Genomic DNA, 72,089 nt, shown 5'->3' on the forward strand with positions numbered 1-72,089 from the left:
GTCTTCTTTTAAAATATTAATTAAACAATTGTAAAGTTTTTTTTTTCTATCTTTTTGTGTTTATTGTTCTTGATCATAATAATAATATTAATTATTATTATTATTATTATTATTAGTGTCGATGCACTATTATATTAATAAAATCACACACACACACATATATATAAATACTAATAAAATTTAATTAAATATATATTATAAATATTTATAATATTAATACTACTAAAACAAATTAATAATAATAGCTTAATAGTTTTTAGTTTGATATATTTAGTGAGACTATTAAGACTGCACGCTATGGACATGGTCGAGGGCAGCTTAGGGGCGGTAAAGGGGGGGAACACCGCAGAGGGGCCGTAAGGGTGGGGACGGTGTGGTGAAGACCGGCGGTAAAAGGGAAAACGGTGGGGCCATGTGATTAGTGAAACTACATAAGTTGAATGCATTCGTTTAAAATGGTATAGAGTGTGATACGATTAGCAACACTTAGCTAAAAGTATATGCTACTATCAACTACTACATTAACTACCCACCAAAATGTAATTAATGAAACTACACATATAAATACTACTCTAGTTCTATGATGAGTAAATTTAATGTTTAGCTTGACAAACGATATGATACAAGGGTTGTTAGTAGTTGTCCTTTTGTGTTGTGTATTCTTCTATATACACACAATAACAACCAACTACTACTACCCAAAAAAGTTACAGAGAGCTACCCAATATTCTTTCTTATTCTTCTCCCACATTGTAGATTAATATTGATTTATTGTGAGTTGTTTAAACCGCACCGGATATTAAAATATTTAAGTGAATGCTACTACCACCACATTGTAATTAGTAAACTACATGAATCCTACTTCAATTTTATGAAGATTGACATCCTTAACAAATAGTAACTTTTGGGAATATGAATTTCATACTTGAACCCGCTCCTTCATGAGTAGCATGACCATCTAAGGCTGCAACTTCTTCCTTAGAGATAATTGCTTGTGGTTTTCCAGGGGCTAGTTAGTAAATAAAAGAATCATCATAGTTAGTTATTGAAACTCTTAAGTCTTTGTAAACTCAAAACAATTAACTAACTTACCTTCTAAATACATGAGAGCCAACGTGAAAAGGATATTGAAGATAAACATATAACCAAGAAGAGCACCGACACCAATCCAATATGAGCCTTCTGAAGTTGGGATATCCAAGTTCCTTAACACGGAAAATCCTAGGTTTGTTGAATTGTCGGTACTCTGCCAAAATAATAGGGCTATTGAATTTTAATAATCGTAACTTTGACCTATTGATATGGATTAATCTCAACTGAACAAATGCTTTATGCAGTCCTAACTTTCAACATATTTTCCTTCCGTAATCCCATATTAACTGAAAAGTAACCTCGTTAGCTTTTTGATGATACGGAAAATACGTCTCAGTTTGCTAGAAGAAAATATGTTGAAAGTTATGACTGCTAGAAAACATTTCTTTAGTTGGGATTAATCCGGCCAATGTGTCTAATTAAGATTATTAAAATTTAAAATCCAAAACCCCAAAATAATATCAAATATACCAATTTATTATTCCTATTAAATAAAAAAAGTTAAAGATTTTAGCAAATTAAAGAGCTAGTGGCATACTCTTCGACTAGTCCACCTAGAGCCAAGGAATTCATTGATGGCAACAGATTTGTAGCTATAAGAAAGAGGTGATATCCAATAAGCCCATTCCCACCAGTTTGGAATTTTGCTTTTAGGTAGAATAAAGCCACCTAATAGAAATATAAGCATAAGTACAACAGATCCACCGGTGTTTGCAATATTCATTGTTTTACAAACTCCGGCAATCAACCTAAAAAGTCCCGCTGCCACATTCTGTATCAGAAACACCAACAGAAGATGCTTGAAGAACCTGTATTACACCATACACATTGAAGGGGGTGAGCAAATCATTAACTAGTTAACCAAAGTTTATCGACAGTTATGGTTAAGGTTATTTGATTAATCTATTCTAGTTATGGTTAATGACGTCTCGTAATGAAACATTAACTGAACCGAAAATAATTAAGGCATGCTTACGCAAGATGAATATATGTTTATATGCATATATGTAGATTGGATATAAGTGTCAATTTTATAAAGACCATGGAAAATGTACATATGTATATATTAACATTCATTCATTTCCCATTTGATGTCACTAGTTTTTTTTTTTCAGTTCTCATTTATATCAAATTTATATAACGAAAGTTTAATTATGGTTATGGAAATCCCATAATCGAAGCTAGCGATTATGGTTATAGTTAAGGGTAATAACCAAACAGAACCACAATTTGCACACCTTTAGTACACGCTAATATATATAGCATAAATTACAGAAAGTTTTATTTTATTATCATAGATAATTAGAATATAGTTAACATAATACCTGCAAGCAGCTGGGGCAAGGCCAACACCCCAGTAGAGAATAATGGTCCACAGAATACTTTCTATCAACGATATCGGTATACGAAGCAAGAAAGCTGGAAGTGTGAAAGCCCATGGAGGGTGGAACATGAGGTCTCTTTGTTTGTAAACAACAGGAAGTCTCATAATAATGAGTGACAAGTCGGCAAACCCATTAAACATGTTAACAAGCACACTACTCAAAAGCGCACCCATGAGAATGAAACCATCTATTTCATTCCGGTGGTGCATTATGGTCCTAAGATATAGAGTCGTGGTAATAAATGATATAAACACGATTTGTATGGTTTTAAAAACGTAAACAAACGCGTTTCTTTTCATCAACAACACTTCTTTATCCCATGAAGCCTTAAGTAGTTCCATTTTGGGTACCAAGTATTTCTTATACACTAAAGCGGCTTTGTGACTTTGGTTTTTGTCATACGGGACTGATAATTCGTGTTGCAACTTTTCGCCTACATGGAAACTTTTGAACCTTTGACTAAATTCGCTTACTGGGATGTATCTGTATGCTGTGTTTCTTTCTGCCCAATATTGCTCTTGGTCCTTTTTAGATGTCACCTATGATTAAGAATAATATTAGTGATTTATGATCAAATTTAACAATATTGCATAGTACACAATAGTTGTGTTAGTTTTTACCTCTTGCAAGAAGTCAGCAGTACCCTTTCGTTCGGGGCATTTGAACCCACAACTCTCAAAGAACTCGACAACATGTTCTCATGGGCCCTGATACACAATCTGGCCCTCGGATAGCAAGAATATGTCATCAAAAAGATCAAAGGTCTCGGGGGCAGGTTGTAGTAGGGACATGAAGATTGTCGAGTCGGTGAGGTGTGCTACTTGTTGCATGCATTTCACTATCTGAAATGTAGTTGAGCTATCTAGACCTGTTGATATTTCATCCATAAACAACGTCTTCGCGGGGCCCACAAGCATTTCTCCCGTGGTTACACGCTTCTTTTGCCCCCTGAGATACCTCTTCGCATTTGGTCTCCAACGAGGGTGTCACGACAAATATCAAGGCCCAATATCTGATTTTTGGTGTAACAAATGCATCGATTTTGGAAAGATTATACTAAAAGTATTAAAAACCGAAAGGGTAACACTTACTCTAAGAGTGTAGTAAGTAATCAAATTACTTTCATCTCCTTCAATGGCAGTTGCCTTCATGAAAAGATCAACTTCCGCTTCTGGGAAGATCCCTGCTTCTTTTTCTCTTCTTGCAAGCTCCGTTAAGAGTTCTATATATTTCATTATTTATAGTTATTATCTTGTTAAAGTATTAGAGTAAATTCTATCATAAAATTTATAGTAGCGGTTAATTAGTATGTTCTCTAGTTAGTGGCTAGTTAGTATGCAATTTATGTGTATTTTATAGTATAAAGTTGATGCTAGTCACAATATTTATGGAGACAAAACACATTACAACTTTTAACACAATTTCACAATATGGGTTTTAATTTAAAGCTATGTCACCTAACCGAGATCCAACTCCTTGACATCTTGCTGAGAAATCTAGAGTTTCTTTAACGGTCATTTCGCCGGCATGAATATCATAATGGCTAATGTAGGCTGAAGTTCTTCGAGGTTCAAATTCGTTGAGTTTATGACCGTTGTATGTTATCTCTCCATCAACTCTTAAGCTTGGATTTAACCTTCCCGCCAAAGCCAGTAGAAGTGTTGTCTTACCAGAAGATGGTGGCCCCAATAGAAGTGTCATTCTACAAATATCGTTTAATTTGAAATTTTGGAACACTTGTGTGTTTGATTACAAATTAGATTTAGAATAAGCAAGATGTTTGCCCTAGAAATCTAAAATCTTATATCTTATCTTATATATCTAACAAATAAAAATAATGAATGTCATGATGTGTTAGTTTTGAAGTTCATCTAAAAGTTGGTTTATTCGAATGCCTTCACTATTAAATATTTAATGTCTTGTGTCAACTTTGATAAAACATGTTTTTTTTATTTCCCGTCTCTCTCTTCTATTAGATAATAATGAACTTTTTAAATTTGATCAATAATATGATTACATCATAACTCATATTTTTTATTTTTTAAAAATTAAACATTTTTGGAGAAATATTTGACATTTTGTTTAAAATAAATATTTTAAAAAAATATTTATTTAACCAGTGTAATATATATGTTTCTAACCTAGTATTAGTATATTAACATGTATACCTTCCGGGTCTGATAATTCCGGATGCATCTTTAAGAATCCGAAGCTTAGCTTTCTCTGAGAAACTGATGCCCAAAGTAGCTAGAAACGATTCAACAATATTCCGAGCGGTATTTATCAGTGTTGGAAGTGCCCTCTCTCCGACATGGCAATCCGCTTCCACTGATAAATTCTGAAACCGAACTTCTAAGGTTGGAAGGGAGATCCCAACCCTGAAATCATTTCATATGATAACATGTTTTATTAGTAACATGAACAAGTTGAAATAATCGATAATAAACACAAACACTTACTTGTCAATCCTATCTCTAAACTTCCTCAAAAATATTTCATTATCTTCTTCAGCAACTTTAAAAACCTTATCTATAAAGTTTTGTCGAGTTTGTGGATCAAGAGCTCGTACATCTAACATCATCTGTTCAGTATGTGTTTGTTCTTGATCCTCTTGAACATATTGTTGAAAGATGGTGGTTCTTAATCGACTATATGTTGCTAGTTTCTCCAAAGCAGCCCATCGTAAGGCCTCTTCATCTTCCATCGAGTGACGGCTGCTACCACGGCTGTGAGCAAACACATCTTCCATTCGCCAACTCGTGGCAGCTCTGCCGATACTTCTCCCCACACTCTGGCTAAAACTCATCTTTGGTTCTTTCTCCATTTTTGAAACTCCAAAGTGTCAACTTCTTAGAGCTCTATGTTATTTATAAAGTTGGATTATTGTTAAACTATTACGAATGATATTATACTCATCACAAGGTGAAGGTGGTCATGGTAAATTTGTCAAAATCTGTTTGAGTTTCATGGTTCATGTTAATATTAAGTCCCACAAAACAACCTTCTTATTGTCTTATTATGTTTTTTTAATTATCATTACACTAATATGGTCATTAATTTATTAGATTAGCACTATCAACTATCCGGCTCTTTATATAAATATATATTCCATGCAATCATATAACAAAACCAAAATTTAGCACTTTAACAGTTCTAGTTTGGTAGTTTGTTTGTTTGAACTGAATTTTTAAAAATTATAAAATAAAAACGATGGTTTATGAATATAACAAACTAGTTGCGAGGACTCGTGCATTGCACCGGAGCCATAAAAGTGGATTCTAAACAACCATAAATTTCATTGCGGTAAGATAATGCTTGCGAAACTAGATACAAATTATTTTTAACTAACCAATAGGTATTTTTTTCATAAATATTTTGATTTAAGGATAACCAATTTTGCATCTCACTTTTGTTTAAAAAGAAAGTTTTTTCTATTCAATAACAAAATATATTAAAAAACACCTGCGAAATAAGGTTGATTAGTTAGGAAAAATAAAAGAAGTATCCTGGGTATTCATTGTTGAAAGTTAGATCACCAAATGAAGGTATGGGTAGTAGAGGTCGTGGTAGGAGTTTTTTCAGAGGCAGAGGTAGAGGAAGAACTCTGGAAAGGACTCCTGAGAGAAGGGGTCCACGATGTTACAACTGCAAAAGATTTGGTCATGTTAAGAGAGACTGTTGGCTTGATGATGAAGCCCAGGCTCAAATGGCTGTTGATCAAGAACCAGAAGCCAGAATGATGATCAACGATTATTTTTTGCATGCGACGAAACCAATGAGGTCCCTTTAGCCTTAATGGCAAACACCACAAGTAACTCAGTAACCCCTAATTCTCTATGGTTTATTGATTCTGGATGTTCAAACCATATGATTGGTTGTAAAGAAAGCTTCACTAGTTTGGATAGAAATTTCAAATTGTCTATCAAACTAGGTGATAAGAAAGAGTTAACTGTGATTGGCAAAGATGAAGTTAGAGTGGGTACTCAGGATGGGCAATACAAGACTCTGAGTAATGTGTATTATGCTCCACAGCTGGAGTATAATCTGCTGTCAGTAGGACAACTTATGAGGATGGGATATGCCTTGCACTTTGAAGATGAAGCTTGCTCTATTGTGTACAAGCCAACTCATGAAGGTTCAATTGGCCCAAAATAATATGTTTTTGCTTAATGCTTCCAAATCTCTCAATACGAGGGGAGGAATGCTGATAGCACATCTCTACTATGGCATGCAAGATACGGTAATCTTCACCGTGGTGGGTTACAACAGTTGCATGCAAAAGGTATAAGATTAAAACATTTGATTCCTGTGAAGGGTGTGTTGTGGGTAAGCAAACAAAGGAGTCATTTCATACTAACACATGGAGGGCCTCATCTAAACTTGAACTAGTTCACACGGATGTGGGTGGTAACAGGTTCTTTGCTCTCTTTATTGATGACTTTACAAGAATGTGTTGGATATACTTTATTGCTAATAAGTCTGATGTGTTTAGCAAATTCAAAATATTTAAAGCTATGGTAGAAAAGGAAAGTGGGTGTAATATCAAGATTCTAAGGTCAGATAGGGGTAGAGAATATTGCTCAAAGGAGTTTAATGACTATTGCGAGAATTATGGAATAAAAAGACAACTCACCCCTCCTTATACCCATGAGTCAAATGGTATAACGGAGAGAAAGAATAGAACCATTCTTGGGCTCACTAGAAGTATGTTGAAGGCAAAGAACATGCCTAATTTATTTTGGGCAGAGGTTGCAGCCACAATAGTCTATATTCTCAATATGGCTCTCACAAAGTCAATTTCCAATAAAACTCCTCAAGAAGTATGGTCCAACACGAAGCCTGCAATTCATCATCTTAAAGTCTTTGGTTGTGTGGCATATGGACTAATTCCTGCCCAATTAAGGAAGAAGCTAGATGACAAGGGTGAGAAGTGTATCTTCATCGGATATCCCTCACAAACCAAAGGATACGGGCTATTCAACCCCATAAGCAAAAAGATCCTAACCAGACGTGATGTTGTGTTTATTGAAGATGGTAGTTGGAATTGGGCAGGTGTGAATCATGATGCAAGTTATCTAGTGGAAGAAGATGGAGCAGATGTTGCATGCCCATCAAAAGGTAATATCACTCAATATGAATCTAGTACTGTGACTAACTCACCGTCCTATGGCACACATGTGCAAGGTACCTCCAGTATGGTTACTAGATCTCAAACTCATGGTGGTATGAATCAATCTGCTGCTCCTCAACAATTCAGTACAGGAGCAAGTTCAAGCTCAGTTCCTAGAAATTTTAAAAGCTTACAAGAAGTGAATGCAAACTGTCAGTTTGCATTAACTGCTGATGATCATGTCTCTTATGAAGAGGCTTGTGAAGCAGAATTATGACATCAAGCTATGATTGAAGAAGTGACTACAATTAATAAGAACAACACCTGGGATCTTGTAAGTCATCCAAAAGGTAAGAATGTTGTCGGGTTGAAATGGTTATTTAAAACAAAGATGGGATCAGGTGGTGAAATCCTTAGACACAAGGCCAGACTTGTGGCTAAGGGATACTCACAACAAAAGGGTATTGATTATGAGGAGACATTTGCTCCGGTGGCAAGATTTGAAACAATTCGTACAATTTTGGCTGTGTCTGCTCATTTAGGTTAGACTTTGTATCAACTAGATGTTAAATCAGTGAGCTTGAGGAAGACATCTATGTTGAACAACCTAATGGGTTCATTAAGGCAGGTGAAGAAGATAAAGTGTATAAGCTCAATAAGGCTCTTTATGGCCTTAAACAAGCTCCTAGAGCTTGGTACTCTAAGATCGATGCTTATTTTGTTGAGAAGGGGTTCACTAGGAGTGCTAATGAGCCTACCCTTTATGTCAAGAAAGTTGGTAATGAGGTTGTCTATGTATGTTTGTATGTAGATGATATAATATATACAAGTTCAAGCCATGAACTTGTAAGTGAATTTAAGTCAGGAATGATGGAAATGTTTGATATGACAGACTTGGGGCTTCTAACATATTTTCTTGGTTTGGAGATACAACAGGCTAAATGTGGGACTTTTATTAGCCAAGAAAGATATGCAGTCAATCTATTAGATAAATTTGGGATGAAGAATTGTGCAGTGGAAGATACTCCTATGAACATGAATGAGAAGCTGATGTTGGAAGACGGAGGAGAACCTGCAGATGAGATGTTGTATAGAAGTCTCATAGGTGGCCTTATGTATTTAACCCACACCAGGCCTGACATTGCATATTTTGTTGGCCTGGTGGCTAAGTGCATGCAAAAGCCATCTAAGTTTCATTTGGGAGCAGCCAAACGAATACTTAGATATATCGTTGGCACTTAAACTTTTGGGTTTTGGTACAAGTATGAATGTGGGGATATTATACTTATTGGATTTACTGATAGTGATTGGGGAAGCTGCCTGGACGATAGAAAGAGCATTTCTGCACATGTGTTCTCTCTTGGAAGTGGTGCTATTTGTTGGAGCTCGAAGAAGCAGCACATAGTGGCATTGTCCGGTACTGAAGCAGAATATGTGGCTGCTACAAGTGCAACTTGTCAAGCTATATGGCTAAGAAGGATTCTAGATGATATGGGTTTGAAGCAAAGTAATCCTACTTCTATTTATTGTGACAGCAGGTTGCCATTTGTCTCTCTAAAAATCCGGTGTTGCATAGAAGGTCTAAGCATATTGAATTGAAATTTCATTTTATTCGTGATATGGTGTTACAAGAGCAAGTCAAGTTGGAATTATGCAATACATATGATCAAACTGCTGATGTTCTCACTAAGGCTTTGTGTAAGGAGAAGTTCTAGTATGTTTGAGTTATGGGAGGGTGTTGGAGATAATTCAAACAAATAATCATTTGGAGGTTGGAGTTTGGCACGTGCTTGAAAAGTTTCAATTTAATTTTTAAACAATATTAAATCTGTTGTGGTTAAGGTTGTTGTCATGGTTTCTAGCTTTATTTACGTTTATTAGTTTGTTTGGAAGTCTATTTAAACAATGGTTTATTTCATTGTAATCGTATATTCCTTTGATCAATAAACAATTAAGCATTCAGTTTTATTGTTCTTATTCTTGTTCACTATCAATATTACTCTGATTGCCAACATAATGTCTTAATGTCATATATCATTAAGAAGTTGTATTATTACAATGTTAGTGTTATTTCTCAAATAAACTGGTTTAGGTTCTTTTATGTATTTAGAAGCTAATGTATTATCCAAATCGACACGTTTAAATGTTTTACCATTTACTAAACGTGGTAAAATGGGCAGAAAGAGGATTGAGTGATAGGTCAAATTGGGTCAAACTTTTTGTATGTATATGAACAATTAATTGTTTTCTAATCATACTAATGTTAATATTCTTTAAATTTAGGTACTTCAAGCTTGAAGTTGCGTGGCGTTTTACAGTTATGCAAGCTTTTATTTTTGAAAGTCCCATTAATTTTATTTGCATTTTAGACAGAACTTTTTATACTTTGGGCTCAGGGTTTTGTAATAGACCTGATGCTAAGCATATCTTTCTTTCACGTAGCTCATACATCCAAGAGAAGATGAATTCGATGGCTTTCTTATAAGGATCACAACTGATGAATGGGAAATGAAAGACGAAGCGGCGTGGGGACCGCCCATTCCATCAGTCTCATCTATTATGACATCATCGGTATATATTTGTTAAATATTTTCTTCATATTGTATTGGGCTATGTTTATTTTTTATTCTAATGTTTTTGCAATAACTATGTGTAGTTGTTGATAATATGGATGGCACAAATTTTGTCATTCCTACACGAGATGTAATAGCGATGATGCCACAACCCACCACATCGTTTGTGGAATGTACCACGGTACCACAAATCAATATCACAGACAACAAAATTTAAATTGGTAGCCCCAACAATTTAATTAGTAGAGAACATGTAAATAATACTTCGCCATATTTTATAAGTAATACATGTAAATAATAGTCCTTTTATGAACATTTCCCATATTTTGATTTTTTTTAAATGAATAATGTTTTTGCTTAAAATGTAAATAGAATATATATATGAGTAGCCCTTTTTCTAGAATTTTGACTTTTGGTTAGTCATATGGCCTAGGTTATAGTGGTTTTTGGCATAATACTTTTGTGAAACCAGTCTTTACCATAGAGAGATTGTGCTGCCCTTTTTTGCAACACAAATGTATATGCAATCCTATTTGTTATTCATGTGAATCCGTAACTCCCAAAATGTGTTGGAAAAATAACCAAATTGTCGCATATGTTACCGAATTAACGTAGTCTTTATATTACTGCGTTGATATTCTTGTCCATCAGACGGGTAACGTACTAGTTAGACCATGCGCACTCGTTGCACGTTGTGGGATTTTCACTCCAAAACGACGGGGGCACAACCCCCTCCCCCCCCCCATTTTGGCTTGCGTTTTCGAGGGAGCGTTTCCAACCAAACGCAAGTTTGTGTGTGGGGAGGGGAGAGAGGGGAATATATGTAATTATTGTATGAGAGTTGTGGCGTTTTGTCCACCACGTCACTTTTTGCAAAACTCTTCATTGATGACGGGGATGCCACATGATGCAAAATGCCCAAGGGTGAGGCGTTTTGACTACACATGGTCTTACTTAAGTTATTTGTACAATTATTATGATAAAATTTGTTTGTATTTGATCCAAACCCAATGAAAAAAAAAAAGGAAAATACACTTAACCATTACAAAAACAATCGACCCATTTATATAGACTCACATAAACCAAACAAATTTAAACTCAAAAAAATAGGCAAATCAAGCAAACTCATAATTATCTTGATTGGCTAGATAAACATAAGCCAAAAATAAACAAACCCAACATAAAACACTAACTAATTCAATCAATAAATACTAATAATTAAATTGACCCTATTACCCTTAACACATCCAAACTCAATCATACTTGCACGCCAAGTCTCTTGCACCATCCCGTTTCACATTTATTTCACATGTGAACAAACATTGATTTATAGGAATAAAACATTACATACTCTACATGTTTCATTCTATCTTGTCTGAAAGTTCAAAATCCTAAGGAAGGTGGCGTAAAGCAAAGCATAGAACACACAAAAGCCAACAAGAACAGCAGCAACAGGACCCATGAAATCCAATTCAAAACCATAGTAGTCCTTAATATAACTTGTCATGGTTGGGTTAGTTGTCATACCAGGCACCAAGATTTCGTTATTCACGTCATGATATTGCGAAACAATGCACCCATACACCGTCCACGCAACTGGGCAGATCCAGTAGTACCAAATCCACCATCCGGGAATTTTCTAAAGTTTCAAAAAATAAAAAATTTATGTTAAAATAAAGTATTACAAGAATAAGTAACTAAGGTTGAAATTTTTACCGAACGTGGGATATAAAACCCTGCGAAGGTATTGCAAAGCAGGTAAAAGCCGGCAGAGAATATAGTTGCTACTTGCTCATTTGGTGAGATGGAAACAGTCATCATTCCATAGTATGTGAAGTAGAGAAATGAAAAGAAGGTGATGAAGAAAAACCAAAAGAATTTAGCTATTGTCCATTCAAATGACATCATGGAGTATACAATCCCGGTGTAATATATTGCTTGAAGTAGTACATATGGTATCTCCACAAACACCTAAAACATATTTCATAACAAAAAGTTCCATTAGAATTTGTGAATATGTTGTAAATATATTGTGGGTCAATTGTTGTTTGGCCCAAGTGTAAGACCCAATCCAATAATTAGGGTTTTATTATATTTAGTAATGTCTTGACTAGCAAGTTAGGTTAGTCTATATAAACCGAGTTAGGGTTCATTAAGAGTCAAACCGAGTTAGGGTTTGAGAGATTTGTAATAAGTTTTTAGAGTTATATTTTCTGATTAATATAAACGAAAGTTATTTGTTTAATTCGTGTGTTGATTATCGATCCGAGACTTGAATTGGTATCAGAGCCAAGTTCAATAAATCGATAATCGGTTGGCGGCGATCGGTAGCTTGAGAGGAGCTATAAATCGGCGAATATCGAAACCAAGTTGGGTTTGTACTGATACGTCAGAGCAGCGGCGTGGGTACTGTTACGACAGCGCAACAAGTAGGTTGTCCGTTCGGCAGCGACTCAAAAGCAACGGGTTTTTGATCGGGATTATGTTGCAGGCAAAAAAATTTCTTGTATCGGAATCCGGTTTCTATAGTTATACGGGTTGTGATTGAAAGTCACAAAGTCAACAACAATTGAAAAGTGGTTCAAGGTTTTCTTGCAGACTTGCGGCGTGATTTCCGAAGAGTTTCAATTATTATTCGTAATAACAAAGGTGAAGATTACAAATATTGAGTTCAAGGTGTGCACAGTATGTTTATGAAGAATAATATTTTTTTATTATTATTAGTAATAATAATATTTTTATCACATTGCACAAGATTAGTTGTTTCAAAAGGTATTTGTGATCGGTGTGTTTTGAGCAAACAAGTTCGGTTCAGAAAAGTTGTTCAGGGTTGATTGGTTTGTATTTGTTCCAACTTAGTGGAGCAAAGGGGCTTTGACACTGATAATGGCAGGTGACACAGAAAATCCGATAATCCGACCCAAAGAGAGGGGGGGGGGGATATCGTTGCAGGTTCCAAAGTTGAATGAAATAATTACATCACATGGGCGATTGTGGTGGAACCGATCATAGATGATCAAGAGTTATGGGAAGTTGTAGGGTGCGGTTATTGATGCGAAGAAGAATAAAACGGCAAGGTCGTTTTTGTTCCAAGTTATGGAAGGTAATATTCTTTTTCAGGTTTCTCAATACTAGAATGCTCGAGAAATATGGGCGACTTTGAAGGCACAGTTTGTTGGGCCGAGCGAGTCCAAAAGGCTCGACTCCTAACATTGAAAAGTGAATTTGAGAAACTCAAGATGGCGGAAGACTAGACTGTTGATCAGTTTGCGGGAAAAATAATCGGTATGGTTTCAAAGGCAACGGGTCTTGGTCACGTATTCGAGCAAGATGTATTGGTGAAAAAGCTACTTGATGCGGTTGCAGAAAAATACTTCAACTTGGTAGCCTCAATCGAGAAAACGGTTGATCTCGATAGTATGAGGTTTGAAGATGCTGTTGGAAGACTTAAGGCGTTTGAGGAACCTCTACGAGGGAGAGAACGCGCTTCAAATTCACAAGGTCAGTTACTTTTCAATCGGTCGGATATTAGTTACAAAGGCAAGTCGTATGATCAGTCCGGTAGCCGAGGTAAGGGTTGGCTGAGTTCACAGGGGCGTGGAAGAGGCCGGGAAACCGGAGGTCATGACCGAGAGGATGAGGATCAAGATGGTTGTGAAAACCGAGATGGTCAACATCGTGGGTCAAGGTATACGGGTCAAAGAAAGGATCATCAATGGAGAAGGAATGATATGTCACAGGTTCAGTGTTACCGTTGTGATGAGTTTGGTCACTTTGCGTCTGCGTGTCCGAAATGTATGAAGAAAAAGGAAGAATCTAATTTGAACAAAATTGATGATTTTGATCCAAGTTTATTTATGATTAAAGGTGATCAGAAAACGGTTTTTCTGAATGAATATGGTGTAATTCCAAAGGTTTCGAAACCGAGCCGATGGAGAAAGATGGTTGGTATCTCGACAACGGAGCATCGAATCACGTGATGGGTAATAAAGCGTACTTATATGAGTTGAATGAATGTGTTACGGGAAAGGTGAAGTTCGGAGATGAAATTTGTATTGATATTCGGGAAAAGGGTCGGTCTTAATTGAAGGAAAAACAGGGGAGCAACGTTTGTTGACCGATGTCTACTACATTCTGAGCCTACAGTTCAATATCATAAGTCTTGGTCAAGCAACGGAAGGTGGATGCGAGATTCACATGAAACATGATTTGCTAACCATTAAAGATGATACAGATAAGCTTTTGATGAAGGTGACAAGGACCAAGAATTGGTTGTACAAGATTAGCCTCAAGATAACAAGTCCCGGTAAACGAGCTATCATTGGAATGAAGAATTTTGCAGGTAGGGATCTTCAAAGTATTGGACTGAAAGAAGACAAGCCGGTTATGTAACATCTTGCTTTCGATAAGATTAATAAAATAAATTTTGTTTATTTTATAGTGTGTCGTTTATCGGTTTAGATAAATAAACTAATAAGAAGATGGGCTTGGACTTTAAAAAGATAGGATAAGAGATGGAATGAGCCTTAGGTCCATGGGCTTAAGGGAGTATAAATACCCCTTAAACCCTAATTCTTTCCATTTTTATCCATCTCTACACCATACCTACACCTTGAAAAACACACACAAACAACATCCTATATCCCGAGTCAAGATCCAAAGGTGAAAACCTGAGCTTGTTGGTGCTAGAACGTTGTGACAAACCAAACCAACATCAAGACTGGTCCGTGTTCGTAGATCGACTCGTTTAAGGTACGTTTATAATTAGAAATCGTTCATTTAGGTTCGGATTTGTTTGGAAAATCTTAGATCTGTATGAGAATGATAAAAACAAACCAAACGTGATGACCCTTGCAAAAATCTGTTAACGTTTGATAGGGTAATTGCAAGTATGAGAAAGCTGTAACATATATCAATCGATTACACCCGTTAAACGCGATGATTGGATGTATGAACGATTAGGGTTTTTTGGCGTTGAGTATACGAACTCAATGAGACCAAATTCGTGTTATTTCATCAAGATTTGGGGTTTAATCGCATATCTGATGTTGACTGTTCTTGGCGATTTTGACTTTGATAACGAATGGTAATTCGTTAAGATTGGTCATTCGTCAAAGTCTCGATAAGCACTGTTGGTAATTCGTTAAGATTGGTCATTCGTCACGCGGTCATAACTAATGGGACACAGTCGTGTGACTTGATAACGAATGGACCCTTAATTCGTTATATGTTCATTCGTTAATATAAGATAAAGAATCAGGTCATTCGTTATATGCTCATTCGTTAGGATAAGATAACAAATTAGGTCATTCGCTACTCACCAATTCGTTACGATAAGGTAACGAATCAGATAACGAATCAAGTTGTGATAAGATATCGAATCAGATAACGAATCATGCTTAATTTGTTATAGCGAACGAGTTAACGAATTGGATAATAATTTAAAATCCTAATGAAAATTGTGTTAAGACAGTTATAGCTCGACCCCAGCCAGGGGCTCTACTCCTTGGACCCCGCTAGGGGCTCCCGCCCCTAGAACCCTGCTGCCAGGGGCGTTGCCCCCGGACCCCCATTCGTTGAGGGTTATAATTAAACTAGAAATACGATATGGATAGTGATAGTAATTAATACGCGTAATTGTTATACAGTTAGTCGCGCACTACTAAGGAAGGGAATAACCATTAACGGTGCGCGTAACCGGGTTCATCTGAGTTTCTAGCCCCATTCCTTGTTATGTTTTCGGGGCTGTGTGCATACTCGATGCGATAGTTAATACACTTACCTTAAAATGGTAAGTGTATGCCATGTATGATTTATAATTTTATATGTTAATTATGTGTATCTTGGATGTGAATGAAAGCTTGTCGGTACGTGAACGATCTTCGGATATTGCACGTGTTGACAAGGGAGGTATGTATACGAAATATGAATGTGCATGATAGATATATGTACAACATATGAGTATGTGTAAATGATTAAAGAAAGTATATGTATGTTACGGGTATGTAAAGACAATATGTACAAAGAGGCAGAAGTAAGTGATCAGACCCTAATAATATCTGAGATAGAGAAGAAAGAGATCAGATCCTAATAATATCTGAGATAGATCAGACCCTAATAATATCTGAGATAGACAAGAAAGAGATCAGACCCTAATAATATCCGAGATAGACAAGGAAAGAGGGATCAAATCTTAATAATATCTGAGATAGAATGAACAGTATTTATATAGCATGAAAGTAACAAAGTATGAACGTATGTATGGAATTATGTAATGAAAGTAAATTAGTAAGTAATTATTATGTATCCTTGGATGCATAATTGAAGGTAAGTATATGTATTGTATTATGTGTGATTAACTAGAACTCACTCAGCGTAGCTGACTTTTAGTATGCACGCAGGTGAGTAGGATGAGACAGCTGGCTTGAGCGGTGACACATGGCAGAAGAATAAGAGTTTGGCATTTGAAGACGCATGATGTTTTATATTTAATGTTTTAATTTTGAAAGACAAGAATGCTTTAAGACAAGTTATGAATTATTATGTAATGTTTATGAAAGTTTTATCTTCCGCATAAAGTTTTAATTAATTCTGATATTTAGAACTGTGTTTATGAGTAAATCCAACGTCCAAAGTGAGGTACTGGTAACAGGGCCTTACATGTTACGAGTTAGATTCCAGTCAAAGATCCAAGTTCCAAAATTCAAAGTCCAAAGAAGAGTGTTTTGGAAGTTAAAAGCGCGGCCAAGAAAGAGATTCAAACCCAAAGGAAGGGGTGTAATGATCAAACGAAGCAAGTGTGTCTTCTAGCCAAGTGGAGCCGAAAGAACTTTGCAAGAGATCATGAAAAGCCTCAGGAAAATCAAGAGATTGTTGACAAGTGTGAAGTTGAAGACCCGCCAATTTCGAGTAGGAAATTAGGGGTGACTCGGGTACAACAATTGCGGGGGTGATTGTTGGGTCAATTGTTGTTTGACCCAAGTGTAAGGCCCAATCCAATAATTAGGGTTTTATTATATTTGGTAATGTCTTGACTAGCAAGTTAGGTTAGTCTATATAAACCGAGTTATGGTTAGACATTAAAGGTTGTGAGTTTGGTGTAACCGAGTTAGGGTTCATCAAGAGTCAAACCGAGTTAGGGTTTGAGAGATTTGTAATCAGTTTTTAAAGTTATATTTTCTGATTAATATAAACGAGAGTTATTCATTTAATACGTGTGTTGATTATCAATCCGGGACTTGATATATCACATATGCGTGTTTTGGATTTAAAACAGAGCTGTGCCATGGCATATAGTAATGAAGAGTACATCCCTGCTGCTCGTTCACGATAGAAAACTGTTCTTTCCGTCGCCACAACTGGCTGGACTGTCTGGGAGTTATTAATACCAACAAAAAATACTGAAGAGTACATGGCCCCAATCACAATGCGCAAATCAGTGCTACTGGATCTGAAAATGAAAATCAAGAATCATGAAACTATATTTATAAATAATTATATGATTTTAATACTTACTTCTTGTTGCCAATTTTCCAAAATAAAGTCCCGAACATGAGCGCACAGAGTAATGTGAAGTAGAAACGTACAAGGTTATAATCAGGATTTCTCCAGTAACTCCACCACATCTTCCATAAACAAGACTTGAATTGTCCCCAAGAAGATTGAGCATACTGTGTTTCAAAGTGAAGATCAACGGCACCAGGAGCGGGTACGCTTAACTCCTTCACCAAAGCCTTGTTCCTTCTAAGATTTTCATTTTAAATAATAACTATTTTTGTATAAAGTTTTAACATTTATTTTTAATGTACCCTTATAATGCATAGAACTTACTTATGTAAAGATGAGGCAATGAAATGATCAGCAAAATCTATCCCTAACCGCATCTCTGCAACACTAGAGCTCACTTCCAACATCCATGTTGCTGGATTGTATTTCTCGGGAATCTTTGGAACTCCACGAACTGCCTGATAATACAGATAACCAAAAAAAAAAACGATAAGTATTTCATCGATCTAAGTTATCTTTATTCGTTGATGGGGTAAAACACACAATATACACCTCAAAGTACTCGATAACTTGTTGAGAATGTGTTCCAAGAGGACCTGAATAGATAACTTGTCCACCTCTTTTTAGTAGTAACAACTCATCGAAAGATTCAAAGATATCAATGCTAGGTTGATGAATGGTGCAAACAACTGTTCTTCCTGTATCAACGGTGTTTCTCACAGCTCTCATAACAATGGCCGCTGCTCTTGCATCAAGCCCAGAAGTTGGTTCATCCATAAAAATAATTGAAGGGTTAGCAACAAGCTCAACCGCAATCGTCAACCTTTTTCTTTGTTCCGTTGATAATCCACTAACTCCTGGAAGTCCCACTATTGCATCTTTGATATTGTCTAGTTCAACAAGCTCCATCACTTCACTTACAAATATCTGTAATCATAAAGCAAATTGTTATTATTATTATTATTATCATACTAAATAAGTTTATAACATCTATATATATATATATATGTTATTTTACCATTTTGTCTTCCTTGCTAACTTCAATCGAGAGACGGAGAAAAGCTGAGTAGATCAAAGATTCATGAACGGTGATAGTAGGAGAGTGGATATCATTTTGCTCACAATATCCTGAAATTCTAGCGAATGTTTCTTGTTTTTTCGGGAATCCTGATATTCTAATATCTCCTTCAATATAACCACCGGTTTTTCTTCCTGCTAAAACGTCCATTAAAGTAGTTTTTCCAGCACCACTTACTCCCATCAACGCAGTTAAGACTCCAGGTCTAAATGTACCGGTTACATCACGAAGTAATTGCAACCTAGTATCCGTCACCCCATGTTCTCTCATTTCCTGTTTCGAAAACTCATCGTAGGATTGTATAAATATATACATATTATGGAGAATATTCTAAATAGGAGCTTACACTAGGCATATCAACATAATAGTTCATGTCATTGAATGACATGGCGAGTGGAGTAAATGGAAGAACCATCCCTTTCTTGGATACACTATTAGCATCTAAAATGGAAGAACGAATTTGACGTAGCTTCTTCTTTCCATCTACAAAGTTAATCATTAGGTTGAAAAGCTGTTAAATCATTTGTGTGTTAATTACAAAACTAGTATTGATATTGAAATCTACATTACTCTACTCGTCAATGTTTAGCATCACATATACAAAGATAAAAGTAAGAGTTAGGCTTTAACGTACTTCATTCTCTACTTGTCATACGACCTCATCTCCCCAGAACGTTTAATTTCTCTAACAATTTTATTTGACATATTATTCTCTTGTAACATTTTTTGTGTTTTATGGTCTTCTAAAATATTAAATAAAAAACTATAAAGTTTCTATTTTTCTATCTTTTTGTGTTTATTGTTTTTGATCATAATAATAATATTTATTATTATTATTATTATTATTATTATTATTATTATTATTATTATTATTATTATCAGTGTCAATGCAGTATAGACACACACACACACACTAATAAAACAAACTAATAATAATAGCTTAATAGTTTTTAATTTGATATATTTAGTGAGACTATTAAGACTGCACACTATGGGCTTGGTCGAGGGCGGCTTAGGGACGGTAAAGAGGGGGAACACCGCAGAGGGGCGGTAAGGGTGGGGACGGTGTGGTGAAGACTTGCGGTAAAAGGGAAAATGGTGGGGCCGTGTGTAATGAAACTGCATAAGTTCAGGGCTGAAAATGCATTCAGTAAAATGCTATAGAGAGTGGTACGGTTAGCAACACCCAGCTAAAAGTAAATGCTACTAAGTAAATGCTACTGTCAACCACTACATTAACTACCCACCAAAATGTACTCTAGTCCTTTGATGAGTAAATTTAATGTTTAGCTTGACAAACGATATGATACAAGGGTTGTTAGTAGTTGTCCTTTACTCCTTTTGTCTTGTGTATTCTTCTATATACACACAATAACAACCAACCAGGGGAGGCTCGGAGGGAGCCACACCATTGGCCAGGGCACACAAGTTTCTGGGACACAATCTTTTTTATACATATTACATATATATGTTTTTTGGTATTAAAAATAAGATTATTTGCAATTGTTTATGAGATAATTACATGCTCAGAATGGTTTCTGCTTATAATAAATCGGTCGATAAAAGTTTTATCCATGTACATTAGATAATAAAAATTTTTCGTTAATGCCAGCGGGCCTTATTAATTTGGCTCGGCTAAGATATTTAAATTCTCGGAGACGGCCCTGCAACCGACTACTACTACTACCCAAAAAAGTTACAAGGAGCTACCCAATAATCTTTCTTATTCTTCTCCCACATTGTATATTAATATTGATTTGTTGTGACTTGTTTAAACGGCACCGGATATTAACATTGTATATTAATATTGATACTACCTATCACATTGTAATTAGTAAACTATATGAATCCTACTTCAATTTATGAAGACTGACATTCTTAACAAATAGTAACTTTTGGGAATTTGAATTTCATACTTGAACTCGCTCCTTCATGAGTAGCATGACCATCTAAGGCTGCAACTTCTTCCTTAGAGATTATTGCTTGTGGTTTTCCAGGGGCTAGATAGTAAATAAAAGAATCATCATAGTTAGTTATTGAAACACTTAAAAGTCTGTGTAAACTCAAAACAATTAACTTACTTACCTTCTAAATACATGAGAGCCAACGTGAAAAGGATATTGAAGATAAACATAAAACCAAGAAGAGCACCGACACCAATCCAATATGAGCTTTCTGAAGTTGGGATATCCAAGTTCCTTAACACAGAAAACCCTAGGTTTGTTGAATTGTCGGTACTCTGCCAAAAATAGGGCTATTGAATAATCGTAACTGAAAAAATGTTTTATCACAGTCCCAACTTTCAACATATTTTCCTCCCGTAATCCCATATTAACTCAAAAGTAACCTCGTTAGCCTTTTGATTATATGAAAAATATGTCTTGGAATGCTGGAAGAAAATAGGTTGAAAGTTGTGACTGTTAGAAAACATTTCTTTACTTGGGATTAATTACGGCCAATAACTCATTTTGAGAATATTAAAATCCAATACCCATACTAATATCAAATATACCAACTTTTTATTCCTATTAAATAAAAAAAGTTATTTTTGCAAATTAAAGAGCTAGTGGCATACTCTTCGACTGGTCCACCTAGAGCCAAGGAATTCATTGATGGCAATAGATTTGTAGCTATAAGACAGAGGTGATATCCAATAAGCCCATTCCCACCAGTTTGGAATTTTGCTTTTAGGTAGAATAAAGCCACCCAATTGATATATAAGCAAAAGTACAAAAGATTACCGGTGTATGCAATATTCATTGTTTTACAAATTCCGGCAATTAACCTAAAAAGTCCTGCTGCCACATTTTGTATCAGAAACACCAACAGAAGATGCTTGAAGAACCTGTATTACGCCAAACACATTGAAGGGGTGAGCAAATCATTAACTAGTTAAACAAAATTTATCGACAGTTATGGTTAAGGTAATTTGATTAATCTATTATAGTTATGGTTAATGGCGTCTCGTAATGAAACATTAACTGAACCGAAAATAATCAAGGCATGCTTACGCCGAGATGAATATATGTTTATATGCATATATGTACATGTGTAGATTGGATATTTTTATCCAGTCCATGGAAAATGTATATATGTATATATTAACATTCATTCAATTCCCATTTGATGTCACTAGTTTTTTTTTCAATTCTCATTTAATTCAAATTTATTTCAACCTTCCTTGATTAGTTAACCAAAATCTAACCATAACCGAGCTTCATAACCGATTAACCGAAACCGAAGTTCAATTATGGTTATGGTTAAGGGTAATAACCAAACAGAACCACAATTTGCACACCTCTAGTACACACTAATTTACAGATTTTGTCCTTTACGTTTTCACCAGATTTCATTCATTATCCTTTATCTTTAAAATTGATATGTTTTATACTTTACGTTTATAAATATTACAGTGTTTGTCCTTGGGCCCTAATATGGTTAGTTTTTCTCGTTAAGCCAAGTTATTAATTTAAAAACCATTAAATAATTGAAATTAAAAGATTAAATATTTTCTAGTACTTAAAAGAATTAACTAAAAATATATGTATCTTTACATTCTTTCCCACTTAACTTACCTCCACTACAGCCGATCAACTTCTTCAACAGATTATGGTAGAGAGACATAGGTAGAGAACCCAATTTGACGTCTCCTTGAATTCCGATATGGTAGAGAGACATGGGTAAGGATTGCCAAAACTGTCTTGTTGTAAATCGGATGGAGGATTCGCAGATGGGGTTGTTGAACGACGATCTTGTAGATGTGGGTGGGAAACTGTGATTGTGATGGTGGTGATTTTATTCATCGGAGAAGATAGTGGTAGTGGCTTGCCGGAGAAAAAGCTATGGTGGCAGTGACGATGTGGGGTGGGGTGGGTGGTGGTGTATGTGTGAGAGATAGTTTTCTTTTTTGTATTTTTTAATTTATTAAAATAATTCTAATATGTTCCACCTGACTTAACAAGAAAAACTAACCGAGTTAGGGTCAAAGAACATTAAACGCTGTCAGATTTATAAACGTAATGGATAAAACATATCAATTTTAAAGATAAAGGATAATGAATGAAATCTGGTGAAAACGTAAAGGACAAAATTTGTAATTTTGTCATATAGTTTACATAATACCTGCTAGCAGCTGGGGCTAGGCCAACACCCCAGTAGAGAATAATGGTCCACAAAATACTTTCTATCAACGATATCGGTAAGTGTTAAAGCCCATGGAGGGTGGAACATGAGGTCTCTTTGTTTGTAAACAACAGGAAGTCTCATAATAATGAGTGACAAGTCGGCATACCCGTTAAACATGTTAACAAGCACACTACTCAATAGCGCACCCAAGAAAATGAAACCATCTATTTCATTCCGGTGGTGCATTGTGGTCCTAAGATATAGAGTCGTGGTAATAAATGCTATAAACACGTTTGTATGGTTTTAAAAACATAAACAAATGCGTTTCTTTTCATCAACAACACTTCTTTATCCCATGAAGCCTTAAGCAGTTCCATTTTGGGTACCAAGTATTTCTTATACACTAAAGCGGCTTTGTGACTTTGGTTTTTGTCATAAGGGACTGATAATTCGTGTTGCAACTTTTCGCCTACATGGAAACTTTTGAACCGTTGACTAAATTCGCTTACTTGGATGTATCTGTATGCTGTGTTTCTATCTGCCCAATATTGTTCTTGGTCCTTTTTAGATGTCACCTAGGATTTAAAAAAATATTAGGATTTAAAAAAATATTGCATAGTACACAATAGTTGTGCTAGTTTTTACCTCTTGCAAGAAGTCAGCAGTACCCTTTCTTTCGGTGCATTCGAACCCACAACTCTCAAAGAACTCGACAACGTGTTCTCGTGGGCCCTGATACACAATCTGGCCCTCGGATAGCAAGTATATGTCATCGAAAAGTTCAAAGGTCTCGGGGGCAGGTTGTAATAGGGACATGAATATTGTCGAGTCGGTGAGGTGTGCTACTTGTTGCATGCATTTCACTATTTGAAATGTAGTTGAGCTATCTAGACCTGTTGATATTTCATCCATAAACAACGTTTTCGCGGGGCCCACAAGCATTTCTCCCGTGGTTACACGCTTCTTTTGTCCCCCTGAGATACCTCTTCTCATTTGGTCTCCAACGAGGGTGTCACGACAGTTATCAAGGCCCAATATCTGATATATATGTGTAACAAACGTATCAATTTAGGAAAGATAATACTAAAAATATTAGAAACCAAAAGGGTAGTATACTTACTCTAAGAGTGTAGTAAGTAATCAAATTACTTTCGTCTCCTTCAATGGCAGTTGCCTTCATGAAAAGATCAACTTCCGCTTCTGGGAAGATCCCTGCTTCTTTTTCTCTTCTTGCAAGCTCCGTTAAGAGTTCTATATATTTCATTATTTATAGTTATTATCTTGTTAAAAGTATTAGAGTAATTTCTATCATAAAATTTATAGTAGCGGTTAATTAGTATGTTCTCTAGTTAGTGGCTAGTTAGTATGCAATTTATGTGTATTTTATAGTATAAAGTTGATGCTAGTCACAATATTTATGGAGACAAAACACATTACAACTTTTAACACAATTTCAAATATGGGTTTTAATTTAAAGCTTTGTTACCTAACCGAGATCCAACTCCTTGACATCTTGCTGAGAAATCTAGAGTTTCTTTAACGGTCATTTCGCCTACATGAATATCATACCGGCTAATGTAGGCTGAAGTCCTTCGAGGTTCAGATTCGTTGAGTTTATGACCGTTGTAAGTTATCTCTCCATCAACTCTTAAGCTTGGATATAACCTTCCCGCCAAAGCAAGTAGAAGTGTTGTCTTACCAGAAGATGGTGGCCCCAATAGAAGTGTCATCCTGTGAATAGTGTTTAATATGAAATTTTGGAAGACTTTTGTGTTTGATTACAAAACACATTTAGAATAAGCAAGAGGTACTCTAGAAATCTAAAATCTTATATCTTATCTCATGTATGGCTAATATTCTATATTAGTATTAGGATTGTGTATGTCTTTATATTTGCTAATATTCGGTGTATCACGTACATTAATACGTTTATTTTGTACGGACAAAATGTAAAAGTCCAAAGGAATGGGGACCCTATATAATATGTCACTTAACCCATTTCTCCACAACCAACTTCACAACTCATTTTGAAATAAAAAACACCTTAGAAATAAAGAGAAAAGTTTCTCTCTCTACCAAACACCAAACTATATTTCTTTCTTTTGTTTATCCAAACTAAGATCCAAGATCTGAGTGTTGTTAATGATTTCCGCTAGCTAACAATACGGATTGGTCTGAGTAAGGTTGTGAGATCCATCTCAAAGAGGACCTACAAGTGGTATCGGAACTTTCGGCTCAACTTTTGTGGTTTACGGATCAAACTTTTCGGGTTTTGATATTATTTTTTGGTAGATTTGAGATTGTTCTTCGTGTTACCCGCTACTTTTGAAGTGCTTCACATCCTAGACATACCCGAAAATCATCAAATCTAAGTTTTTGGTGTTTTTGGTGTTTTTGGTTTAGATCTGGTTTAAAAACTCAGATCTAGACCGATCTATTGATTTTTAGACTAAAGTTCTTTAGACTTTATTGTTATCTTTAAAAAAAATGTAATCAAATGAACGGTGTAATCGAATGATATTTTTTAATATTATTTTATTTTAATATTATTATAATTAATTTATATTAAAAAAAGTGATCGAATGAAGTAATCAAATGAGATTATAATATAATTTTATTTTATTATTATTATTATAATTAATTTATATTTAAAAAGGTAATTGAATAGCATTTTTAATATTAGTTTATTTTATTATTATTATAATCAATTTATATTAAAAAAAGAAGTAATCGTATAGCCTCATAGAATAGACTTTTTAATATTACTTTATTTATTATTATAATCAATTTATCAATCAATATATCAATCATGCCCAGTAAAATCCCACCGACAGCAAAGCTATAAGTAGGGTCTGGGGAGGGTGGGATGTAGGCACACCGTACCTCTATCCAAAGGAATGAAGAGGTGGCTTCCAGAGAGACCCTCGGCTCTAAGTACATGTGTATGAAGCAAAATAAAGGAAATCAAAGTTTAACAGTTATATACAAACTACTACTAATTATAATAATATTAATAATAAGATCACAGTTTAACAGCTATATAAAAGCTAATAATAATTATAATAATAATAATATATGTAAGGGAAATACCATTATGGTATGCGACCTAAATAAGTTAAGTCTAAGCCCTAAGGTATTCAATTCTCTCTAAAAATCCTTAACTTTAATTCTACTTCTCCACGAATTCCTATCCTCAACCATGTCCTCGGAGAGGTTTAGGTCTATCAAATCATGCCTAATCCTCTCATCCCAAGTCAATTTCGGTCGTCCTCTACCCCTCCTCCCCTCTATAGTAATGTTTTCTACGGATCTAACAGGATTCGTCGTCTGTCTTCTTTTTAATATAATCAATTTATATTAAAAAAATAAGAATCGAATCTAGTAATCAATAGAGTTTTTATTATTATTTTAAACAATCTAAAATAATAATAATAATAATCTAACTCTAATGTAATCTAATCTAATCGAATCTAATTAAATCTAATATATTCTAATCAAATCAAATCAAATCAAATCAAACCTAATATAACTCTAATCTAATCTAATATTATCTAATTTAATCGAGTCAAAGTAATTCGAGTTGACCAGTTGACCGTTGACCTTGACCAGTTGACCGTTGACATTGACCTGTTGACCGTTGACAAAAAATACTTAGTCTTTTCTCTAAAATAATGTCTTGCAATACTAAGCTTGAAGGAAGTCTCAATATGAGGGAAGAGCAAAAAGACATGTTAAAAGAAGAATTCAACATGTTTAAACATATTTAAGGGGAATCGGTTGCCTCTCTCCTCAACAGATTTGAGTCATTCGTTGCTAAATTAAGATATGCCGGTATCACAAATAAGTTGTCTAAGATCAACATGAAGTTGTTGAATTCATTGCCCTACACCTGGAACAACATTGTGATTACCAACAAGAGAACGACAAACCTGGATACCTTAACGCTCTAAGAGTTAACTTCTACCATCAAGTTTTGGTGCAAAGAAAACAAAGATGAGACAAGTATTGCGGGTATAAGCAGTCAAGTAAGTCCTATCATCCCTGAGCGTGCTGCATTTGGAAACAGTCAAGCAACTCTTATCCTTCTTGAGGTACACACACTTGTGCTCTCAAGCTTGTATAAATAAAATTGAGGACTATAGAACTCATAATGCTACCTTGATAGATGAAAACCTTAGTCTTAGATGCCAGAACGATAATCTTAGAAAAGCTGAAAAGATATATGCTACTAGGATTAAAACTCATAACAATGATATGGCTAAATTTAATAAAAGTTATTTCAGTCTAATAAACTAGTTGGGCACCACGAAAGATGTGTTGTTGAATTAAACGCCAAAATTGATAAGCCAGAATTAGATTTAGCACAAAGAAAAATAGCCGTTGAAAGATTTGAGTAAGCCTGTGATAAATTGAATGGGATAATTGAGGCACAGATCGGGTGAAACAAAAGAAGGGTATAGGCTACGATCACACAGCAGGTCCACCTCCTTTTAATGAGAATTATACTAGCCTCCCTCACTTTAGTCTCAATACCCCACCTGAGAACGAAATGGTCAATGGTATTGGTCATGTGCCAAAACCAAAGACATTTGTTCCCTTGTATCCAAAATTGTTGATCTCATTCCTTCATCAGTTAGTTTTAGTAGTGATTTATCTTGTTCAGTAGTTTGTGATGAAGAAAGTGGGTCGGTGGAAAAGCCTGTTTAGGTGAACATATCAAGTTGTTCATCAACAAGTTGTAAGACTGAGGATAATTCAAGTAAAAGCAAAGTGTTTGAAATTGATAATCAAATGAGTACTTCATGTTAATATGTGCCACCAAATAAAATATCATTTTCTCAAACAACTAATCAATCACAAAAGTGTCAGTCATACAACTATTTTGATAACAACTACTAGGGTCATTATCAATAAAATTATGTTGATCCATATTACACCAACGTTTTTAATGATCGGGGTCACATATCAAATGGGTTTTACAATCATGTTTCTTTCCATTGATCACCTTTCCCACTGCACCAACCATATCATAGTTCTGATGAGTTCTATGGCTCTCCTAGGAGAAAGTGTTGTTTCGTCTGTATTCATTCTTCTCACCTTGCAAGACATTGCAAGCATTGGTTCAAGAAACAATTTGATATTCAAAGACGGCTTAGTCAGTCCTCAAAAGGTGCTTTTAGTAGACCCAATTCAAGGACTGATCAAGCTGATAGTGAACCCAGTGAAGTGGATGTGAGATCCAAAGTTAATAAAGCAAAACGCAAAAAGAAACCTTTTTGGAAAACTAAAAAGGATAAAATAAAAAAGGATCTGAAGACTGAAAAGTCTAAGGATTCACCAAAAATAGTTTTAAAAACAAGAAAAGAAAAGTCCAAAATTGCTAAAACCAAGGAACAAGTTTGTGCTTGGATTCGTACGGATTATTCTTCAAGCGATGAGTTGCCAAGAAATAAATGGTTTTCAAGAAATAAAATCAAGTTTGGTCGATCTATGGTCGACTTTCCCGAGACAACTAAGTCTCGGGAACCATGTCTGTTTAAACGCTTAGTGCATGTAGGGTCAATCAATGAGGAATATCAGTAGTATTCGGTACTTAGATAGTGGTTGCACCCGACATATGATAGGAGACGAAACCTTGCTATTTGATGCTAAACCATTCGATGGCGAATTCGAGTCTTTCATAAGCGACATGGGAGAACTTCAAGGAATGGGAAATGTTTCATATATTGTTCTTCAACAACACTATACTTCTTCAAATGGATCAACCACAACTTGTCGAGCATTTCTCAAACACAACGCATCCAACTACTATTCTCAAGTGACGGATTCAGCATTAGTTGCTGAGCTTCGGTTTGAATCTTTTCAACTTTGTTATACAATGTGATAATGTGTGCTTAAGATAGTCCATCTGACAACAGATTGTTGACCTTTTTATTTAAAACAACATATTATATCTTTTTGTATATAAATTTGTAAATATTTTTCAAAATGTCATAATTTAAAGGGAGAAAATGAGTTAAATTTAACTCATCAAAAAGATTTTTAATTCAGAAAATGAATTAAGTTTAACTCATCAAAAAGATTTTCAGTTTATTTAAGAAAAACAAAAATAGGTCACTTGACTTGCCAAAAAGATTTTATACTCTCTTTAAGAAAATCAGAAAAAGTTTCAAAAAAATATTCTCTCGTTTAAAGGGAGCTCCTTCTTAAAGGGAGTCGAATAATATAAGATTATAAAATTTTGAGAAATTGATCCAACCTTTGAAAAATGATAAGAAATTATCTCGAACGATTCTAGCACATGAAAAGAGTAGATCAAAAGCCAACAAGATCACTGCTTGATGTGTATATAGACTTGAAAAATGAGTAAGTGTCAAAGTGATATAAACCTAAATTTCCGCCTTTGCTAGTGGTTATACTATTATAAAACGGTTGTCGACTCTAATATAAGGCATATCGATGAAGGCAAAAATGTTATTAGTCAGTCATACACGAGCCCGTTAGTGATTGATCACCATAAAAATTGTTCTTGCTTTAAATACAACTATTGAAAATCAAAATGTTAAAGCAGAAAAACTGCAAAATGTTTAAAAGATATAAACTCAACAAAAAAATGTTGATAAATTGTCAAAAAAAAAGAGAGGTATATTAGAACCACGTAACGTGGGGCAAACAAGTAAGTCCTAAACATTTTATATGAAGGCATGTAAGTCCGTATGGCAAGTAATTCCATGGTTAAACCTTTAAAAATTGTTTGAAAAGAAAATTTGCAAAAAGTTTTAAAATAAGATCAAAATGTTTTGATCAATCATCAGGGGTCGGAGTCAATTTGGGGTGATACTGATAAACAAAAATTATTCCTCAGGTATGATGAAGTTTGTAACATGTTGGATTAAATGAGGACCACATAAGTATTGTGCTTAATACATACCTTAACATATCACGTTGACATCAAAATATTTGTTAAGTTTAAAATGGACAAAATATATCTACAATTGAATTTGGGTTCTTGGCATAATAATATCCAAATAGAAGTGTGATCTAGGACGTTATCGATCAATGTGATTCCATGTTGTGATCTTTTTCGCAAAAATATTAAAGTCATAAGAAATTTTGTAAATATTATTGTTATATAATATTAATTTCATCTTTACTCATATCTTTTTTTTTATTTTTGTTTCAACTTTAATATATTATGTATATATATTAGTAATATTATAATTAAGAAAATGGCAAAAAAAATTATGTTTTTATTGTGTTTGTACATATTTTATTAAACCTTTGTTTTATTCAAAATCATGTGTTTTGTTGTCAAGGTCGTTCATACAAAGTTCGTTGGAAACCTAAGATGCAAAAAAATCATTTACAAGTTAACGGACTGAAATTGATATTTTGAGAAGTCTATAAAATAAAATTTCATGAGTTATCTTGCAAACACTTCAAACCAAGAGCATGTTTTGAAAAAGAAAATTCTTCTTTGACCCTCAAGAGGGTCTGTGAACGAATCTTATTTCCTCTAAGTTTTGTGCAACTGTACATGAACAGGTAGATCAAGATCAAGTGTACTGGGTTATAGAGACTGAAGTTGCAGATGCTGAAGCGCTTAAAAGAACACGAGAAGGTGACAGTTGACGGTTGAACCAAAAATCAACTGATCGTGTCTAAAGATCAGTCAAAAGACAAAGAAATGAAACCAATCGGCCCAAGAAAGTCAACAACAGAAAATTAGATGTCGAGCCTCTCGCATCTGATGTTTCTAAAATTAGCAGTTGCTGATCCTTCCCAAAAAATAAGATTGAAGTTCAAGTCTTCAAGAATGGAAAATAAAGATTTGTCCAAGATCCAATCTCGTTCAAGCTATTGGATCAAGACAAGTACTAGATTTCAAGAATTTAAAGACGAAACAAGGAACTTGATGAAGGTTCCTTAACATACTCAATATTAGAGAGAGATTGTAGGGATATAATATTCTATATTAGTATTAGGATTGTGTATGTCTTTATATTTGCTAATATCCGGTGTATTACGTACCTCAGTACATTTATTTTGTACGGACGAAATGTAAAAGTTGAAAAAATGAGGACCTTATATAAAGGGTCACTTAACCCATTTCTTCACAATCAACTTCACAACTCATTTTGAAATAAAAAACAACACCTTGGAAATAAAGAAAGAAGTTTCTCTCTCTACCAAACACCAAACTATCTTTCTTTGTTTTGTTTATTCAAACTAAGATTTGAAATCCGAGTGTTATTAGTGATTTCCGCCAGCTAACAACATAGATTGATCCGAGTAAGGTTGTGAGATCCATCCCAAAGAGGACATACATCTCATATATCTAATAAATTGAAATAATGAATGTCATGTGTCGGCTTTTAAGTTCATCTAAAAGTTGGTTTTTTCGAATGTCTCCAAGTTAGATATGAGATGTCATGTGTCAACTTTGATGAAATATGTTTTTTATTTCTCTTCTCTTTCTTCTATTAAATAATAATGAACTTTTTTAATTTGATATATAACATGAGGGGAAGGTTCATGTACATTTTAATCTTAACATGAGAACGTAGAAAATAATAATAATTTATAAAAAACTGAGAACGTAATAAACAATACCAACAACAATACCAATCTACATAACCAATGATTTATAATAATAAAGAAAAAAACCTGAAAATTACAACAAAAGAATAAATATTCAAGAACAAAATAATAACAGCAAATACCAACAATACTTATAACAACAAAAGAAATAAAATAATAATAATAACAACAAAATATAAATCAGCAAATATTAATAACGTCTCATAATCGAAATTAGCAAATACGAACAAAAAATAACAGCAAACAACTATAAAACTAAACCTAATGATAACAACAAATTGGTTCTCACTATTTTCATGTTAAGAATAAAATGTATTTGATCATGTTTCTATAATATGATTACATGTCATATGATTTAATTTTTTATAAAACGTTTTTAGGAAATATTTGACATTTTGTTTAAAATAAATATTTTTTAAAAACATTAATTTAAGCAGCGTAATATATATGTTTCTAACCTAGTATTAATATATTAATATGCATGCGTACCTTCCGGGTCTGACAATTCCGGATGTATCTTTAAGAATCTGAAGCTTAGCTTTCTCAGAGAAACTGATGCCCAAATTAGCTAGAAACGAATCAACAATATTCCGAGCAGTATTTATCAGTGTTGGAAGTGCCCTCTTTCCGACATGACAGTCCGCTTCCACTGACAAATTCTGAAACCAAACTTCTACAGTTGAAAGGGAGATCCCAACCCTGAGACATCATCTCATATGATAACATGTTTTATTAGTAACATGAACAAGTTGAAACAAACGAAAATAAACACAACACACTTGTCAATCCTATCTCTAAACTTCCTCAAAAATATTTCATTATCTTCTTCAGCAACTTTAAAAACCTTATCTATAAAGTTTTGTCGAGTTTGTGGATCAAGAGCTCGTACATCTAACAACATCTGTTCAGTGTGTGCTTGTTCTTGATCCTCTTGAACATATTGCTGAAAGATGGTGGTTCTTAATCGACTATACGTCGGTAGTTTCTCCAAAGCAGCTCATCGTAAGGCCTCTTCGTCTTCCATCGAGTGACGGCTGCTACCACGGCTGCGAGCAAACACGTCTTCTATCCGCCAACTCGCAGAAGCTCTGCTGATACTTCTCCCCACACTCCGGCTAAAACTCATATTTGGTTCTTTCTCCAATTTTGAAACTCCAAAGTGTCAACTTCTTAGATTTCTATGTTATTTATTAAGTTGGATCATTGTTTAACTATTACGAATGATTTTATATTCGTCACAAGGTGAAGGTGGTCGATCATGGTAAATTTGTCAAAATCTGTTTGATTTTCATGGTGCATGTTAATATTAAATCCCACAAAACAACCTTCTTATTGTCTTATTATATTTTTTTAATTGTCCGCAGACTAATATGGTCATTAATTTATTAGATTAGGACTATCAAGCTCTTTATTTAAATATATATATATTCCATGCAATTATATAACAAAACAGAAAATTTAGCACTTTAAAAGTTCTAGTTTGGTTGTTTATTCGTTAGAACCGGTTTTTCAGAATCGTTAGTATTAAAAATTATAAAACAAAAACGACAGTCTATGAATATAACAAACTAGTTGTGAGGACGGTGCATTGAACCGGAGCCGTAAACGGTAAAAGTGTTTTCTAAACAAACATAAATTTCATTGCGGTAAGACAACGCTTGCGAAACTAGATACAAGCTATTTTTATTAACTAACAAATAAGTATTTATTTCCTAAATATTTAGATTTAAGGATTACCAATTTTGTGTCTCACTTTTGACTACAAAAAAGTTTTTCTATACAATAAGTCAATAACAAAAATATATTAAAAACACACGTGAAAAAATGGTTGATTTGTTAGAAAAAATAAAAGTATCTTGGGTGATCATTGTTGAAAGTTGGGTTCATATTTTAATTGCCAACAAGGTACTTGTAGAGTGGTAAGTAAGAGTCTTGATATTTCATGTGACTAAAATTTGATTCTCGCCTCCAACATATAGTTTTAGAGACATCATGGTGATCGATGATAGAAGACTGATGAGTAGGTGGCTTTCAGTATTGAACTGAATGTGTTTTATCTTACCACATTGTCATGCCTTAGGGTGAGTGTTCACTGACGTTAGCCTTAGGTGAGAGTTTTTTTCGGTTCAAAAGACGAGTGTATCGGGATGTGGTGAATTTAGCCTAGACCATTTGAAGGATTCGTTGCCCAAAAAAAATGTTCATATTCTACTTGATGAGCCGCATTTATGAGGAGAATGTTTAGTCCAACTAAATGGGTGGACTTAACAAGCGACAATGTTAATTGATGGAGAATGGAAAAAAAAAAGAAATAGAAAATGGAATGAATTAAATAGGTTATCATTCATTTGTCTTGTTTGATTACATATGAAAATGAAATGATTTATTACTTTATGTTATTTGGTAAGCACCACAAAAATGCATGAATAAAATAAAAATGATAAAAAAAACACTCTTATTTCAAAATAACAAAAAACCTTCCCAAATAGAAAAATTGCAACGGCTGCGACGACGACAATGATGGTGGTGGTAGTCAGGCAGCACCGATCGTAATGGTGGTCATGGTGGTGGTAGGGGTAGGGTGTACGGTCCCAAACCTGAGTACCTTAACGAATATTGGATTCACTCATGAACTCAGTTTATTACAATGGGAGGACATTCTGTTTGTAGCGGAAATTACAACTTTTGCATAAAATCTTCTTTCTCTAAACCAATCTTCATTATGGATAGCTTTGTACACACTCCAAGCTTGTTATGTCATCTATAATAGTTGTTGCATACTACAACTAAGCCACACACTAAGTAAGTTCTAATTTACGTAACCATTAGGTTATTCTTCCACATACTATACAAGTCATATTTAATTTCAACTTACAATATTCATACATTACTTAACATTACTCATTCATTCTTTAATTGTTCTATGTCAGTCTATTACTCAATCCATGACTAAATTCATACATACTTACTGATAATAAAGTCATCTATGCTTGCTTAGAACGGATCCATCTACGCTTTCTCATAACAGAGCCATCTACGCTTGCTCATAACCGAGCAATTTGCGCTTGCTCGTAACCGAACAATATGTTCTTGCTCATAACCGATCTATATGTGTTTGCTCATAAACATTTTGTTTTTTTTTATAAATTTTTTAATTATTTTTAGAAGGCTTTTTTTCTCTTACAAAAATGATGTAATGTAAGTGATTGAGGGTACAACATAAGGATGTGGGGAATTGATTAAGGTTAAGAAGGGTGTTCCTCAGTTTCTTACTTTTTTAAAGTTCCATTTTAAACCTAACTGTATGCATATATATGCATATATATTACACACACATATAATATAAGAATATAAAAACAAACATACACCCGCGACAAAAACCCGTCCCTCCCCCTTGTCGCCCCTCTTATCGTCGGGGGGGGGGGGTGTTTATTCAATTTGTCTCCCAAAATCGCCAATTTCCTTGCCCCACTACATAGCCTTATAGAGCTAGGAATTTTTTAATTACATTATTCATATATATATCTATACTATATATAAAGCAAATGAGTATGACCCCTTAAAAATTAAGAGGTACAAATATGATTGCCTTATGTACAATTAACAATGCATGTAATTTTGAGAATCTAGGGGTTAGATTGTCTTAGCTCACATACTATACGGTTAAATAATTTAATTTCAAAATATACTTACAATAATGGTCCTTCAAATTTAATCAATTTTTGTCAACTTACTAAATACTTGCACATTTATCCATTTTTCTAAACCAACTACCCCTGCAATTGCACTTCTCATTTCACTGACGAGTAACTCATATCTATTGATGGGAGAGGAAACCGATTCTTCTTGAATATATTTAAACATGTTGAATTCTTCTTTTAAAGTGTTCTTTTGGCTTTCACTCATATTTAAACTTCAAGCTTAGAATTGCAAGACATTTTTTTTTAACAAAAGATTAAGTAATAATAATATTTTTTTTGGTCAAGGTCAACTGGTCATACTCAATTAGCCGTTCGATTCGATTAGATTTTTTTTGGTCAAAGTCAACGGGTCAACTCTAATTACTTTGACTCGAATAGATTAGATTATGTTAGAATAGATTAGATTAGATTAGTTTTTTTATAAATAAAATTATTAAAATAATATTAAAATTAAAATAAATTAAATTAAATTAAAAAAGTCTATTCGATTACTATAACTTTTTTTAATATAATTTGATTACAATAATATTAAAATAATCTAATCGATTGCTTTATATCATTCGACTACTTTTATTTTAAATAAAATGATTATAATAATATTTAAATAAAATAATATTAAAATAATCCACCCTTTCGATTACTTTACACACATTCGATTACTTTTTTTTAATAAAATAATTATAATAATATTAAAATAAAGATAAAGGTTCATGTACATTTTGATCTTAACATGAGTACGTAGGAAATAATAAAAATTTATTTTAAAAATGTGAACGTAAGAAACAATACCAATCTACATAAACAATGACTTATAATAACAAAGAAAAGAATCTAAAAACTATAACAAAAGAATCAAAATCAAGAACAAAATAATAACAGCATATAACAACAAATACTTATAACAGTAAAAGAAAACATCTAATAATAACAACAAAATATAAATAAGCAAATACTTATAACGTCTCATAATCGAAAATTAGTAAATACGAATAAAAAATAGCAGCAAACACTTATAAAAATAAACCTAATCATAACAACAAATTGGTTCTTACCGTTTTCATGTTAAGAATAAAATATATTTGATCCTGTTTATTAAAATATAATATTAAAACAATACACCCATTCGATTACTTTACACACATTCGATTACTTTATTTTAAAATTAAATGATTATAATAATATTAAATAAAATAATATTAAAATAATCCACCCATTCGATTACTTTACACACATTTGATTACTTTATTTTTTTTTAGAATATAATAACCCAAATATCAATAAAGTCTGAAAGACTTTAGCCTAAAAACCAATATATTGGTCTAGATCTGAGTTTTTATATCATACCTGAACCCGGACACGAAAACCAAAAACACCAAAAACTTAGATTTGATGATTTTCGGGTATTTCTTGCATGTAAAGCATTTCAAAAGTAGTGGGTAACACGAAGAACAATCTCAAATCTACCAAAAACTAAGATCAAAACTCGGAAAGTTTGATCCGAAAACCATAGAAGTTGAGCCGAAAGCTTTGATACCACTTGTAGGCCCTTTTTGGGTGGATCTAACAACTTTACTTGGATCAATCCGTATTGTTAGCTAGCGGAAATCACTAACAACACTCAAATCTCAAATCTTAATTTGTAAGAAACAAAAGAAAGAAAGATAGTGTTTGGTAGGTGGTGGAGAGAAAATTCTCTTTATTTCCTTGGAGTTCTTATTTCAAATGAGTTGGTACAGTTGGTTGGTGGAGAAATAAGTTAAGTGACCCTTTATATAGGGTCCTCATTTCTCTAACTTTTACATTTCGTTCATACAAAATAAACGCACTGAGGTACGTAATACACCGAATATTAGCAAATATAAAGACATACACAATCCTAATACTAATATAGAATATTAACAATACATTGTGTAATAAACAGGATAGTAGAACCAAAGTACATATTTGGGAAATGGATTCAGTTGTAACTAATAAATGGGTAGTAAGTAGGCATGAGCACGGTACCGAGTAAGGTTAGACGGTTAGACGGTTCGGGCCGAGTAAGGTTAGACGGTTCGGGCCGAGTAAGGTTCACTAATTTTCAGGTCGGTTAAGGTTCACTAATATTCGGGTCGGTTCAACGATACGGGGCAAATAAGGTTCAACAAATTAACAATTTAACATCACTATTTTTTTAAACGGCCAAATGAAACTGGTTAAACGAACAAAACACGTCTAGCCATAGAGTCAACTAGACACCCAAGTTACAAACAAACAACCAAAACACAGAAAACGAACACGAGTTATTTGCAAAATAAACTACAACACCTATGATTTCAATGGGAATATTATAGCCTTCCATTTACCACATAACTAAATTTGCCAAAGCAGCATGAGATAGGGACATAGTCTCAACCAATTTTCCTCCATTAAACTACAGAAATTTACATTGTAATATGAAGTGGATCGTCACCCTTCTAATGGCCAAGCTGGTTAACAAAAATATAAAGAATGAGCAGTTGAAAACTGGTTAACAAAAATAAAACTAAAGAGGGAATCGAACCCTTGTTCTTAGGTTAATAAGGGAGTGTGTTTACCATCTGACCATGATTTCATTTTATGTATGGATTCACTCACAATTTATATAATGGATTCACTCTCATATTTTATATAGGTATTATATATAAAATCCGAAACTCAGTGGGTTCCCGTGAACCCGCACTCGGATACCTAGATCCGCCCCTACCTATAACCAAAATGAATCGACCAACTCAACTAATATAGTTTAAGAGTATCTACAACAAGCCACGTCACTGGATGAACTGGCAAGGAAACAAACATGTTGTAGATATAATCCATTGTTGTGCCAAGTCCATGAACTAAAGTCCATTGATGTAAAGTGTGGGTCCCTCCCTACACACACATACTATATACATACACATACATATACATACATATTTAATATTTTTTAATAAGGTTTGTCGATGTTTGTTGTTTTGGAATAAAGTGAGGGTTTTAAGAAAAATTTGGAATTTGATATGACGATGATATGTCGGTTTTTATGGAATTTGACTCGAGCTTAGGATCTGACTATGGATCTATTATGAACTTATTTAACATATGGTAGCTTTTCTAGATTTATACCCATTATTCCATGCTCTTATAAATACTTTGATTATAAATTAGGTAGGAGGGTTACCTTTAAGATTTCGGTCATATGGTATTTTGTTTAGTTACCCAATCCATACCTATTTTCTATGAGGATGATCACATACCCATCATTGAGGCATCGATGATGTGGCACCAATCGTGGATGTGAGTTGAGATAATGGCATCTCCATTTAGTGCTTTGGAGCTCTTGACCATGTTGCTGTTGCTGTTGTTGTTGTTGGAGGGTATAAGTCGATAATAGGATATTTATATTAGTGTTCATGGGATGGTTGAATGTATGCCAAAACCTGCCATTAGTTCAAATTCGGCGCTAGGACTTTCGACGTGACACAATTTGTGTAATCTCAGTTTCAAAAATCAGACTTCAATATTTTATAATATGATGCAATTCAATTTTGCCTTATGCTTTATTATATTGATATCTCAACTCTACTTATTACATTTCCACGATATTATCTACTACTCATTACACTAGGCAATTGCTTAGATGTGCTTCTGTTTATATATATTTTTTTGTGTACATTAGTTGATCATGGGACTTAACTCTCAAGGCGAGCAATGAATAGAGTGATTAAGAATTTTAAGAGTTTTAACATTACTGACTCAAAACACTTAGAAAATTGATGTTGGTTTTCATTTATAGACTTTGGACTTTGTTTTAATCTTATTGATAATTTATTTTTACTTGTGAATTACGTGATAGTGACACGTCAACCTTACTTGGATTGAGGTATGACAAGCATAGTGTGTGTGTATATATATATATATATAAAATAAAAGAGTTGGTTTCCTACAATTTCTCATTTAATATTTAACCAGGATTCTTTAAAGTGCCATGTGGCAATTCTAAATTATTTTTAATTATTTTAAATCCAATTTTAGTTCCAATTCAAATTCAATATTCCGCTGTCAAAATATTCAGATTACAATTCATGTTGCAATTTTATCAGCACCCAATTGGCATCTTCTAACCCTAGAAATCATATAAACAGGTAATTCAAATAATGTAATCTTTGTTATTCAATTGTCTATTCAGATCTTCATTGTAATTCAATCATATATTTAGATTTCAATTTTATCAGCCCCAAATCGTTTCACCTAAACAGATTCAATAGGATTCGCAACTTCAGTCGAATTCAATTGATTCACCTTCACATCACATGTTCAATCAGGTTCAATAAATCAATCTTTGTAATTATATTCACAACTTCAAATCAATCTTTGCAAATCGGATTACATGTAATTCAAATTATGTAATCTGATTCACGTTTTTTATTTATATGTAAAAGTAAAACTTGGAATTTCAATCGAAACCCTATTTTTAGGATCATTATATTCTAGGATCATTATTTTATTGTTACTGGATTATTAACGAAAATTTATGGATTTTTATTGTTTTTAAGGAGATGACGTCCTTCAAGCTCAACTTAAGGTAATATCATCTATTTTGACCTTTTGTTCTGTCAATTTGTTTTAAGGAGATGGTGTCTTAATTGTGATTGGATAGTGAGTTAATCATGTCTATTTGGATTGAGTCGTCGTCAATTAATATTATTTGTTGCAATTGAAATAACTTTAAATTTATGCAGATATGATGAAACAAACAACATAGTTAAGTGCAATAATTTATTCAGAAAGTGCATATCAAATTAAGATTTTTAGGATAAAATTATGAACTTTGAGTATTTTTTTAGGCAATTGCACTTTGTTAAGGACTAACATTGCAAAGGATACGATTATACTTCCATTGCATTTTGCGGATTCAAGTTAGAAAAGGAATTGACAGATTAATTTGAAGGGTGGTTTAGGTTTTAGGGTTTTCTTAAAATGCATTTTGATATGGATACTATTGTTGTATCACAACATTTAGGGGTTTCTTAAAATTGATTGCCTGGATATTTTAAGTTTTATTTACAAGACAATCTCAGGTAATGATTTGGTTCTGGTCTTAGTTTCTTAATTTTTGCATGTTCAATAAACATGTAATTTGTGCAATGTTAGTTTTCTTCAACTTCGCACGCAGTAGATGTTGTGTTTTTAAATTGCAAGGGGTGAGGAGTGACTTCAAAATTGATGGCAATCTAAAGGTGATTTCTGAAATTGATTTCAACAATCTTATTTGCTTTAGTTTTATGTGGTAGAACTTAGAAGTTCTCTTTTTCACTTATCTATGTTTTGAAAAGATGAACAACCGGGTTTTTAGGGTTGTTTGAATATGCTTTTTGAATGTGAGTATATGACATTTAATTTAATAATAAAGATGTTAAGTTAAATAGATGGGAAACAAGTAGTTGTCCGGATGGAAATTCTCCGGTGAAATGACTCTTTTATTTTGTTTTACAAAATTTTAATGACTTGCATGCTACCCTAATAGTTATTGTTAAATTTATAATAAGAAAAAAGTAAAGGAAAATAATCAAACAATATAAGCTTTTGATGTAAAGAATTGCATATAGGTTCTAGAGTGTACCAATTTTAGGGGGTGTTTGGGATTCCTTATTTTAGCTCTTTATAGCTTATAACTTATGGGTTTCTCCATTGATGTAAGCGTTTAACCTAAATCATTTAAATTGCTATTATTTGGCCCGTTTAATATGTGTTAAATAAGAAGTGGTGCTTATTTAGATAGTTTGGTGCATTTGATATTTTAGTATGTAATTGGTATGGGATTTATTGCTAATATTATGCTAACATCATCTATTGATAACAATTAGTGTAATGGTGGATCTAATATTCTTTTTGTCCATATAATATAAGAGTAAAAAGTTGATAGTAATTCCCTTTACCTTAAAAGTCTAACTTAAACTCCTCACCCTAATGTAATGACAGAGAACTAGCTAGCTGTGTTTTCAAGCAATAGTTGATATTTTTCAGGTTAAGGAGAAGGAACCTTTATGATACACTTCTTCCTTGAGATAGAGTATCAAAATAATGAACTTTTCAGGGATTTGTTGGATAACTCTTTATTATTCCTCAACCCTTAACACAATATGGAGCCCAACGGGTTATTGTAAGTTTATTATTATTATTATTATTATTATTATTATTATTATTATTATTATTATTATTATTATTATTATTATTATGTTTGATTGCTTCGTTTGACATTTCACAAGTTCTAAAATTATGGTTTATCAATAATGCTTTAAAAAATGCAATAATAAACTTTGTTACTTTTCTTTTGAAATTATCAAAACATTTGTTTGCATTATATTTTTTTCTATTTTTTTTCACGCAACCACCCGTGTGTTACACGGGTTCTAACCTGGTATATAATATATATAAACGAAAACTAAAAAATCCTATGTGTCGCGATGTGGTCGCTCCCCCCTTTTTTGGAGTCACCAGATTTGCTTGATTTTTAAATGGTGAGCTCTCATTGATTTAACCCGATTTCGACCCGTTTATGCTTTAAATTTCGCGGGTCTCGTGGGTCACCAAACTCGGATACCCTTACACGGGTTATGACAGCTTTATAACCATCCCCAAACACTAAACCATCTCACAACCGCCTCTCATTCATCATCGTTGCTTAACTATGGCTGTTTTTCAATTACCGTTCGGTGATTATCGTTTTGATCCCTCAATTCCATAAGTTTAAATGAAGAGCTACATTCGTTCTTGTGTGGGATTTTAACATGGGTTGTAATGTCGATGCTCAATATCACCGGATAATCAGATCCATAACCCAACCATGGGTTTTGAGTTGTGTAACCTCTTCTGATACAGTTATCCTTCATATTCAGGTATGCGCACCAGGTGTTTGATCATTTGTCAACAACGGATTTGACTTCTTTATGTCATTAATCTCATTACTGGATGCATTGTTTGTAGGGTTAGCTGCATTTAATTATGTTCCTTTCTTTACTGGCTTGCTTTCTTCGTTATTCTGGGTAATTTATGTTGTTCTAACTGAAAGCTCATAAGATAAAATAAAACTTATGTTCCAAAAAAGACATGTCTTGCAATGATGAATTCGAGGGTCATTAGTTTCATATCGGCTATGTTTGTTTTATTAAGGTTTATTTTATTTTCCTAAATTTGTATAGGGTCATGTTAGCTTTTGCTATTTATGTTTGATTTAACTGTATTTTACTTTTCGTATCTAATTATTTTATATGTGGCAATTAAATGCTCATGGGTAGGAACTGTTTGATTGTTGTCAATTTGATATTAGCTTTTGTTAATTAGCAAATGGACCAGCCAAGTCTGTAGGAACAATATGTGTGGAATAATATGTGTTGTTGCTTATTTCTAATCTATATATGTAATCTCTTTTCCTTTTCACTGCTGAAGATGTATTACTTTAACAGGTTAGTTATAGTTATATTATGTTAGTATTCGTCTATACTATGTTAGTATTACTGTAGATGAGGTTATGGTGGTGGCAGTATGGTAGAATAAAGAGTGTTTACTGATTAAAACATGTAACTCATTATTTAAATTTGCCATATGTTGTAGATTAGCCTCGGGCCATACCGGTTCAAGTCAAAATGCGTTTTTTGATGTTTGTTAATTTAGAAATGATTGATATGGTGAAGGATGTGCTTGGATAACGGGGAAAGAAAGCTGCTGATGCAACAAAGAAGAGGCAGGACTATGCTCGAAAAGTGTGGCAACTCTGTAAGTTTACTACTTACATGTTATGATTAATTCTCTTTACAAAAGACGACGACTTTACGCGGTCAAAATTATATATCAGCTCTATGTAAATGTGGAATTTGTTTATTTTTTTTATGCATTAGTTGAATGTTTTGTGCGTTAGCTATTGTTTAAGGGAGTTGATTTATTCAGAAGTAATCTGTTAGTACATTTAAACTAATTGTTTAGTTATTTAACTCTGTTAGTTTTTATTTTTCCATTAGCCATTCATACTTTTGTATTTGTAGTTTGTAATTAGGTTAAGTAGCTATTTTTGAATGAGAATTTAATTTTTAACCAAATTTGTTTTACTTAAAATTTCAAAATTTTCATTAGATTGAAGCTTTATAGTTAACTTCAAAGTGTGCTTCATAAGCTTAAGCTTATTCGTTTGCATTCAACAAGACTGCAAGAAGATTACATTTTGGTGTGTTAGTTTTCGGAGAGGGGTCTGAGAATACTGAAACTCTTTAGTAATATGATGTTATTGACCAAATGCAACGATACCTAACTTGACTGGTGTAATGCGTTGACCAGTTCTTCATCCTTTTATAATACTTTGAATCTAATAGTAATTAGTTGCTTATCCTTGAAAGAAACTGAACACTTTCGAGGGTTATGTGTTTGATCTTTGTGCATATATGAATGTAGTTTTTTAAGAAGACAAAATTAATGTATGGTGATTTATACATCTGTGTAAGCTGATGTCACTTGGAGTTTGATAGTTCCCGTGTAATCTCTACTTTATGATTCAGTGGAGCCATCTAAGTGGAGCATTTAGATGGCCATATCTTCATCGGGGCAAAAGCGTAAAATCCAAACAAGCAAGGTGCCACTACTAATGGAATAACATGTGATTGATATAACAATAACAATGAAGTTTAGCATGAATTTTAGCTTTGTCATCGATGTTGTTTTTCGGTCAATTTGGTTATTTATTTTTAATATCTTTGTTAGGTCTCTTATTTAAATTATCATCTTATTTGGGATGAAGAAAAGCAAAGAAACAGGTTTGGCAAGGACCAACAACTCAAGATTTTGATGTGCGTAGAGTTCAATATAATTGCGTTTTAAGCAATTCAATGTCATGTCGTCATGCTTTGGGTATTGTAGGGATTCTAAAAACCCTGCATCCCGATTAGACTCTAGCTGCAATCAGGTCCGCCATCATGACCACCGGTTAGATTACATAGATTTATATTATAGACTATTTTTTTGTAATTTGATGTTTAATCATGCAGCAAGAACATGTGACAACGAGGCAAAACCAATTACAAACGCATCACATGTTAAAGCAACACCGCTTAGCTATGTAGAACAGGACATGTGCAGCCAAACCGGGCCATGGACCATGGTCTGGTGTACAACCTGACCACAATTGATTACCTTGACTTTTTGTGTGCACTCAGCCACACCAAGTCTCAAATTGAGAAGTTTTCATAAACACCATATGCATGTCCATCTAAGAACGTTTATAAACTTCGATTTATCTTAGTGGGCCAGTTACAGTGACTCGATCCATTAAGAAGGTGGGTTCACTAGCCACCTACGTGTCACAAGTTTTTAAACCGGTTGATATGTCGGTCCAGGTTCAGTCAAAGATTCGTTTTCATGTTTGTTCGTTTAAATAGTTGAATGTTCATGTTCGTTTATATTAGTTCGTTAAAAATCTAAAAAGCCTACACATCTCAATTGAAAATTTGAAAGAGCCCAAACGTTAAAAATATAATGAACGTGATAAAATAATATATTTGTATCCAAATCAAATAAAACTACGTTAAAAAATATAAACAAATCATTACAAAATATAAAATTAATTAAAAACAAAAACCTAAATAAACCCCGTAATACGGGGGCTAAAAGCTAGTGTATATATATATATATATATATATATATATATATATATCAAATATACTAAATATATATACTGAATTACAATATCCCATTATGATCTCATAGACATTAATATTAAACAATAAGAAAATAATACAATAAAACCAACAAGTTCTAGTTGAAAAATTTAAACATATTTAGAAATATGTGATGTATGTTTATCTCACTTGGAAATTCAGGATCCTTAAGCAGAAGGCATAAATGAAAGCAAATAACACACAAAACATGACTAAAACAACTGCAACAGGACCCATGAAATCTAATCTAAAACCATAATATTCTTTGATATACCAATTCATGGGCGGGTCAAATGGCATCCCAGGCACTTTGATAGGGTTCTCAACATCATGATATTGCGAGACGATGAATCCATAAACAGTCCAGGCTACGGGACAAATCCAGTAGTACCATACCCACCACTTTGGGATTTTCTGAAATTAATTCAACAATGTGTTAATCATTATACAATAATAATAAGTGAAAATATAACTAGTACTAGTTAAGACTTACCGGTCTTGGGATGAAAAACCCTGAAAAGAAATTAAAGAGCCCGTAGAATAAGACAGCTACTACCGCTGCTGTTTGCTCGTTTGGTGTGAGGGATACAGTCATCAATCCATAATATGTAAAATATAGAAACGAAAAGAAGTTGACGAAAAAGAACCAAAGAAATTTGGTCGCCGACCATTCGAATGACACCATGGCGTACACTATTAAACTGTAATATGTTGTTGAAACAAATACATATGGTATCTCTACAATCACCTGGATGAATAGCAATAACGTGTCTCGATTAGTTTGAAGCAACTTAAAACAATGGATAAATCTTTCTTGTAATTAATCATGTTAAACTTATTCAAACTCTAACCTGTGCAAAGGCATATGGTAAAGTTGAATACATTCCAGCTGCTCTTTCTCGATAAAAGACCGTTCTTTCTGAGGCTACTACCGGCTGCACTGTTTGGCAATTGTTCATACCAACAAAGAATACACCAGCATATAAGCCCCCAATGATTGTGGTTAAATTGTTGCTACTCTCCCTGAAAATATTAATAAAGATTAAGTATTAGAAATTTTGCTTTCCATAACACTGTCATATTTGTTGTTATGCTCAAGTGTTTAGTGTGACCTTTTTTCACCAACTTTCCAAAATGTTATTCCAACCAGGAGTGCCGCAACCAACGTGAAGATGTTACGTACAAGGTTATAATCAGGATTTCTCCAATAACTCCACCACATCTTCCATGTACAAGCCTTGAATTGTCCCCAAGTAGATTGAGAATATTGTGTTCCAAAATGAATATCGGTGGCTCCTGGAGGAGGCGTGCTTAACTGCGTCACCAAATCCTTGTTCTTTCTATAGTTAATACATACACATGTGTCATTATAACTTACAATATTTAGATGATTTTCTATTACTTTATGATTTTTATAAGAAAAACTTACTGATACAAGACTGATGATTTGAAGTGCTCAGCAAAATCAATCCCAAGTCGAGCTTCTACGACACTGGAAGTGACTTCCAACATCCACGTTGCTGGATTGTATTTTTCCGGCATCTTTGAAACTACAGGAATTTCCTGATTGTATGATATTGTTTTACTATTATCTTAGTATATTATATATCAACTAAAACATTTTAATGTATAGTAAAATACCTCAGAATAGTCAATAACATTTTTGGAATATCTGCCTAGTGGTCCTGCATAGATTACTTGCCCACCTCTTTTCAATAGTAGCAACTCATCAAAGGATTCAAAGATGTCGATACTGGGTTGATGGATGGTGCAAACAACAGTTCTCCCTGTGTCAACCGTGTTTCTAACAGCCCTCATTACAATGGCAGCTGCTCTTGCATCAAGCCCAGAAGTCGGTTCATCCATAAAAATTATTGAAGGATTAGCAACAAGTTCTACGGCAATTGTTAGCCTCTTTCTTTGTTCGGTTGACAAACCACTAACTCCTGGAAGTCCCACTATTGCATTCTTGAGATTGTCTAGTTCAACAAGCTCCATTACTTCGCGTACAAAAATCTAAAAAGTAGTAAAAGCAACTATATATTAGTTATCATATTTTCTTAGCATCTTGCTTATTCAAAGTTGATTTAGTAAAATTTAATATACCATCTTCTCTTCATCACTGACTTCTTTTGGTAGACGAAGAAAAGCTGAATAAATCAAAGATTCATATACAGTGATACTGGGAGAGTGGATATCGGTTTGCTCGCAGTATCCTGATATTCTTGCAAATGTTTCTTGTTTCTTTGGAAATCCTGATATTCGTATATCTCCTTCAATATAACCACTTGTCTTTCTTCCTGCTAAAACATCCAATAATGTCGTTTTACCAGCTCCACTAACTCCCATCAATGTAGTTAAAACTCCAGGCCTAAATGCACCGGTTACTTCACAAAGTAACTGCAACCTATTTTCCGTCACGCCTTGTTCTCGCATTTCCTGTTTAATAAATAACAAATGGATTTCCAAATGAACATTACTCTACAATTATTGTAAAATTTTTAAATGGCCGTTTTAAATTGAGAACAATGTAAAAGAGAGAGGAATTTACTCGGGGCATATCAACATAATAGTTCATGTTATCAAATGACATGGAAAATGGAGTAAACGGAAGAACCATTCCCTTCTTAGGAGCTTTAGAATCATGAGAGTTCGATTGACTTCTTACGAGTTCTTTTTCTGAGGATCCGTCTACAAAAGTCATACAAACATATATACTTATATCATAAATAGTAAAACATGTGTTTTTGTATGCAAATTTCTATCAATTGCATATAAGAGAAATTGTTTCTCCTTTACTTATGATTATTTTGAATCTTGGTTGTTGACGGGTACCTTTTTTAGATTCCACTCCTTTGGATGTTTCTTTGGGGATGATGGCTTGTGGTTTTCCAGGGGCTGGTAATTTAATTGGAGAACTAACAAGTGTTAGTAACCGGTTAAACTACACGGGTAACACTCTTTAATACTTTTAGGAGGTTACGAAAAACTTACGATCTAAATACATGAGGGAAAGAGTGAAAAGGATGTTGAAGATTATGCAAAAACCTACAAGAGAAGCAAAACCTATCCAAAACCAACTTTCGTCACTTGGGATATCCACGAGTTCTAGTATTGCCGTGCCTAATCTTGTTTTATTGTCCATACTCTGTGAACATCAAGATTATTAAATTCAGACACTTCATTTTTAAAGAAGTTTGGTTTGGGTTAAGAATTAGTAACTTACCATTTTGCTCATCCACCTAGGCGAAAAGAACTCATTTACTCCAAATGCTTTAAAGCCATATGACAACGGTGATATCCAGTATCCCCACTCCCACCAACTAAGAAGTTGAGTTCTAGGAAGAATGAAGCCACCTAAAAGAAATATGAAGAAGAGCGCAAGGGTTCCGCCTGTGTTTGCAATGTTCATTGTCCTACAAATCCCAGCAATAAGCCTAAAATATGCTCCTCCAACATTCTGGATCATTAAAACCAATATCAAGTGCTTGAAGAACCTACACATGAATGAAAATGTATATTCTTGTTAGTGATAAAAAGGTAAAAAAATGTCATCGTACTCGTACAACTACAGTAGTATTTGTTACCTGCTAGCTTCAGGGGCAAGGCCAACACCATAATATACTATGGCCATCCAAAGGCTAGTCTCTAACAAACTTATCGGTACACGAAGCAAGAATGTTGGAAGTGTGTATGCCCATGGTGGGTAGAACATAAGGTCTCTTTGCTTGAAAATTACAGGAAGTCTCATTATGATGAAGGTAATTTCAGCTAAACCATTAAACATGTTTAGGAGCAAGCTGTATATAAGTACCCCAATATACATTACACCGTCTTCTTCGTTCCTCGAATGCATTCTAGTCCTAATAAACACCGTCGTCCCTGTCAAGGCTAATATTATGAATTGTACAGTCTTGAAAACATATATAAAACTATTTCTTTTCATCATTAACCACTCCCTATCCCACGACGCCTTAAGCAGCTCCCTTTTGGGCACAGTGTATTTCTTGAAGACTAAAGCGGCTCTATGGGATTGGTTTTTGTCATAAGGTACCGAGAGCTCATTGTTTAGCTTCTCACCCACATGAAATTGCTTGAACCGCTCAACAAATTCAGATACCGGGACATATTTATATGGTTTGCTTTTATCTGCCCAATATTGGTCTTGATCCTTTCGAGACGTAACCTGGCACCATCAAGATATATGAAAATCTATTGATGAATTTTATATTAAGTTTGCTAGTTATTAATTAATGGTAATTTATACCTCTTGTAAGAAATCAGGAGTGCCCTTTCTCTCTGGACACCTAAATCCACACCCCTCAAAGAATTCAAGTGCATTTTCTCGTGGTCCTTGATACACAATTTGTCCCTCTGATAGTAATATTATGTCATCGAAAAGATCAAAAGTCTCGGGTGCGGGTTGTAGTAGGGACATCAAGATTGTTGAATCAGTATAGTGTACAACTTGTTGCAAGCACTTTACTATCTGAAATGTGGTGGAGCTGTCAAGACCTGTAGATATCTCGTCCATAAACAAAGTTTTTGCTGGCCCAACAAGCATCTCTCCTGTTTTAGTTTGATAATATTAATACAGTTAAGTCGAATATAAACAACTGACATTGACATGACTTAGAGCAAACATACAATGCAAGATTACCATAAATAACAAACGTATTACGATTTTTTTATTTCTCTGTTTATGTAAATTGATTTATTTTCTTCGTTAGTGTAAATTTATATAGTTATACCATATTGAGTACTAGAGTTGTCTATCATTTTACATGATATATCACACATTAAGCATTTCAACCTTGCACAAAACACGCACGCGCGCGCGCACATATAGAGAGAGATGGGAACTAAACCTGTGGTTACTCGTTTTTTTTGTCCACCGGATATTCCTTGCCTCAGCGGATCACCCACACATGTGTCCCGACATATATCTAGGCCCAATATCTGTTTTCATTTAACAATCGAAATTTTGATTCGTAAACATATTCATATATTAATAAAAATTAAATCATGATTAAAGTAATTAATAGAATTTGAAAAGCTCTATCTTACTCTAAGAGTGTAGTAAGTAATCAAGCTGCTGGCATCTCCTTCTATGGCAGTTCCCTTCATGAAAAGGTCGACGTCAGCCTCGGGAAAAATCCCTACTTGCTTCTCTCTTCTTGCGAGCTCCGACAGCAATTCTATATCATTAATACATTACACATGGTATTTGTTTGTGTTAAGATATAATGCATCATTATTTTCAAAAGGCATTACCTATTCTCGTTCCTACTCCTTGGCATCGTGCTGAGAAATCTAAAGTTTCCTTAACGGTCATTTCTCCGGCATGAACATCATACTGGCTTATGTAGGCAGACGTCCTTTGTGGTACAAATTCATTGAGCTTATGACCATTGTAAGTGATCTCTCCTTCAACCTGGAGTTTAGTATGTTTGTGAGTTGATTTAGTTACATCTCATATTCTACACTTAATTGAAGAACAACAAATAATGCTCTATCTTTATTTCAAATGTTTATATAAAAACTTAGAGCACCAACTATTAATGTCACATTAACTTATTATATAAGAAATCAGCATCCTAGGTAAAGTAACTTACTATCGGTGTGTATTTGTTATATGGATACAACCCTTTAAATTGCTTTCACACTAATATTTTTAACATATTTAGTTGATTTTAATAAAAATCAGTTATAAATATTATATGTGAAGCAATTTAAAGGGTTGGGTCCTTTGTGGTACAATTTAAGTAAGCTTTTGAGTTTTGACCCTTGTAAGTGATCTCTCCTTCAACCTCGAGTTTAGTATGTTAATTTCTGAGTTGATATAGCCTTATGAAAAGCGTCACACTAGCATTAGCATGACTTCTATCGAGTCATCCACCCATCCGATTAGTATATTAAGGACTAAAATCGAATCTAAAAGTAATACAAGAATGCAAATAGGACAAGCTTATAAAAGTGTGTGATATATTTTTAAATTTTGTATATGCCTTTTTTATTCTATGACACAATAGGGATCTCTTGATAGTCACAAATACTTATACTAGTCTGAGACCCATGTACATGGGTAATTGATGAAAATATTATATTTAATAGATAAGTGATATACAATAAACAATCTGATCCGAATATAAAAATAACACAATAATGCAAATAGGACAATCCTCTAAAATTGAGTTATATATTTTTAAATTTTATGTATGCTTTTTTTAATTTTGTGACGCATGCAATAGATATATCTTAGATAGGCACTAATACTTAATACTAGTTTGAAACCCATGTACTATACGGGTAAATGATTAAAAATATAATATTTAATAGATAATCGATATACAATAAACAATAAACCTCCCAAACCTTATTAATATTCATTATATTATAACAGTAAGAAGTAATTAATAAGAAATGTGTATTACTTTTATCAATTCCAGCATTAGATTATGTGTTGTGGTTTAGTTAGTAACGTGCCACGTTACTGTCACATAGGTAGTGGACTTTAACAAAACAAAATAAGTGTTATAGTTAGGCTATTTGTAAAATTAAAAAAAAAAATCAATTTGTTTTTAAATTGCAATGGTCTCCTCTTTAGAAACTCCACAGCCCAACGGTCCATTTCCAAAGGGCATTGTCTCCTTGAGGGGTTCGCTGATTTAGGAAAACGCCCTTGATTGGTCAAGGTGTAACACCCCTGATGGGGTCAAGGGGCTCATCCCTTGGTCAAAATCCTTCGGATTTGTATGGCTGGTGGAAATGTTACATGAAAATGATCTTTGATGGCAATTAAGATCAATGGTGACTTGGATTATCAATGGCAAGTTAATGCCCTGTTATGATAAAAGGATTATGTTTTACAGTAGTTATAATGTCATTACTAGTAAAAAGTATTGGAATATAAAGATAAACCGGGCTATGGGCCGACTTATATATATATTCCTATAAAATAGAATTACACTTATCTATGCAAAGTTTTTAAAAATACCATCATTATAATTATTAGAGTTAAGGGTTATTTTAGTATATGTGGTTTGTCTAACTACGCAACTTTAATACCACTTTTGATTTTTTTGCTAATGGCTATCTCAGTTTTCTAAAACTTGCAATTCTAGTACTTTTTCTAACCTCGTTTATTTTTCTCCGTTAAGTCAGTGATAATTTGATAATTTTATTATATTATTTATTTTTCTATTTTCTTTTAATCAAATTCTCCCTCTCCCCTCTCTTTCTATTATATTGTCTTCTTTCTATCCCTTTGTATTCTATACACCATAATCACAATCTCACACACAATAGACCCATCTTCTTCATCTATATCTAACCACCACCATAACCATTGCAAACAATCACCGCAATAATTCTGATTTCATGTGTGAGATAAACCGATTTACTCGTATCTAGGGCTTGACCCGAAGGTCAACCATCATTGCTATCCATCTACCACCGCAGATTAACCACGTCGCGAAATAACCACCACCAGTTAACCACCACAATCGCCGCCACTGAAAATCCATGCCACAACCACAGTCGCCGCCGGCACCACCACAACCGCCACTACCACCGCATCTCTACCACCTCAAATCCAGCACAACCAAACTCGGCCACCACCACCCACATACCCTTCCCGTCGTCTTCCCCTATTGCTCCTCTGTACATATAGATGAACCCAACTCCAGTTCTTCATCATGGAGACTCAAATTCAACGAAATTAGGGGTTTTCTAGTGTTGATGAAGGTGCACTTCCATGGAGAATCTCTTGACTTGGGTTAAATAGGGGTTTCAAGGGTTCTTGGGATTAACAAACTTGTAAGGTTTTTGAAAGTTTTACTCACTGGGTTAGTCAGATTATGATCAGGTTAAGTTCGGTCTGTGAACACAAATCGGATTTTAGGATCACAGGTTTGGGTGGATCTAAATCCCTTTATCGATGGGCGGTTTAGATACGTTGTGGGAGGAGGGGGTGGTGGTGATGTTTAGATTTAGGGTTAAGAAGATACAAAGGGGAACATGATTAAAGGAATGGAGAAAATAAAATAAATAAAGGAAATTATCAAATTACCCATGATTTAACGGAGAAAAATAAACGAGGTTAGAAAAAATACTAGAATTGCAAGTTTTAGAAAACTGAGGTAGCCATTTGCAAAAAAAGAAAAAAGAAAAAAGAAATGGTACTCAAGTTTCATAGTTAGACAAACCACATGTACTAAAATGATACTTAACTCTAATTATTAAAAAAATTCAAAATACAATTTATTAAGGACATTAATGATAATTTTTAGTGACATTTTTTTATTATTAAAAAATAGTGTTTACATCGAAACACACTAACCTTTAAGCTAGAGTCGAGCTTCCCAGCCAAAGCCAACAAAAGAGTGGTCTTCCCAGAAGATGGTGGACCTAATAGAAGTGCCATTCTGTAACATAAAAAGGTTCACAGTTACCTACAGTCACTAATAAACTAAATGCTTTAATTGGTTTGGACCTCTATCTGAGAACACTATGGTGTGTATGTGTATGTGTATGTGTATGTGTATGTGTATGTGTATGTGTATGTGTATGTGTATGTGTATGTACCTTGAAGGTTTTATTATCCCTGAGATATTTTTAAGAATGGTGAGTTTGGTTTTTTTAGACAAGTTGATTCCAATGCAACCGAGAAGTGATTCGCCCAAATTTCTGGCTGCATTTGGTAGTGATGGAAGTGCTCTATCACCAACATAGCATTCTGCTTCAATCGTCAAGTTTTGAAATCGAACTTCTACGGTTGGAAGAGAGATGCCAACCCTGAAATACAAAGGTACAAGCCTCTTAGATGTAAAGTCTTGAGTTCATCCCCGTAAAAAGTAAGAGATGTAAAACATTTGCGGTTAAAAATAATAACAATAAGGGGGACGGGGTGGTGCGTGATGGGGCTTCCACCAAGCTTGGTGGAGCGTGGAACACCATGGGGTCATTAGCGTGGTGATCACGCTTGAAACCTTGAAAAGTTAACGTTGGTGGGTGGGGTGGGTGTTGGATTGTGACCGTTCGTGGGTGGTGATCACGCTTGAAACCATCACACCCCCACCCCCACTAAATTCCATCACTAGTGATAGATTTGGTTAAGGTGAAGTGTCACCATGCCATTGGGTGGTCAAAGTAACGAAAATACCATCACAATGGAACACCCCACCCCCACAATAATAACCACACACTTTGTTTCTTTGAAAGAAACAATTCTACCTAAAAGTTATTATTCAAAGTTGTTTTTGCCCTCAACTTTTTGTACTAGTATTTAATAATTATAGAAACATCCAAACTAAGAAAACAAGTAATCAAATAACTTAAAGGCAATCTTAAACATCTTTAAAAATGGTTTAATTAGAGTAAGTTAAATTAATCATTCTAACTTCCACATAAAAAGGAACAAGAAGGACAAACAAAAGTAAATAATAGAGTGTAAGGCTTACTTATCAATCCGATCTCTAAACTTTTTCAAAAACCTTCCATTATCTTCTTCAGCATCCTTGAATATCTTGTCAATGAACTCTTGATGTGCTTTCGCATCGAGCTCCCCGACATCTAGCAATAACCTTTTAGACGGTGTTCGGTCTTGCAGATCAGCTGAAATATTAAAATTCTTGAAGATGGTTGTTCGTACTCGGTTGTAAGTTGGCAGTTTCTCCAAAGCAGCCCATCGCAACGCCTCTTCATCCGCCAAAGAACCCGGGCTGCTCCGCTGATAAGGGCTGCTGCCCCTTGAGAACACCTCTTCCACTCCCCTACTTATGCTTCTAATAATGTTTGCTCCACTATGTTCCTCCATCACTCTTTTTTAGCTTAAGAAGACCCAAGTGTTACAAAGGTTAGGGTTCTACGAGTTATGAGACATGTTGTGTTTGCATATTGTTAATTCATTAGCTATTTAACGATTCTAGCTTTTTGTCGTGCTTCATTTATTTATTTATTTATTTGTTTATATTGCTACTTTTGTTCTTGTAGGTTTATGACCCACAGATATTATATTATAATAAAAATGCAGCTTTTAATTTTGCCAGAAGAATTTCTTTTGTACAATCATTTTGAGATCGATCCAAGCATATCTACAATATTTTTATTTCTTCAAACTTCGGTGTTTAGTTGTAGTCACGGGATCGGTTGTGCTATATTAGGTGTCTAAACAAATTGGGTTTGGGATGCATGTGTTGTTGTGCTGTTTCAACCGTCTTAATTATAGGGCTATGTGGATGTTAGGTAAAGAGCGGCACACGACGGAAACAACACACAAGAATTTTACGTGGTTTGTTCATAACGGGGTTACTACATTCACGGGCTGCAGCTAAATTATTTCATTATGATAATAACCACACTAGATTACGAACATATATTTACAAACAAGGGCGGATCTTTGTGTGGGCTAGGCCGGGCCACGTCCACCTAGCCTTTTTGTTCAATGGTGTAATTTTTCTGGAAAAAAAATGAGTCCAACCCATCCAAATTATTTTTCAAAATTCTGCGGACCACCTATATTATATATTCAAGATCTGTCACTTTTTACAATTATATATTTTAACAAACATGCACATAAACTTTTTAACTTATAATGTAAGATATATGGTATGATACTACGTCATGTACTCTTGTAGGATGCATGAGTTATTATTTCATTAGTAACTGACGAATGTATGGATGCTATGAAATCTATAACTCAGTCAGCGAGTCTGGCTTGTAGCATGCACATTAGGCTAGTGAGTGTGTGACATAAAGGGCATGTCTGGCACTGAGGCGAGGGGTACCTGGCAGAAGACTGACACCTCGGCTCTAATTATGTTATGTTTTGTTTTCAGAAAATTTATTTATGTTTATGTATGGATATGGTACCTCAATCGGGTATGAAAGATTTTATGTTTCTTTGGCATGCTCTTATAAAATCTTTAAGTTTAAGAACTATGATGCATGTGTAAACGCAACCGTTGAAACACTCCAGGTTCAAGATGTTTCAACTAAAAATATTTTCTATTTTTTATATTTATAAATCTCATTACACACAAAAGTCATTCTCATCCTAATGCATATTACCATCTTCAAAGCTCTATTGAGAATTCCCGAGCCTACTATACATAGAGTTAGTTATGTATGTGATAAGCAAAAATCATACAAGAGAAATAGCAAACACTTTGATAGAGAATATCCAAGCAATATTCTTCATCCTATCTTCACCTTTTGAGGTATAATTTGGGCGCTTGTGCTTCAAATGTTGTATATCTTGGGAAACAAATGCATTCTTTTGAGGTATAATTCGGGGTGCTTGTGTCCTATCTTCACTTCTTGATGGTCTCTCTCTAGCTTTCCTGGTGAGCAAAAAGCCAAAAATGACAAATAATGGTAAAGATGGTGGTTGTTCTTGTTTTAGGCTTTCCATGATTAAAGTTTTGAGGTAAATATGTTACCATCTTCCTTTCCATTATTAAACAAACCATTCATAAAATAATTGTTTTATTCATCCACTTAAAGTTGGGGTGTAACAATTACTATTTTACATATATAGTCCTTTTGTGTAAAAGGATTAAATACGCTTATCAATAAGAATTCAGAATTCAATTGAGATAAGTTAAACTATCAAAAAGATTTACTTATTTTAGCTAGAAAGTTAATTGGGTCAAACCTACCGATCACCACGTGAGCCAAAGTGGTACTTTACTATATCAATGCATCTGAAAGTAATGCATTTCGTTTAAGCTTGAACAACATTTTATAATATGCATGTAAAGTTCACAACCACAGTTTAACACATTTTTGGTTTTGAAGCTAAATCAAGACGATTAAAAAAAGTGTTAGGCTGATGCTACTCTAACTCGTATCAGTTATACCCATGGAAGACGAATCTCCTCATTTTTTTCACCTTTACGTCGTAGTTTTGTGGCCCAGGAATTTGTTTTTCATAGTTTGTTGTACTTGTCGATTCTAAATGGGACATTTTTGTTTAACTTGCAATTAACTCATAATTGATTGTCTATTTCATGCGGAAAAACTACCTTTGATGTCTGTCATTTCAGTTTTATCACACTCTTAGTTATGAAAAATAAAGAAATTTTGTGTCATGACCTTCGTGTCTTGATCGATACAACCCGATAATCCTCTCGTTATTCTTGTCTTAGTGTCTAAAATTTCAATCCTATCACACTCTCGAAATAAAGTTAGTAATTATTTGGTATCTTGATAGACTTGACAGAATGTCTTTTTATTTAACTTATGATTAATTATTAGTAGAAATAAGATTCTTTAAGTTCGTCCTCACATAGCCACATGTATTTTCTCTTGGGAGTAACGAGTTTAATTGTATTCTCTATAATGCACTGTTCTCAATCAATAATTCATCTTTCGGCAGGTAAATATTATTATTAATATTTAAGGGTTTCCATCGTTTTCTCCATCTCCCTCATACTTCTATAAATCTTAACGTTTATGGAGTTATTATATATAAAGTAATTTTTGCATGACCCTCATACTTTGGCTTCATCCTATGCAAATCTTAAAACAAAAAATGATTAGAACTGCGTAGTATATCTAGTTTTATTTAATAGTCAAATTAGTGGTTCAATATCTTTTTAGATTTCTAGGAGTTATTTTATCAATGATTTATAACTTTAGAGTTTATTATATTTAACAAAAGTAAAGAAAACATCATTTATGTTTGTCTCTGCTTTCACGTTTCAACCTTAAAGTTTAAAATCACATTAGACATCTGATTTTACGTTTTCTTTTTATTCCACTATACATATTCTTTATCATTAACTTTGTTATTTTTCAAGGTTAACTTATGACATGTGTAAAACATATGAGGATATTTTAGTCTTGTATCTATTACTTATAAAGGGAATGAAATTTTAAGAAATTAATGAGTTGTAAGAACTTTAAAAACCAATATGAACCACACAATTAATTAATTAAGAAATTTGCGGTAGAGATTAAATCTGATTAAAACATAATGCAGTAGAAAGAAAATAATCTTTTAAGTATGTGTAATGATTACTGTAATGTAAATATTCATTACACTTATGTAAAAAGTTGATACGATGTGGAAAACAATGTCTAATTTTTTTTTCCGTACATGTAACTCACATATAACATATATGTAAAAAAATTTAATTTTTTTTTGTTAAACTGGTTCTCAAATGAGATCAACCATTTCCTATAATAACTAGAATTATCAGTATAAATTAATATAACTAAGATAAGTCAAATAATCTGTCGCTAGAAAGTTAGTGTGTTGTTGATGGGTTGACAATTGTATCTTAATTGACTTGACATTAGTGAGCTAGCCATATATTGTTTCATAAGCTTATCCATCTTAAAAACCTTCAACACCAATTCATTGTTTCACAAATTTATGCATCTTAAAAAAATTTTAACACGAATCCAGACAAATGTGTCCAACTTATTTAAAATTTAAACAGTTGATGGATTGTAAATGATTTAGTGGGTTGTACTCAAGGTTCAAATGCGTCTATGAATTGGAAGTATGCAAAACAAAACTTGTATTGCATTTACTTTTTATTCTTCTATTTATTATAGGGAAGAACTAATTAAAGACTAGAATACGCTCACTTGCTGTACAAATGTCATAAGTTACCTAAAAACAAAGTTAGTGATAAAGTATGAAAACTAAAATAATTAAAAAGAAAACGTAAAAAATGTCTAGTGTAATATTTAAATCTTGACTGATATTTTGAACTGTGTATGGTTTTGTAGTATGATGGTTTGAATGTTTTAATATTCCGCGAATGGTTTGTAGTATGATGGTTTGAATGTTTTAATATTTCTCGAATGGTTTTTATTAACTCTGATATTTTGAACTGTGTTTATGAGTAAATCCAACGTTTAAAGTAGGGCACCGGTAACGGGGCCTTACAATATCCATGCAAATATTATAGCTGGAGTATCAAATTATTCCACATGTGTCGTGACAGCTTTTTCGATGGCACTTATTTCTTTAATATTTATTTAGGATTTATATTCGTGTTCTTTGTGTCGTCACTTAATGCGTTTCAACTTTCAACAGCTACAACTTGACAGTTTGTCCAACTTATTACAACCTTAGTAATTAATTTAATTAATCTGATCGATATGTTTTTTTGGAGTAGTTTCAACGTTTTTGTTGTCAGTTTGTTGATAAGCTAGCTTTTCAATTTTGTCACTTTTCACAAATTATTATTTCTTATATGTAATAGCATCTAACTGGACCCGTTATAATTTGATTTTTTGTATATATTATATACCAATAAATAGAAAACAATTCATAATTAGTACATTGACAATTAATTAGCTTAATAATATTATATGCAACTTTGATTTGGAATTTGGAATATGCTTGTTAAAAGGCTAAAAGGTGTCATTGACCTTCTGATCTATTGGCATAAAGTGATGGTCAAAATTAGTGGTGGATCCATAAAATTTAGACAGTGGGTGCAATAAACGGTCAATATAGAACGGGTCAAGTCAAGCTAAAACAGGTCAAAGCAAAATGGGCCAAGTCAAATGAAATTACATAAATAAACCACGTATAGAAATTAAGCAATAAATTCCCTAAAACACAATAACAAAATACATATTACAGTTGATAAAAACTTTTGCATAATTGTTACGGCACAAAGCGTGCTCTTATGTAAAAAAAATTAAAGTTAAATAGTGTAGAATTATAAAAAAAATGATACTCTGAATACTATCATAATTTGGTCTAATTTTTATGCTGGTCCAATTAAACTAACAAAATATATCACTATATTAATAACTAATTGATGAAGTGGTTAGACAATTAAATAATCTAAGCCTTAATTGTTATTTTGTACTACACTTGCGTTTGAAAAGTTTGCTCGGAAAGTTGAGTTTGGGGCACTAAAAAACACGGATGGGACACTTGGGGTCTTTGAACCTAATATAGTAGAAGTTTATAGAAAAAAATACGAATTTTAAGGGGTGCATACGCTCCTCATGGCTCAATACTGAATCCGCTCCTAGTCAAGATTTGAAATTTTAAGGTGTCAAGTTTGGAACCTAATTCAAGAGAGTTTTTTATAACAGTGAGTTTTCTCCTTAATTGATGGTATTCTTAAATAAGTCAGACTTAAAATATTAAAATCAGTGTAGATGGTTGACAAATACAATTAAAAGGTATCAAGAATCATAAGGTAACGATGAACTGTGTTTAAATGCAACTAACTCTTAAATATTAAATATTTTTTATTTATCGTATATTATTAAAGTGCAAATAAAAAATTAAGGTAATCCACTAATCAGTTTTCAACCTTTTCATTTCTTCGTTTCTTTCTTTTGGTAGTAACTCATAAAGTCGAGAAAAAAATTTAATAAATTCAACAAACTCCCGGAAACGGCAATTTTCAACGATACCCACCCACCAACATTTTTTGAATTGATGTTTGTTACTATAAATTAAAATAAAAAAAAGCTGAAAATTAGCAACGTAGCACGTATTATTTAAAAATTCTTGCTTTTTTAGTGTTTTTTTTTTTCATGAAACTTTCTTAATTAATTAATCTTATAGTATTAATTGTAGTGAAATGTGTATATAGTGGTGTTTTTTTAGGTGAAAGCGGCTTCTAATATCATAGCATGCAAATATGTAGATTTAGAAGGGTTATTAATGTGTTTTGAGTTAGCTCTTCTAAAAAAATTGTTCATTTTATTCTTTTTTGTGTGTGTAATGTTTAAGAGCTACTAAACTCCAGGAATGTGGCACTCTTAAATAGCCAGGTTACCATTTGCCACGACTACACTTGTTACGCGACCATGTTTGTAGGATGTTTTGAATCAACTGTTCGCATGAACCCTTTTGAAAAAAAAAATCAAATCCAATTTGAGAATAATTAAAATTTGAATAAAAATGTGATGTAACTATATTTGATAGTATACTTAATAATATTTCATAAAACTCTGATGAAAACTTTTAAGAATTAATGAATCATACATATTATTAATCAACTATGTGTAAGAGTTAATAAAAATAATTATAATGAACTCCTAGTCAAATATTATCTTTTAGTTATAATTACAATATTATGCTAACCCCTAAGGCTGAGGGGTGGGGGGCGCGAGAGGGGGCGCGAGTGGGGGCGCCAGCCAATAATATTGTGACGTGTGGTAGAGAGAGAAACTTGATAAGATGGGTGTTGGTAGTGGTGATAGCGCCCCGGGCTATGGTGTGGAGGGGCGCGAGAGGGGGCGCGAGCGGTTTATTTTTTTATTTTTTTATAAATGTATTAAAAAAACGTATTATTAAAAAAACAAGAAATTATTTAAAAAAACACACATTTTTTTGAAAATTCATATAATAAAAAAAACATACTAAAAATTAAACAAACAATAATATTTAATAATAAAACTAATCTAATACAAGATCCTCTGGTCGCCTCGCCCACAAATGTTCAACCAACTCATGTCGAAGATCCCCGTGTATCTCACGGCTCTTGATATTTGCTATGTTATGAAGTTTTTGTTGATCACTGATTGTGGACGGTTGTGGCGGAATGTCACCTTGGTAGTTTTGGCATATAGCTTTGCCCTCGTCTTCTAACGTCATGTTGTGTAGGATAAGACACGTGTAGACGACGTCCATTATCCTCTCCCGAGTCCAATAACGTATCGGGTTCGCCAGAACATAATATTGTTTTTTTATAGCTCCAAAAGCTCTTTCAATATCTTTTCTAGCAGACTCTTGCTTCTTCGTAAAATACTTCCATTTGTCGGCGACTGGATCTGTCGGCGACTGGATCTGTAAAAGCTCTAACCCTCGGGAGTCGGGGTTGATGGGCTTGATTTTGCAAGAGATTTACCACGGCTGCGGTCAAAAAATGGGACGATGGGTTGTTTGGAGATTGAAGTTGTGTTTGATATGGTAAAAATGGGTTGATTTAGGGGTATTATATAGGATTTTGTAAAGGTTTTTTTTAAAAAAGTTTGAAAGAAATGGGTAATATATAGGAAGTGTTGTATAAAGAAATGGGTAAGTTTGGTGTTTTTTGAAGTTGTGTTAAAGTGTTGTATAAAATGGGTAATATATAGTAGTAGAAAATTTTTTTTTTTTTAAATATTAAGAGCCAACGGCTCATTTATCTTTCAAACGGCTATATTCACAAAACCCCAAGCACCCTAGCGCTCAACCTGTCCCGCGAACCCCCTGGCGCCTGCCTCTTTTTCCGCTCTCGCGCCCCTCTCGCGCCTCGGTGGTGTGGTGCTCGCGCCCCGAGGCGCGATCGTCTGGCCTCTTGCGCCCTTTCTAGCGCTCCACACCCCTCAGCCTAATAATACTGTCTTGAATAGTTAATTAATGAGTAAAACTTTAAAGTCAACTTATGGCTTAAATAAATTTATTTCTAAAAATGTAAAGGTTGTTCGTCCTAAAGATGTGACGTATGACTTCTAGAAGTAACGTACCCATCACTATTTTCTATATTTGTTAGGAATAGACCACATTGTGTAATGATTTTTAGAACTATTTATATTAAGGTGTCTAGGAATAAATAATTTAAAGAATACAAAATTGGATTCTAACTTGGGCTTTGCAAGTGTGGCAATTAAGCCCAAGCCCTAGCTTTCGTAGTACCTAGCTATTTCTTAAATTGGGTCATATATGGCCCAAATGAGGTCAAACCACACACCAATTCGATCTATAGCTCATGAGGACTTCCATTACAAGGGTAACTTTGAAAAAACCATGCATATATCCATAATCCACGGTTATAGAGAAAGATGATGTAGTAACTCAAATCATGATCCAGTAACATCTTAGGCCTTAGGGTGTAACCTAAAGTAGGCAAGGCATTTATATATGAAAGATGCCATGGTCACCCTATCAGGGGTAGATCTAGTATAGGTTGTTAGCGCAATACTCCTCAATTTACTTGGCGAAATACATTTGTAATGCAATTTTTTTCTTCGTTTTTATGTGTCAGCTACCCTTGACTAATTTTTTTAGTCCGTGTTATCACTTAACTTTTCTTCTAGATTCGTCATTGCGCTGCATCATATGCTTCCTGAATATCTATTTTAAATGCAACTGTTGGAGAATGAAGTCTTTATTTATTTTTTGGTAATTGTTAGAATAATAAGGCCATTGGGTATACTCTAACCCCTACATAGGTTAAAATGACATGACACTTTAAAGATGGATTAAACCACTATTCATTTGTATTAAGTGTGTTAAAAAGGCCCATGTGTTATGCTTTTAACGGGTTAAAATGAACAATATGTATTAATAGGAGAGAGATAAGTTAAATGAGTTAAACAATTTCCTTTGGATGACATGGAGTGAAAGAGAAATAAATAAGTGATGTGAAGCTTATATGAAATTAAGATGAGTTAGAGTATACCTCATGGTCTAAGTTATCTTGGACATTTTTTTAATTTAGCTTTGGTTAACCCTAGATAGTTTTCCTATTTAATTATCTTGATTTCCTATGTTTTCTCAATTTACTTTTCTCTAAAAAGAAACCCTAGTCCTCTATATGCTATTGTGATTTACATTAATTCCTTATTAACTCATAAGTTAATAGAAAATTGTCACTTCCAGGAATGAGTGCACTTGATTAGCATTGACCATTGGATTAAAAGCCCCTATCAAAAATGGTTTTGTATGTAACATGTGTGGGAGATGTAATTAGATTTGTTTGTTAATGCTTCTTTATTGGTGAAAATCTGTATGATAAAATAACATGTATTTAAGCATATTAATTAACATATTAATTAAGGAGATATGTAATCAATCAAAATGCTAGCATATTTTAATAATTTAATATATAAACAGAAATATACATAGTGAGATGGCTATATAATCCCAATCTTTCTTTAGAGCAGTTGCTTGATATTGTGGGTTTTACTCATATAATTTCAACATGTTTGCACTTCTGATTTCAAGTATATAAAGACCTACAATATCCCTTATTAAAATATAACCATGAAATGAATTTTTACATAATATATGATAATCCAATACAACTGAGTCCCAAAGAAATCTTGAGGAAAATAAAAAAAGAAAGACAAACATGATTGGATCATGCATATGGTGTAGGCTTATCTCATTTGGAAGTTCAATATCCTTAAGCATAAGGCAAAGACAAACACAAATAATAAGCAAAACCCAACTAGAACCGCGGCAACAGGACCCATGAAATCTGATCTATAACCATAATGATCTTCGATATATGAATTCATCGGCACTTTATACGACATCCCAGGAACCGTAATCTTGTTCTCAATATCATGATATTGTGAAATCATGAATCCATAGACAGTCCAGGCCAATGGACAAATCCAGTAGTACCACACCCACCATTTAGGAATTCTCTATAATCCAAAGTTACATACTTACATCAACTTTAACTTCTAAATGAAGCAATTATTGTTAAGAAAGTATGGAAGATGACATACTGGTCTTGGGATGAAAAACCCTGAGAAGACATTGAAAGCTGCATAGAACGAACCTGCGAATATAGCTGCCACTTGCTCGTTCAGTGTGATGGAAACAGTCATCATACCGTAATATGTGAAGTACAGAAATGAAAAGAAAATGATGTAGAAGAACCAAAAGAATTTATCCGCTTTCCATTCGAAAGACACCATGGCGTATACTATCAAAGTGTAATATGTTGTTTGAAACAATACGTACGGGATCTCTACCAAGACCTGAACAAATCATTATATGTAAAAAGTAAAAACCATATCTAAAGTGTTTACATGTAATAATATGAATATTTGTTCAAATTTGACCTGTGCCATGGCATATGGGAATGATGAGTATATTCCAGCCGCTCTTTCTCGATAAAAGACTGTTCTTTCCGTGGCAACTACCGGTTGCACAGTCTGGCAATTGTTCATACCTACAAAGAAAACGGCACTATACATGGCTCCGATGATGGCGTTCACATTGTTGCTGCTATCTCTGAATATATGAAATTATTAATAACAATATTAGATTAGCAAGTTCAATATTTATGTATTGTTAGTGTTTAACTAAGAGTGACCTTTTTTTGCCAATCTTCCAAAATATTGTCCCAACCATTAGTGCGGCGGCTAAGGTGAAGATGTTGCGAACAAGGTTATAATCTGGATTTCTCCAGTAACTTAACCATGCCTTCCATATACAAGACCTGAATTGTCCCCATGAAGATTGAGAATATCGTGTTTTAAAATGAAGATCTGTTGCTCCAGAAGGTGGCGTGCCTAACTCCGTCACTAAGGCCTTGTTCCTCCTGTGTATGTAGATTAATTTCATGATATTTCGTTACTTCGTGTCAACTTAAAATCATCATTCCTAAACTTACATATACAAGGATGAAGATTTATAGCGTTCAGCAAACTCGATACCAAGTCGGATCTCTGCAGCACCTGAACTCACTTCCAACATCCATGTTGCTGGATTGTATTGTATAGGAATCTTTGGAACCCCGGGAATTTCCTAATCATATGAAAATTACTAATTGATATCAATACAATGAAAAATTATCTAGTGACATAAATAAACGTCACTACGCGTGAGTATTAGTGTTATCTTACCCGCACTTTTAGGTAACACCTTCACATATTTAACGATATCTATTTACTATTATTACAATTGTTAGATTCGCCAGTAAGTAACACTTCATGTTAAATTATCTCCAAATATCTAGCTTATATACCTGAAAATAATCTATAATGTTTTGAGAATTGCGGCCTAATGGTCCGGCATAGATCACTTGCCCTCCTCTTTTCATCAGCAACAACTCATCAAAAGATTCAAATATATCAATGCTAGGTTGATGAATTGTGCAAACAACAGTTCTCCCAGTGTCTACAGTGTTTCTTACAGCTCTCATAACAATGGCTGCGGCTCTTGCATCAAGCCCCGAAGTCGGTTCATCCATGAAAATGATTGAAGGATTAGCAACAAGCTCTACAGCAATTGTAAGTCTTTTCCTTTGTTCTGTTGACAAACCGGTTACTCCGGGTAGCCCCACTATTGCATCCTTGACATGCTCTAATTCAACTAGCTCTATCACTTCATGTACAAAAAGCTGAAATGTTATACACAAGAAAAACGTAAGTACTACGCGCTTTCTCGATATCTTGTTTGACAAAAAAATAATCATCCCCCACCATCTTCTCTTCATTTCCAACTTCTTTTGGAAGCCGAAGGAAAGCTGAATAAACTAAAGATTCATGGACAGTGATCTGAGGAGAGTGGATATCGGTTTGTTCGCAGTATCCAGAAATTCTTGCAAAAGTTTCTTGTTTCTTTGGAAATCCTGATATTCTAATATCTCCTTCAATATAACCACCAGTCTTTCTTCCTGCCAAAACATCCATTAATGTTGTTTTACCAGCTCCGCTGACTCCCATAAGTGCGGTCAAGACTCCAGGCCTAAAGACACCGGTTACTTCACGAAGTAACTGCAATCTATCTTCTGTCACCCCTTGCTCTCTCATTTCCTGTTTAATCAAAGGGGTCATGGTACAACCATTGGATTTTAAAAGAAATCTTTAAACGAGAACATGTTCAAGAAGAAAGGAATATACTTGCGGCATATCAACAAAATAGCTCATGTTGTCAAATGACATTGCGAGTGGAATAAACGGTAAAACCATTCCCTTCTTATGTGCAACACTATTAGAATCACAAGACTCGGATTGACTTGTTGCGGGCTGCATTTCCATATTCATGTCTACACAAGTCATATATTTCATTACTAGTAATCACTTGAGTATAATAGATTAGTTTGTGTACTAATTTATATATTTTTTGGAACTCTCATGATTTATAACTTAGATCGAGTACCTCCATTTACAAAGGATTGGGGAATTGTACTTTTCTTAGATGCAATTGCTTTGAGTCTTTGACGTCGTTGGTTTCTTTCTTGTTTAGCTTCCATCCCGGTGTCTCCATCTTTGGAGATAATCGCTTGTGGTTTTCCAGGAGCTGATTAAACAATTTAAGAACCAAAAAGGTGTGTTACGCGAACTGAATATATTAAGCGAATTTTTGTAGTTAATGCCTTTTAAATAAGAATATAGAAACATACGATTTAAATACATTAGAGCAAAAGTGAAGAGAATGTTGAAGAGAAATACAAATCCTAGAAGAGATGCAACCCCGATCCAATACCATCTTTTTTGTGTCGGAACATCCATATTTTCTAGTATTGCTATCCCCAATCTAGTTACATTATTCGAACTCTGTGAACATCAAGACATAATTAATATTTGTCTTTGTGTTATAGCATTCAGTTAAGAACTAATGACTTACTGTTTTCTTCATCCACCTAGGAGCCAAGAACTCATTTACCGCAAACGCTTTAAAACCATAAGACAACGGAAATACCCATGTTGCCCACTCCCACCAGTTCGGAATTTGAGATTTAGGAAGGATGAAACCCCCCAGGAGAAATATGAGCATAAGTGCAAGGGTTCCGCCCGTGTTTGCAATGTTCATTGTCCTACAGGCTCCAGCGATAAACCTAAAAAGCCCCCCTCCTACATTCTGGGTTAAAAAAACTAACAAGAAGTGCTTAAAGAACCTGTACACCATATGTTGGATGCATATTTTTGTTAGAAAACAGTTTCAAAAAAGAAATATACATAGCAATATATAGCAATTAACGACTACCTGCTAGCTTCAGGAGCAAGGCCGACGCCATAATATAGTATGGCCATCCAAGAAATACTCTCTAACAAGCATATTGGTAAACGAAGTAAGAATGTCGGAAGTGTGTAAACCCAAGTTGGGTGGAACAAAAGATCTCTTTGCTTGAAAACTACAGGAACCCTTGCTACGGTGAGTGATATTTCAGCTAGACCATTATACATGTTTATAAGAAAGCTTAACAAAACTGCACTATTATAGATAGAACCATCATACTCATTCCTTGTGTGCATTGTAGTCCTAAAAAATAATGTCATTGACATAAAAGCTAATATTAAGAATTGTACACTTTTGAAGATGTACGCAAAAGCGTTTCGCTTCAAAAGTAGCCATTCCTTATCCCATGAGGCCTTAAATAGCTCCCTCTTGGGCACTAAGTATTTCTTGAAGACTAGAGCTTCTTTGTGACTTTGGTTCTTATCATAAGGAGTTGCCAACTCACTCTTTAGCGTCTCGCCCACATGGAAATTCCTAAACCGCTGAACAAATTCACTTACTGGGATGTATTTGTACGATTTGCTTCTCTCTGCCCAATATTGTTCTTGATCTTTTATTGATGTAACCTGCAATGAAAATATAAAACATAAACAAACTTGTAAGCCTGAAATTAATCACTTTAATGGTAAGTGATACCTCTTGTAAGAAGTCAGCAATACCCTTTCTCTCAGGACACATGAATCCACAACTCTCAAAGAACTCAAGTGCATTAACTCTTGGTCCTTGATAAACAATATGGCCCTCTGATAGTAGTATTATGTCATCAAACAAATCAAACGTCTCCGGAGCAGGTTGTAGTAAAGACATCAGGATTGTTGACTCGGTGAGATGCACAACTTGTTGCAAACATTTCACTATCTGAAACGTAGTTGAGCTGTCTAGGCCAGTAGATATCTCGTCCATGAAAAGAGTTTTCGCTGGCCCAACGAGCATTTCTCCTGTTTTTATATGGGGTAAAAGGAAACTTATCAGTTATCACGCAATTAAAGTTCAATTTAAATAGTCGTTGTTTATGTAGATTTTTTCAAAATGAGAAATTTGATGCAGTGGAAAACTAGAAATGGTTTTTAGGTGATCCTCCATTTGAAATGGCAGATCTCTCTGATTGAATATAGGGGTTGTCAGCTGGACAAGTAGCTGGTGTTTCGCCATTTGAAATGACGGATGTCACTTTTTCTGATCTGCCAGTTTGACAGGCGGTTTACGATACCCAAAGTAGCTTACCCCTATCAGTCAAAATATTTTTTTGACTGAAATCTGTCATTTGAATGACAAGTGCCGTCTGGACATCCGTCATTTCATATGACAAGTGTGCACAATACCTACCAGATTTGAAATTTAATTTGACAACTCCTAATATTTCATTTTTCTTTTGACAACTGTTGGGCTAATAGTTGGAGTGGTGTTTATCGGTTTGTTTATTTGAATACTATTAACTGGTTTATTAATTTCATAATATAGTGATAAATTATTGTTTTGTATAAATACAGGTCCATGTAACTCGTTTGTGTGTATTGTTCATCGAATACAGTCTGGGCCAAAGTCATTTTTACACGACTCATAGATATTCAAGTTGTTTCCAAGCTATAAAACCTACACATAGCAAAGTCAAAAATATATTTTTATTTTCTACCACCAACTTGCAAAAGAGTAACAGAAAGTATTTATTCACATTTTTAAATGGTGGGTAAAGATACTTGTTTACAAAGACATTTTATTCTCTTACCTTTCTACGTGTAGAGAAATATTTTGGCACTTGGTGACAACTTTTCACGTTATTGTGACACTATATGTTTGTTAGCGATTTTTTTTATTACCATATATTTGACACAACGCACGTTTCCAATTACAATAGAGAGAGGCAGGTAAACGGTTATGTTTTTTTAAACGACCGTGAAAAGTGAAAACATATAATTCTCTAAAATTATACGGAAGAGTAACAACCTGTAGTTACTCGCTTCTTTTGCCCTCCAGAAATTCCTCGTCTCATTGCGTCACCAACAAAGGTGTCACGACAAACATCTAACCCCAAGATCTGTTTTTGTTTGGCAAAAACATTTTTGTTTTTGTTATTTAGGCAAAATTATGAAGTATAGCAATATCAAATTAATTAAGTTCATTAAAGTTAGAGAGCTCTAAAAGCTTCATCTTACTCTAAGAGTGTAGTAAGTTATCAAATTGCTTGCTCCTTCTATGGCAGTCGCCTTCATGAAAAGATCAACTTCAGCCTTCGGAAAAATCCCTGCTTGCTTTTCTCTTCTTGCGAGTTCCGTCAACATTTCTATATTTTATTAGATTGTAAAATTATACATTTATACACCATTTCCTTTTTACATCCCGATTTAATATTAAAGAAAAATTACCAAATCTAGAACCGACTCCTTGGCACCGTGCTGAGAAATCTAAAGTTTCCTTGACGGTCATTTCTCCAACATGAACATCATTCTGGCTGATGTAGGCCGATGTTTTTCGAGGTACAAATTCACTAAGCTTATGGCCGTTGTAAGCAATCTCTCCTTCAACCTGTTTAGTGCTTATGTTACACCTCAACAAACATCTATTTTGCACCACACATTGTCCAATAACCAATATAGATCTTTTATATGTTGAATGTTTATATATACTAACCTTTAAGCTTGAGTCAAGCTTTCCAGACAAAGCCAACAATAGTGTTGTCTTCCCGGAAGATGGTGGACCCAACAAAAGTGTCATTCTGTAACATATAACAAACTCATTGATACTTATACATAGTACTCAACTATTGTTATGTATATACCTTGATGGTTTAATGATTCCAGATACATCTTTAAGGATGGTAAGTTTAGTTTTCTTAGACAAACTTATCCCAATAACATCCAGAAGAGATTCAGCAATATTTCGGGCCGCATTTGGTAGTGATGGGAGTGCTCTATCACCGATATAGCAATCTGCGTCGATGGTCAAATTCTGGAATCGAACTTCTACGGTTGGAAAAGAGATGCCAACCCTGAAATAAACAGGCCGGGGTGTTACATGATCAAGTGAAAAATATGTTAGTTGATTAACTACTTCTCAATATAACAATAAATAAGAAAACTATATAACTTAATTTGTTTACGTATGTGTTGAGTAAACATCCTTTACTACATTTTATCTCTATAAATTTGTGTTTCCATTGTTTTTCATCACCAAAACAGTTTATATAGAAAGAAAAACATATTTTTTCTGGTTATATATGCCGATTTAAAGCACCACTAAAAAACAAGTCATTTTCTCGTAAAAATTTCCCACTAATTTCCTACAACAAGTAGTTTCAACAGATTTTCAACAAAAAAATTAATCTCCGACTTTGCTACAATGTTATCTAATAAACATTATGTTAAGTCAAAATTATTTTTTGTAGGAAAGTTGTAGGAAGTTTACAACCAAATGTTTTTTAAACAATATTGTAAGAAAAATTGTTAAAAAACGGTTGAAAACGATTTTCAAGCATGTGTTTTTTTAACGTAACTTTTTGTTGAAAAACTGTTAGAAACTGAACTTTCCAACAAATTTTCTACGAATCCAGTTGTAGAAAAATCTCTCTTTTTCTATTAGTGAAGACTTACTCAATGCATATCTATGAAGGTTATGGGGATTTTTGACTTTTTTTTTTTCAAAAATGGTGTTTAGTGATAAATCCTTTTATGTTTGGTATGTATATGGTTTTTGAGACTTTTCCGGTGTTTACATATAATGTTTTCGGGGTTTAAAACCACGGTTTGTTGAGAATTGACCACGTGACACGACTATGAAGCTTACAAGAGACTGTAACAAACCGTGGCTTCAAGTCACGAAAACACTAAATGTGAAAAGATCTAAAAACCATACAAAAAATGAAACGATTTCTCACAAAAAAAACATTTTTGAAAAAGAAATTCCCATTATGATATGAATACAGCCGTATAAGATGCTTCAGGATTATTAGATGACAACTTGAACATGTAGAGAATTATATGTATTTTTATCTAAGACTAAGTTATGTTTTATAGAGGTTATAAGCATTTTTGTTATTCCAATACATAAACATAAATAGTTCAAATATTTTTGTGTATATAAAGTAAATTGACAAGCATATATATAATTTTGTAGTATAAACATAGAAATGCTTACTTATCAACACGATCTCTAAACTTTCTCAAGAACCTTTCATTATCATCTTCCGCAACCTTAAACACCGAGTCAATAAACTGTTGTCGCGCATTCGGGTCCATTTCTCGTACATCCAATAACATGTTATCTGTAGACATGTCCACTTGATTCGCCATAATATTAGGGTCGAAGATGGTGGTTCTTAACCGGTTGTAGGTGGACAGTTTCTCCAAAGCAGCCCATCTTAACGCCTCTTCGTCTTCCATCGATTGGCGGCTGCTCCTCTTGTGATGGCTACCGGCACCACTGATCGAGAACACGTCGTCCATTCTTAAACTACCAGCTGCTCTACTCAAACTTCTACCTATGCTCCTAACAATGCTTACTCTATTCTCTTCCTCCATCACTATTTGTTTTCACAAGTTCCAA

General features: G+C 33.9%; 2 protein-coding genes and 2 pseudogenes across 5 annotated transcripts in view; all 4 read right to left on the reverse strand.

The window, feature by feature from the left end:
• LOC143567947 (ABC transporter G family member 35-like) overlaps positions 1-5,510 on the reverse strand; it is a 14,646-nt pseudogene extending 9,136 nt beyond the window's left edge. Inside the window, exons 1-9 of the transcript XR_013141497.1 lie at positions 4,937-5,510; positions 4,646-4,855; positions 3,935-4,179; positions 3,569-3,699; positions 3,098-3,489; positions 2,418-3,016; positions 1,631-1,901; positions 1,093-1,246; positions 926-1,009 (exon numbers count right to left, since the gene is read on the reverse strand). The product of XR_013141497.1 is annotated as an ABC transporter G family member 35-like (transcript). The remainder of the gene's footprint in view (positions 1-925; positions 1,010-1,092; positions 1,247-1,630; positions 1,902-2,417; positions 3,017-3,097; positions 3,490-3,568; positions 3,700-3,934; positions 4,180-4,645; positions 4,856-4,936) is intronic.
• A 5,692-nt stretch (positions 5,511-11,202) lies between these two features.
• On the reverse strand, positions 11,203-32,723 carry LOC143567946 (ABC transporter G family member 29-like; annotated as a pseudogene). The gene is made up of 16 exons (XR_013141496.1): positions 32,250-32,723; positions 31,960-32,169; positions 24,356-24,600; positions 23,515-24,120; positions 22,867-23,444; positions 21,320-21,589; positions 20,830-20,983; positions 20,661-20,744; positions 19,091-19,227; positions 18,685-19,017; positions 18,219-18,593; positions 17,991-18,124; positions 17,676-17,903; positions 17,441-17,610; positions 11,877-12,133; positions 11,203-11,799 (listed from the first exon to the last, which is right to left on the reverse strand). The product of XR_013141496.1 is annotated as an ABC transporter G family member 29-like (transcript).
• Positions 32,724-44,915: 12,192 nt separating this feature from the next.
• LOC143567945 (ABC transporter G family member 35-like) lies at positions 44,916-54,849 on the reverse strand. The gene is made up of 19 exons (XM_077054220.1): positions 54,334-54,849; positions 53,459-53,668; positions 53,214-53,298; positions 50,147-50,306; positions 49,940-50,070; positions 49,741-49,831; positions 49,140-49,441; positions 48,460-49,058; positions 48,099-48,369; positions 47,867-48,020; positions 47,708-47,770; positions 47,424-47,563; positions 46,979-47,311; positions 46,514-46,888; positions 46,302-46,435; positions 45,985-46,212; positions 45,724-45,895; positions 45,366-45,620; positions 44,916-45,286 (listed from the first exon to the last, which is right to left on the reverse strand). Exons 1-19 carry the CDS (start codon positions 54,687-54,689, stop codon positions 45,014-45,016), a joined length of 4,332 nt encoding a protein of 1,443 aa, XP_076910335.1. The 5' UTR covers positions 54,690-54,849; the 3' UTR covers positions 44,916-45,013.
• Positions 54,850-63,840: 8,991 nt separating this feature from the next.
• The window catches only part of LOC143567944 (ABC transporter G family member 29-like), an 8,273-nt gene continuing 24 nt past the window's right edge, over positions 63,841-72,089 (reverse strand). The window contains exons 1-19 of one of the 2 annotated variants that reach the window (XM_077054218.1): positions 71,682-72,089; positions 70,327-70,536; positions 70,179-70,263; positions 69,914-70,073; positions 69,704-69,831; positions 69,495-69,585; positions 68,187-68,488; positions 67,518-68,116; positions 67,158-67,428; positions 66,934-67,087; positions 66,690-66,830; positions 66,431-66,576; positions 66,011-66,343; positions 65,554-65,928; positions 65,200-65,333; positions 64,900-65,127; positions 64,646-64,817; positions 64,307-64,561; positions 63,841-64,222 (exon numbers count right to left, since the gene is read on the reverse strand). The exon at positions 71,682-72,089 is cut by the window's right edge and continues 24 nt beyond it. In XM_077054218.1, coding sequence (XP_076910333.1) covers positions 63,950-64,222; positions 64,307-64,561; positions 64,646-64,817; positions 64,900-65,127; positions 65,200-65,333; positions 65,554-65,928; positions 66,011-66,343; positions 66,431-66,576; positions 66,690-66,830; positions 66,934-67,087; positions 67,158-67,428; positions 67,518-68,116; positions 68,187-68,488; positions 69,495-69,585; positions 69,704-69,831; positions 69,914-70,073; positions 70,179-70,263; positions 70,327-70,536; positions 71,682-72,064 — 4,440 coding nt within the window. In that variant the 5' untranslated portion in view covers positions 72,065-72,089 and the 3' untranslated portion in view covers positions 63,841-63,949. Of the gene's footprint in view, positions 64,223-64,306; positions 64,562-64,645; positions 64,818-64,899; positions 65,128-65,199; positions 65,334-65,553; positions 65,929-66,010; positions 66,344-66,430; positions 66,577-66,689; positions 66,831-66,906; positions 67,088-67,157; positions 67,429-67,517; positions 68,117-68,186; positions 68,489-69,494; positions 69,586-69,703; positions 69,832-69,913; positions 70,074-70,178; positions 70,264-70,326; positions 70,537-71,681 lie in introns of both variants that reach the window. The other variant, XM_077054219.1, reaches the window with a different exon arrangement.

Source organism: Bidens hawaiensis, unplaced genomic scaffold, assembly GCF_021521415.1.
Source record: "Bidens hawaiensis isolate Kalapana, Puna unplaced genomic scaffold, B.hawaiensis_p1.1 tig00023714_1, whole genome shotgun sequence".
Classification (NCBI taxonomy): Eukaryota; Viridiplantae; Streptophyta; class Magnoliopsida; order Asterales; family Asteraceae; genus Bidens; species Bidens hawaiensis.

Excerpts from the sequence above, each read along its gene's own strand:
- LOC143567945 (XM_077054220.1), bottom strand. The coding sequence starts at position 54,689 with ATGGAGGAACATAGTGGAGCAAACATTATTAGAAGCATAAGTAGGGGA. Across the intron at positions 46,889-46,978 it reads TCAGTGATGAAGAGAAGATG|ATTTTTGTACGCGAAGTAAT; the intron begins GTATATTAAATT and ends ACTACTTTTTAG. Across the intron at positions 45,287-45,365 it reads GGTTTTTCATCCCAAGACCG|AAAATCCCAAAGTGGTGGGT; the intron begins GTAAGTCTTAAC and ends AATTAATTTCAG.